Below are 72,089 nucleotides of genomic sequence, written 5' to 3' on the forward strand. Positions count from 1 at the left end.
GTGGCAACACTGTCCCTCGAATGTAGGTATCGCTTTAAAGCTTTTCGTGCTCCTGACCCCTGGCCCTACACATAATATTGCATGTATCACCGCCAAATTAGGGTAATTTCTCCCCCTGCGAAAGGAGAAAGGCCATCTCATGGTGACCAGGTATTTGGGGGAAATTCTGCTCTTCTCACTGTTCCGTCACGTAAGAGTTCGAGTTGGACATCTTGCAGCCACTGAATTTTAGAAAAAAAGAGATGAGAAACTGGATTACGTTGAAATCTCAGACACAAATCTACACGTTCCTTTTCTGTACAGTAGTTGCTACTCTTCTTTGAAAAGAGGGATTCAGATCCAAGGCCAGAAAAAAGTTTTTAATAAACTTTTATTTTTATATTCAAGATAAAGCATATACACAATTGAATGTGGAAATAAATAACTAGAAATGCTTTGGAAACTTCCATTTCCCCCCTCAAACTCAGTTTGTTTTTTTTTTTTTTAAACTCATGAATCTTTTTATTTCATTTTAAGAAATACGGCAACTATAATACTAAGGGGGAAAAAAACACCATTTTGTACACAAACATAAAGTTGCCTCTGACTATTGGGTTTAGTTGGTTTTAATCATAACACAAAAAAAGCACACAAGACACAAAAAGACTCTTCAACAGATTTACTCAAACAGCTTTGCTCGAGAAGAAAAAGGCACAGATTTAAGGGGATGACAATGATTATCAAGAATATAGTAAATTGGGGGCTCAGCCAAAAAGTGACACTTTATGAACTAAGTCAGGAAAAATGAACGAAAATGAACGAAATGAACTCTTTCCAATTATCTGCCTTCATTAAAATGAATTCTTAAATTAAATTGTATAAACATATGATATAAAGTTGGTACTCAGGAACTGTCTTTGTATGTTTTCTTTATGTACAAATCTTTGTATACAACTTCAGTGTTCCTTGTACATTTCCTATATACCAAAATGTGCCAGGGCTTCCAAACTGCATGCCCTGAATCCCTGTGGCACTCGCCGGCAGCTGAGCGACCCCAGCGGCTTTCCGCCAGAATACCTGGAGAGTAGGAGGGACCAGTCAAATGTAGTCATCTTCAACCGGCTCCCCATTGACGTCACAATAGTGGATAAAAATTGCCACCACTCGCTGAAACACACCCTTCTTCATTTGACGCATCTCCGAGATTTCCTCTCCTATTGTTTCCATACAGATGTCTGCAGACAGCTGCCCTTTCCTTCGAGGAGCATAGATGGTGCCTTGGAAATTAGAAAGTAAAGGGGAAACACGTATGATTACCAGAATCATTTGGAAAGGCCCTGATTAAGCCGGTCCATGAGATATGCCTATATCCTGTAATGCGATGGGACGGAAATACCTTCAGCTCTTGAAAGGGGTCCCCTTATTACAGACATGCCATGTCTGGTGCCCAAGACAGCATGCATGATTAAAGGCCCAAGCTGACAACGCACCAGACAGGTAAGTCATGTATACATGTACGTGTAGTTTTTCAAATCTATTTCTTCATCTCATATATATATATATATTTTTTTTTTCAATGTTTATTTGAAACACATTGAAGATGTGAGAGAGAGACACAGAGGGCGAGCAGGGCAGGGGCAGAAAGAGAGGGAGACACAGAATTCAAAGTAGGCTCCAGGCTCTGAGCTGTCAGCACAGAGCCCGATGCAGGGCTCAAACCCACAAGCCATGGGTTCATGACCTGAGCCGAAGTCGGACGCTTAACCGACTGAGCCACCCAGGCGCCCCTCCTCCTAAAATGGTTTTTAAAAACTTCCTACAAATGGGTACTCAAGAGTGCTAACACTCAGAGAAGAACTATACTCAAAAGATCCTTTCATATAATTAGCATAAATGGAACAATTTCAAAATAATATAGTTGACAAACTCTTAATAAAGAGCAAGAAAATTATAAACATTTAGGTAATAAAAATATCTAGCTAGAAAAATCTGTCTCAAGGACTCCTGCCCGCCAACCTTCATATATCCCTAGTAAATCAACTGATGACTGTACAAATTTAGAGCTGCTGTTTGCGGGGGGAGAAGCGAACGCTAACAAAAAGCAAATAAAAATAATTATACGGGAAGCAGTTACAGGCTACACTGCTTTTAACTCAAACGAAGTATGAAGCATCTAACACAGCAGGATATACTCAAACTGGAGAATACAAATCAAGGCAGGTCATAATTACTTTCTTCATCGTCTTCAAAGTCATATCTGGCGAAGCTGTTGGGTTCTGCTGCCCGCAATGATCTCAACCAAGGGAAGTCAGAGATCATGGAATACGGAGCTCCATCCACAACCCCTGAAAGAAGACGACACGTTAACAGCGCTGCGGCCGGGGCAGTAAGGACGGGGCCAAACACGGTAGTGTCCTATAAGCACAATGTAAAGTGTGCTTTCATTCACGATGGGCAAAAAAGGGCTGGACCAGGAAGGGTCCATTCTAATTCTAGCTCTGCTGCTATTCGGTCATGTGACCTTTGGTCACCCTCTGGTTCCAGGAAAAGCCTCCGTTTTTCCCTCTCTTTATATAAAATGAAGAAGTTGAGACAGGTGCCCTAAAGTCACTTCCAACTCTCAGACTATACAGCAAGTTTAATTTTCTTCTACCTTTTGTGTTTCCACACTGCTTCTGATTAGGTGGGGGATGGCAAAGACTCACACAGGGAGAGCAGGATTTATCTGGCCCCTGTTACCTGCAGACAGTCAAAACACCCATCACCTTGACAAACTGTAAGGCTCCCACTCCTCACTTCCTTAAGACCTGTCTCTCCATCTAGTTAGTTAACCAGCTAGTTAATTTAGCTTCCCAGCCATCTGTAAATGCTCACCTTCTAAAGTATAGATTTCTCTCCCCCACGGGTACTTGGGGTATTTCTTTAAATCATCCTCACTTCGCGTAGCTTCAGGGAAGAATTCGTACTTAATGAGCTCTCTGGAGGCAACAACAAAAAAAAAATTTAAAAATTACAAAACCGGAAATAATGTTGGGGTGTGGGGTAGAAAGGACTGTCAAAATTGTATCAGGCCTAGATTCTAGGGAGCATCTCAAACGAAGTATTAAATAGCTAACAGAAGCAGAAGACTAGAAGAGGATAACATATCTAGTCAGTTCAAAGTTACTTTCTTCACTACCTTCAAAATCCTACCGGGGAAAGAGAGAAAGCCACTCTCTAATCAAATGTCGTTTGTGTAAGGTGCTTAATAAAACATTTATATAACAAAGGCATAAAAAGTCTAATTTTCTGATGATACAAAATGTCACAGTTTTAAGATCTTTAATTTTATCTCTTTTCCATGCCCTAAGGCTAAAGGAATGAAGTCAAATGTGTACGTACAGTCTGTTCCTGCAATTTTTCTCTAAGTTCAGAAATAAAGTTACAAATACGCATGCATGCTTTTCACTTTAAGTCCCCATTTCCCTCAGGTTTTTTTACATGTTATATTTCATATGTTTCGGTGCCTGAAAAGCCCAGACAAGTATCATTTACAATAAAGAACAACTAGGTTGTGTTTCTGGGAACCCCTCCCATAGGCAATGACTGAAAAGGCCTCCAGGGACCACAGATTACTTACTGATTGATGTTTGCTATGGTATCCATCCAGCTGCGGATACGCACTTTGTTCCGGACATTGGGAGGGTTACTGAACTCGTGGATAATACAGATGTGATAGGGGTAGGGACCACTAAAGAGCTTCTGTTCCAATGTTAGTGTGTCCACCTGGGGAAGACATCACAGAGAGGGCTTTGGACAAAGGAAGTGAATGCCTTAGAAATCTAGCTCCTTAGAGCATGAACAATCTTTCTTCGGGACCTCAGTTTTAAAATCTTGGGCAGATCTGAAAGTCAAATAGTCACATTCAGTCCTGAGCACAGCTGGCCATGTGGGGAGTGGGGCTCAGCAAAATTTTTCTACCTGGCAATTGCCCTGATTTCCATCTCATGGTCATATTAATATAAATGCCCACTAAAGCAAGGAATCCAGATGCAGGTAAGTGACCCCAGGAATCCACTTCGGAGTATGTCTTTCACAGGTGTAGGTACTGGCTGTGTCAGAGCTGCGAATGTGTAGTGCTCTATACTCTATCCAAACTGGCCCACTGCCAATCCTAATGGCAGAACACATTTCCTTGCCCCCCTTGTAGCCTTTACTCACTTGCTTTTCTTCTCATGGAGTGCCCTCTTCCCCATCTCTCTTCTGCAATCCCATCTTACCATCTTAGTGGCATACGTGTCTACCTCCTACCAGAAAGGCAAACTTCTCGAGAGAAGGATGATGCCCTGTGGATTTTTCAGCCCCCAAAAATTATAAACAAAGGATGTGTTTGTTGAAATGAGTCTTTTGGGGCCAGGCTCAAACAGTGACTACAACAATTATATACTATTTCCTTTAAACTTTATTTTGGCATCACACCAAGCAGAGTCTTACGTATGTTTGCACTTTTTATCTCCCTCAGTGTTACTGAGAAGTAATTGACATACATCACTGTATAATGTAAGACATACAGCAGGTTAGTCTGATTTACCTGTACTGTGAAATGTTAACATAATAGGTTCAACTAACATCCATCTTCTCATAGAGATACAATAAAAAGAAAAAATAAGGAGGATAGGAGCTATCAAAGGATTGCTTACTATATGCAACTGTTCTAACACTACGTATATTAATTTAACTATCACAGTAAGTGTAGGTTTTTAGTCTAATTGTATAGCTGAAAAAACTAAGGCAAAGCAGCTAAGTAATCCGCTCCCTGTCAGTGAATGAGAATGTGTATCAGGCGGTCTGAAACCAGAGTCTGTGTTCTTAACGGGCAACTTTTAATAAGTATAAAAACTTCAACGACTGCCCTCATCCTGTCGCTTGGTAAGAACCCACAAAAATCTAACAGAGAAACGTTAATGAGGAAGACTGGCAAGGTGGTCTAGTATGGCTAAAAGAACTGTGTAGAATCTAAAGAATCATGACCATGGGTTGAGCCAATGACTAAATCCCAAGTCCAAAAAGGTGGGAGACTTAAAAAAAAAAAAAAAAAAAAATCACTGCAACATCCCTCAGAAAAGAGCAGAGCTCGTTACCTGCTGCATCGGGCGGAGGTATATGATGCGGTTTCTCTCAGGAGGCATCCGTAGGATCTGGTCTAGTACTTGATCCATATTCAGTTTCTTGCACTGTGCGTAGTCAAATCGATTTACGATTGGTGCATTTTCTACTTTTAAATGTTTCAGTACCCTGCACCTGGTAGCTACAAAATGGAAACGATAAGCTCCGTGAATAGGTCGTACAAAGTAATATAGCAGTCAGTGTACCGCCCACTTGAGAATGATCTTTGGAGGACCGGGCCGACTTATATTAGCAAAAGATGCCGCAGACATGAACATCTTTAACACAGGTCAAGTACTGTCATAAAGTACAACTAACAGTTATCAAAGTGATTTGAAAACATGATTCTGCCCTGTTCAAAAGAAGGTGGTCACCCCCTCCCACTGAAGGAACTTTTTCCTAAGATTTTACTTTGAGGAGTCCACATTCCAGAGAATGACTTTGCTTAACCATACAAATTGTTTAGAAAAGATTTACTGAAAAGAATGAATGATGGTAACGGTTAAATTTTATGGGTAATGTTCAAATAAACCTAGAATAATTTGCATATATTATTTTACATTCACCCACAGGAAATGAGCCGAGTCGATTTCAATTCCTATCATAAGTATAAACAGAAAACCTTAAAAGACCCAAAACTATTTGGATACTTTGGTCTGAAGCTGTATAGTTCGATGTGGTAGCCACTAGCCACCTGTAGCTTTTTAAATTTCTATTAACTAAAATGCAGTAAGATTAACAATTTAGTTCATCAGGCATTAGCCACAGTTTGAATGTTCAATAGTCACATGTGGCCAGTGGTTACCATATCAAACAGTACAGACACAGAACATTTCCATCACTGCAGAGAGTTCTATTAAAAATGCTGGCCTGAGGGATGTCTGGGTGGCTCAGTCGGTTCAACGTCCGACTTTGGCTCAGGTCACGATCTTACAGTCTGTGAGTTCAAGCCCCACACCAGGCTCTGTGCTGACAGCTGAGAGCCTGGAGCCTGCTTAGGATTCTGTGTCTCCCTCTCTCTGTTCCTCCCCCACTCATGCTGTCTCTCTCCTCTCTCTCAAAAATAAACATTAAAAAAATATATTTAAAAAAATGCTGGCCTGAAAACACGATTAAATATTCTCCCTGTTTAACATATAAAGTGTAGGATTAAAAGAAAAATAACTTATATAATAAATGCATTTAACTGCAACAGTATGCTCAACTTCAGAAAAATATCCCTTTCCTCTATTTTTAACCTTAAAGTTCATTCTAATCCAATTTTTACTATGGATTTCAACTTAGTCCAATTCAAGAGACAATCAGATGCAAGAGATAAAACCATAATCAAACTGATACGCTTGATTTCTTTAATAAGACACCTCATGATGTCCTTGACCCAAATGTCCCCACCTCCCTGTAACCAGCTTGAGGTCAGAGGGCTGAGCCAAGTCTCTGCCTTTCTGGCTTATTTTCTCCTTCTGTGACCAGGCAGGAAGAAGGGCAAGCAGGGCTGGGGACAGGAAAGGAGGAAAAGAGAGCGGACGAGATGGTGATACAGGTTTCAATGTGCACCTTTAGAGAAGATATGGGGTGAATGAACCATCAGAGTCAGGCGCCAGCCAGATTCTCCAAGAGATGAACAGAGAAACGAATGAGAGGTCAAAAAGCAGCAGAGTCCAAAGGCTGAGAGGAAGATTCTCAGACCTCAGAGCGGGGAGCACTGCCGGGGCTGCCCTGCTGTTATGACCCCTGAGCTTCTGATGTGCCCCTACTGTGTTTTACAAGGAAAGTCCAAGAGGAGATGGTCGTTCAGTAGACAGTCTAAAACTTCATTGGCTGGAATGGAGTAAAGTACCACTCTTAAGGGTGAACATAGAGTCTAGAGTTTTCTAGAATCCAGGAGAGAGGTAGTGTTTATTTCTTAGTTTTATCTCTTCTTTCTGGGATTCTCCTCGTTTATGACAAACTGGTAAGGATTACCTAGCTTTGTTTACTACCAGTAACATAAAAATGCAAAAAAAAAAAAAAAAAAAAGGAAGCCCGTAATACTGCAATACTAATAGAATACAAATTAACATCTGGTAAGCTTTTAGAGGTCAGACCCTCTACTATGTGTACGTGTACATATACACATAGACACACACATGTGCACACACATCATTGCACTTAATCCTCACAAATATGTGTTTACAGGGTAAGCATAATTATGCACACTTTACAGACTGAAAAAGATGAACACAGAGAATATAGAACTCGTCCAAGGCAACAAACATGTCATAGCTTCATAATTCTACACGGATAGATATCAAAACTATAATTTTGAGTGAAAATGGAAAAATGGACATACTATATATCTGAAATTATAAAAGCTCACACAAGTTAACACCCTGTTATTCGTTCAGAGGTGAATATGTACATAAGTAAAGATGGACTGGAAACACGCGGACTGAGAAGAAAAGTGGGGCCTGGACTAAAGATATTATGCCAGAAACTGAGGTGATGATCGACCACGTCGATCAAACCTAGAGCCGTTAAGCACCTCAGGCCCAGTCACCAGTGCCCACAGTACGTGAACACAAAAGCTGTCCAACGTCCTACAGCTTGGCAAATGGTAGGGACAGGACTCAAGCTGAGATCTACCGGACCCCGAAGCCCATACATGTTGTTAATCTACTCTGTTAGATCAAGTAACAATTACCATTTGGAGGAAAGCAGAGGAGAGGCTATTTTATAAGAAGCCTCTGCACACGGTCCCTCACAAATACTATGGAGTAACTGAGAATGACAAGGACAGAATGAGAACCCGATGTAATGATTCCTCGGAAAAAATAAAGAAATGTTCTTGTAGTATTTATGAGTCCTTAATTCTTTAAACTCATTCTTGATGCTCTCGTATGACCCAGGCCTTAAGACATACCGTGGATGAACATCATCTTGGGACAGTCTTTTAGCACTAGATCTGTGATTCCACAGTTGGTCATGGTGACTCCAACAAGATTTTTGGATTTTAATACGAGGACCTACAAAGAGAGAAACTTTAAATGATGTATCTTTCTGCAGATGTTTTTTTAAAGCTTAAATGTTTTCACTGGCACAAGCTACGAAGCAGCTGTTACCAATTTCTTCTCTTTTAGGGCAAAAAAAATTATATGTATAAAGATGGAATCTGGAGTCATTATTCAGGACCTTGGCTAGACTGAAAGTTAAGCGAGGGTTTTTTTCTTCACCTGCACATGGTCATCCTCAATCACAGGGTCGCTGGTACTGGTGGACTTATCTGCTGTCCGTTTCCGCTTCATGGCATGCCGTGGCTTTGTTTTGGCAACCTCTAGAAAAGGCAAGAGGAAAATCCAAACTTTAGCTTTTAGCTTTCTTTCCTCTGTCAACGTGAGTCTCAAATCTAGGACTTGGTTCCCAATAGAATATAATTGGATTATATCCCAATAGAACATAACTGCTATTTCCAACTGACTATTCCAAAACAACATCACCCTCCAGGATCTCAGACTTCCTGACATCAAATAGGATATCCCTTTTCATGCCTCGGCAATCTAGTTAACATTCCCATCTTTAGTCACTCAACTCATCCTAAAATACTGTTGGTGAATTAAACTCCTCACTTTCCTGCTAAACACTTTAAGTTACTAATTTAGTAAATTACTAACAGTAAATATGTTTCACGGGCTGACACCTGTTCTTAATTTTATCCCACTCCATGTCCTGGTCATCTGCCATTGCCAATGCATCTGAAGCCAAAAGTCATTCTAGCTCCTTCTGCCCAGAACACCTTTTCCTGACCTCACTTTCTGAAATTTGATCCATTCCTGAAAGGTCTAGCTTAAATACCACCTGCTCTAACAAATCACCTGGGTCCCCAAACCTTATAAATCGTTCTGTAATTCCCTGTAAACTTATTTCTCAACTTAAACCAAAAGCTCCTTGAAGGCAACAAGACCGCTTTACTTCACCTTTGAGTCAATGTCAGCCACTAGCAGTGATCTAAAATGAACATTTACTGAACGAATTGAACTCAACGTTCACTGAAATGCATGACGGATACGTAAATGGAATAACAATAATGGCAAATGTTTACTGAGCACTTACTGTGTGTCAGGCACTTTTCTAAGCGTTTTACTTGTATTAACTAATTTAATCCTTAAAACAGCCCTCTGAAAGAGATTATTCTCCCTGTTTTACACATGAGGAAATAGAGACATGGGACACCAGAAGAGCCTGCCACCGTGGAAGGGTGGAAGCAGGAGGCAATGCCAGGCCATCTAGTGCTCGTCACTATGCTACAAAACTTGTGGTCTCATTTATCTGCCAGATCCTTTTTAGTAAGGCCCTGACTCTTTACTAGTGTTGTTGTAACACATGATAGTTTAATTACGAAAGCAAGTGTTATCTTGATTTTATCTTGATTTTATCTAAATGCAAGGTCTAAATTCATCTCTAAAACTTTAACAAGCACATATACATTCTAAGACAAGACACTAAAAAAAAAAAATCACCGTCCTCATTTTTGATAAGCATTCTGTAGCAGAGCATTTACTGCATGCAATTAGGTTGATCTTCATGAATTAAATCTCACCACACTGCTTTCATCCTACTTGGTACTTCTGTAACCTTAAACGTCAACGGTTAGCAAGAAAGACAGGGAAACAACGTGCAAATACTGCAAATTCCCAGAGGCTTGGGTTAGAGACGACTCTAGAGATCTAATCTAAGTGCTTTTCTTTTTACACACCAGAACCTTTCCTCCACCATCTGAAATCTTTGGGAAATCTTACTATGCAAACCCACTGGAAGCAGCTGCTCTTGGTGAAACCTAAAAGGGAGCCTCAGAGTTCTACCCATCAATCTTCCGCTAAAGACCCTGAACCCAAACAAAACCCTGGGGTTTCAGAAAAAAGATGAGGACTACTGATCTAATCCACCAAAGGCCTTCTTCCACAGTATTCTTGAAGGAACGTCACGTAAAATCTCATCATCTTTATTGACAAGATTTTGTCTATGTGACGTGTCACGCAGCACGTGTCACATAGCAGACAAAATTCATAACCAATAATAGGAACTGGTTTGTCTCCCAGTACCCCAAAAATGAAAACAAAAAACAAAAAAAAAGTCTGTTTCCATTCCTTCAGGACAATTTTGAAAGTAGAATCTTCTCTTAGCATTCTCTTTTCATGATCTGATTTTCAAACTTTTCACCTTCCTGGATTGCTCTCTTTCCTCTCCCCTTTAATTGATCAGAACATGGGGTTCAAGGTTAAATTTCCTGCTCTCCAGAGTGCCCAAATTGGCAGTTCATATTTTCTAAGAAAAGTTATAAAACTGAGTCACACTTTATATGTAGATAAGCATCAAAAACAAAGGCTTCCTTCCAATGGTAAAAGAAAAAAAGAATTTGTCATTTTTTTTTTTTTCTTCTCATGCTTCCCTCTTTGTTTAGGAACGATTCATAGTGATTTCATACATCCACCAGCATCAACATACCTCATATGTTGGTTCCTACCACTTATTAAGTTGACAATTATTCACTGAGCCCCAAACCATGTAACACACAATGCCAGAAATTGGGAATAAAATTGCAAACAAGAAGACACTCTCCCTGCCCTCATGGAGCTCAGTCTATTGGAAAGACAGACAGTAAAACACAGAATTATGACACAGTATAGTTAACATTGGCGTAGAAGATGCTACGGAAATACAGAAAACAAACCAATTCAGTCTTGGAATGTCAGGAAAAGAGGTTAGTATTTATGAGAACCATACCATATTAACCTTAAATGCTATTCTTTGACAATCCAATTAGTTATTTTTGTGATATTTATTTTATAAAGTATACAGTGAGGATACAAAGAGCAACTTACAGTCATTTATTCCGAAAATAAGAATTCATGACATAACTATGTTAGCTTCTAACAGAGTTTTAACACTACATAAGAAAACCAAAGTAAAAGCTCAAACATTTCCTTTGATAAAGTGATATTAAAAAATCCATAACACTCGATCAAGTTTGTTCTTTTATTAGTCTGTATTTTTCTCCTTAAAACTCTGAAGAGCAGAATGGCCAACAGATATCAAAAACATGCTGGATCAAAAACAGCAAGTTGAAAGCCACTCAAATAACTTGTTCTTTCCAAATGAGATCCAGATAATACTAAAATTAGCACTTTGACATTTCTCCAGAAAAGCTGTTACTGAATGTAAATGGACATTTGTACTGTTTAAAAAATATGAGGAAACCATATATCTACTGTACGATCAGCTACACACACATTAGAAGCTTTCTCAAATTGAAAAAAAATCACACAAGAAAACAGATGTAATTTACCTAAAAAAGTAAAAATGAGATTTTTTTTTTTTATTTCTAGAGAATTATTTCAGCTAAGACAAGTTCCAGTCCTGAAACAAGTCCGAAGGAAATGGTAAAGAGGGTAACAGAACATACATGATTTACATTAAAAATAAAAACAAAACAAAACCCCTCAAAACAGCAGCAACTGAAAAGTTTACTGAGGGACAAAAGACAAAATGGGAGACAGAACAGTCCCTAAGTGGGAAGACTCCATGCTGTAAAAATGACAATTATCTTTTCAGTAGATCGATGTAATGGAATTCTAAACAAAAACCAAGATTTGCTTGTGGAGCCTGACAAAATCATTATAAAATACAACCATAAAAATGAATGAGACATGCATGACTAGCCAAAGAAATTTTGAAGAAGAATGAAAGAGGACAGAACACGGGAACAGAACAGAATGGCCAGAGATAAACCTAAGTATATGTAAAGTACATGATAAAAAAGCATCTCAAAAGAATGAGAATGGAGGTCAATGAATAGTACTGAAATAAAAATAACTTAATGACAATTTGGAATAAAAAAATAAAGCTCACTGCCTGCAGGTTAAAATAAAGAGCTAAAATAAACAAATGAAAAACAAATCAGATGTAAACAATGACTGGAGGCATATTCAAGGAAGGTCTTCCACAGCAAAAAAATAAAGAAATCAGAAAGGGGAAACTTGTAGATGTGACTTTACAACCATGAAAAACCATGCAACAAAAGGCATCGTCATGGGGAGTTTCCGTTTAATGGGCACACAGTTTCCACTTGGGAGGATGAAAACGTTCAGATACATGGTGGTGATGGTTGCAAAACAATGTGAATGTATTTAACGCCAAAGAAATGTATACTTCAAAATGGTTAAAATGGTGAATTTTACGTTATGCATTAAAAAAAAAAAAAAAAAACTGATATAATAAAACACTTAAAATTCCAGCTTGGGGAAGTATTTTCGTCGTACGCCAGAACTAGTGTCTGTAAACTGTAGTGAAATGTTGAAGTAGAACTTATATTTAATGATGAGTTTATGCTACTATGATGATTAGCACATAGTGAAGGAAGATCTCATATTTATCTTATGAAAGCTTTTTTTTTTTTTTTTTTTTTTTAGTTTAGTTCCACATGATTTGATAAGCTCAGTTCTATTTGGTAAACAAAAACACCCTAACTACATTCTGGAGCAGATTTTAAGATTTTAAAAGTGAGGGAGACCTGGAAAAAATTAAAATATATTATTATTCATTGATAGCTATTCATGACTTAATAAAAGCAGGAGAGATTACTTAAAAATAAGGTCAGAAATAAAAACTATGGTTGAGAAATGTGCTTACCCCACCCAACCCAATGCCTTGACATATACATCATAAATATTAATGAAATTACACACATACATACATATATATATGTTTTCAGTGTATTTTCACCAAAAAGAATTCTCAGCTACATTACCCACTTACCTGCTCATCTCTCAGCAAACCTACCTGGAAGCAAAACTAGATTTCAGGAAAAACTTACTAAGTACTGCAGAGGCAGACAGAGGGGCAAACCCCTATGTTCCGTTCCCCAGCCTCGGCAACTTGAGGTCCTCACCCTTTGGCTAAGGTTTAAAGCTTCACTGAGGGTTACGACTCCCCTCAGTGTGGGATGGGAGCAGAGTTACACGGGACTTAGACATCAGCATCAGTACTGTACTTAGGGTCAATATACACACAATTATATCTCTCTTAGCGGCTTGACTATTTGAGTTTTCCTGGGGTGGATGTTTTACAAGCTCTTTTACACACCTCCCTCCGCCCCCGCCCCCACCCCCCACCACTGAAAATTAGATCAAACTCTGCATGATTGATCACAGATCCCCCAACACACAATTCAATCCGCCAAAGCGGCTTTAGGCAAGAAAACGTATAGAATGAGCTCATGCCCTTGTCAAGGCCTAACCTGCAGTCGCTAATCCTGGCAGCATTGTCATACCTGACTCAGATACCAGCGGTACATGGGAGAGTCTGCTCCTCGCCCTTGTTAGGGGCCTCCGAGGGTAGTCTTCATTAGACTGCACGTCACAGCTCTCAGGCTGGGAGCTCCCCCTCCTGTCCTCACCTGTAGCCCCAGAGCCACTCCCATTAGTCCTCTCATCATGTGCTGGGCCTGAAGACCCCCCTTGTGGCAGAGTCCTAAAGGAAAAGGCGGATCTCGTACCATCCGGGCCATTCACAACACAGGCTCGGCTGGTTGAAGGACGTTCCTCATCAGAACACCTGCTAGTTCTCCTTTGGGGTTCCTGGGGCCTGTGACAGCAGCATCTGGGGCAGACAGAACTCTCTGCATCTCCCTCCTCCATGGCCTCAGAGTCCTCTGACCCACCGGGGGAGCAGACACACTGCCTGGACACATCCACTTCGGAAGGGCTAGGCTCGGAAGAGCCGCCGCTGTTCACCGTCCTTACAAAGTCGGGGCTTTGAGAAGCAGTGCTGTGTGAGCTGGAGGCTCCCGCTGTGCTGGCGGTGGCGCTGCTGCAGCTGGGATACACATCCTTGTTTTTTTTCTTTTCAGGAATATCCCTAGCTGCTTTCATATCGGCTTTGATCTGCTCACTGGTGACCTGACAGCCTTTCTCACAGCTGCTTTCCTCGAGGGGACACTGCTTCGACTGGCCCATCTGATGGGAGCTGTACCTCTTTCGAAGTGGAGTCTTGCCTTTTCCACTTACTGCTTACAGAAAAAGAAGAACGGCCCGAGGAAAAGAAAAGATTTCAGTACAAATTCTGGACAAAAGGCAAGAGTAAATCTGGAACAGGAAACAACGTACACTAGTTTTGCTAGAGCATAATGGTGACATCACTCAGCTGCTCAAAAAACTCCCTGTGGTCTCTACTGCCTACCTGGTTTATTCTCCTCAGTTCAGCCTCCAAGGCCCATCATGATCTAATGCCAAACTACCCTTCTGGTTTCGTCCCCCCTGTATACACTCTACACGCTATAGCCCAAACCTGTCTCTCAACCTACCCTGCCTTGCTACCTCAGGGCCTTTGTTCTCACCAATTCTTCAGCCTTCACCTCTGTCCAATCTCTTCTGCACCCCCACCCAAAGCCCCTGTAGTATATGCCCTGTGATATTACTGTTTAGATTTCTGACCCAACTCTTCGACCAGACTAGAGGTTCCCTAGAGAGAGAGGGGTCATGACGTCTTCATCTCTGCATCCCTCACTGCACTTAACATAGTACCTGGGGCACAGTAAGGCTCAAGGAGTACATAAAAGAATACTTCAATAAGATTTTGTCTGGCTGACAGAAGATCTAGTTCCTAAATTCAGAAACTGAACTTTCTAGGAAACATTAGTCAGCTGGTCACATTCCTTTTCCTAAATTTGAGTTTCTGTAAAAGCCCCTTTCAACCACAGTGTGAAGATACCCGAATTTCTGTAAAGGAACAAAATGAGAATTGAGTAATCAGTCATTGGTTAGTAAACGATTCCAAGTCTAAAGAACCGAGCTTTCCACACAGAAGTGTGTATATATTCCCGGTTCCGTGTTAAATGTATACTGAGCACTCAAACACATTAAGGTGTAGGGTACCCAAGGGAAATTAGTGGACAATTTGTAAAAACCTCATCCTTTCTCATAGTGGTAAGCATGTGGTTCTGAGAAACAGAAGGGAAGGAGAGACAAGGAAGAAGAGTGAACTGAAGGTTAAGACAATTATAGTTTCTTGGTGAGGAAAAAGGGTAGAAGGCTGTTGACTAAGATACAAAGGGAGGCAGGGATTGTAAGAACACACTTCAGGACTCCCTCAAGCACCAAGCTAGCCACCAACATTCACTAAGCACACCTGGACAGACTGTCAACTGGGGAGTGGTTGTCTCCTCACTGCTCTGGATGCCTCGGGGGTCATCCCCCATGTGAGGCCCAGGCCTCTCACTAATCCCTGGTACCCTGGTGCCACAAAGCCTCTACTGTGGAAGTAATCCTCACGTCTTTTCTTCCCTGAGCCTTGATTCCAGAATATTTTTGTTGTGCTACACCTGCCCTCGAGAGCACCACCCAGATTCCCCTCCCCCTTGGGCTACTGCCCTTCTCGCCTCCTGTCACATTCCATAAGGATACGTTAACTGCACCACAAGTTGTGGTAAGGACACATTATACAAAGGTCAAGTGTATCTGTCAATTCTCATGATGACTCCCACTAACAGGTCCCGGCAAGACAACATCTCTCACCTGACAATTCCCTGGACTGCACGGACTCTCCAGATTTTTCTTCACGCTCAGAGTAACGCCGAGCACCATTCTTAGGAATCCAGACTTCTTGAAGTTCTAGACTGTCTTCCTCATCATCACTCTCTGAATCATGAACAGTAATTGGGGTTGGTTTTACGACACGCTGAAGACCACTGGGTCCTAAAACAAAAAAGCACAGGCCGAACAGTTACTTTTTGCCAAGAAGAAAGGCTGTCACTTTAAGTACTGTTTCCAGGATCTGGACTCATGGAGATGCTATGGCTCTAAGTAGCCTCTCTTACCACTCACATTAACGGAATATACGCTTGGATAAGATACTGGGAAGCACTTTAAAATTTAAAGCATTATGAAAACCTTGAGTATAATTAATACGCCAACCAACAGTATGCAATTCTAAAGGCAGATCAAGACAGAAGATCGTACAGCAGCCCCCTTCAGGACCTTCACTATTTGAAAAAGTCACATAAGTCATCCTAAAAATAATCCTATTGAAAAAATAGGCTATTCTCCCAATTTTGCAAATGTATGAATGAAGACAAAGGAAATGAGGCCGAACCTCAGACACCTACAGGACTGGTGAGAAGTCTCTGCCTTCTTTAACTGAGCATCACACTATCTCACTGGAGACATCAGGTATGTTCTTGAAAGGCTCGATGCATGTTACGGTTGGGTTATTTGAGTATCTGCATTTATGTAAAAAATGTTTTCTTTGTTTGGTAGTATACCTTAAAAACGTTTAGTTCTTATGACCCAATTCTCTCTGAAAAATGACTTAAGTTCACTCCACCGATAAAATGTAAGCTCCAAGGAACCTTGCCTGTCTTGTTCCTGTCACACTGTACAATGCCTGGCCCAGAGTAATACTCAGTTAATATTTGTTGAATAAGTGACTGCATCTGTAAGACACTTAAAACAAGGACAGTTAAAATATTTTCAATTCAAAGACAAGGTGGCATTCCAACAGACCAGGAGTGCGAAAATTTGAGCTGTAATTTCAGTTCTGTCCCCTGATGACCAGGGGAGTGGTCTTAAATTATGCAAATTCATTCCGAAACACTATTGGTTTCTCCACCTGTAAAATGCAGGGTTGTATAAGGTCATCTTCCGGGGCCTTATGACTCTATGGCCTGCCATAAGTCACCCAACGGCAAATGGAGACTAGATCTTGCTCTGTTAACTAAACTGGGTCAACCTCTCCACTCCTGCTCCTCCCCACCAAAAGGAAGGGAGAGAGAGGACAAGCAAAATACTTAATCAGGTCATTTATTTTCTCCATCACAATTTGAGGGCTGTCTTTCTACATAAACACGCATGTGTGAACACCAACATAGAAAGAGGAGTTGTTACCACAGTTACACAAAATAACTAACCAGACCTTAGTAAGACACATAAATGTGCAGCAAGACCACCACTCTAACACAGGCAGGCCTCAATAATAAATAGCATACAACACATCGCTAGCTACAATATTGAAAAGCAAATCACGCTGAGTGCTTTACCTTCATTAGAGTCAGGCCTGCGTTTTCATAACCATGAATGTGGGAGTCACAGGATTACCTGCTTGCTCCTCGTCAACATCCACAGGGATGACCGCCTGACTGCGAGCTGCCGTCTCCCGTCCGCTCGCAGCCACCACCTCTCCGTCTTCTGGCACCATGTCTTCCATCTCATTCAATGCTTTAACAAAAATAAACACAAAGTGAAACGGGAGAGGTCTACAAAAACCACCACAGCAGGCAAGTCTGGGGCACCCCAGAGAAACGAACGGCCCTGTGATTATTAGGCCCACTCGGGAAGGACAGCCTGTAACTGGGCTTCATGAGACCGACGTGAACAAGGAGCACTCAGTTATTCCATGGGACAGGAAATCACGATGGGAAAGGAGCACGTGGGGGAGCAAGTCCATCACTGGAGGACGAGAGCAGGGAGAACGGCACACAGCCGGCAGAAGAAAAGCACCACGTTCATTCCTGAAGAGGTTGACAGGAATGGCTCTATGAGGCAGCTGTGTGCCAGCTACCGGAAGCCTTATGATCATTTTATAAGTGATGATAGTACCTGCCAGCTGAAACCACGACGTATTGGGCAAGCACGCTCAAACTGTACATGTCCTCTCCTACTCTCTGGAGGCTGCGGTATCATTTTTGGCTAACACGTGACAAGGATTACCAACAAATAAACTAAGTGCACTTTGAAATTTTAGTACCACTCAGATGTTTGGCATCAAAGAATTCGTGGCAGTTACTAATGCCTATCAGTGAATGAGAACGTGTGATTTTATTTACATTTTCCCCTAAGATGAGCGCAGTTTCAGACCGATAACCTCAATCAGTTTATCCTCTTAAGATAAAATGGTCACTTTTCCCAAGAGGACCCTAAATAAAAGAATTCCTGGCTTTGCCAGCTTTTTACAAGGTTAAATTCAAATCCCTCAAGTCAGTATTCAAGGCCGTCCATCTAGTGCCCTCTTACAGCCTAAGCCTGTATGCCTGATCTCAGATTGAGTCAGGATAACAGCAGTACCATCCTTCACATTACAGCTTGGCCACGACACAGAGGGCAGCAGAGACTGTGTCCACCCTGTTCGTCACTGTATCCTCAGTACCTAGGGGTGCTCAATGACTATGGCTGGCAAATCAATCAACCAGCCAACCATCTGGGTGAAATGAACAAACCAACAAAGAGAAAACAAGATCCTGTTCCTGAAAGAACTAAACAATCTACTCAGGTAGACAAGACAAACTCATACAGTTAACAAACAAGGCAAAATAGGATTATGACAGAAGACACCATTCAGCTAGATGTCTCTGGAATATACAACAGTGAAATCTGAGATTTTATGGGGACAGTGGGATTTGCTTTGGTCTCTAATATACACTAAAACACATTCCCCCCCTATGTTCGGTCCCCCATCTCCAATTCCTGCCCAGCTCTAGCCCTCAATATTCTACATTTCATTTAGTGCCCAAAGGTGGGCTGACCTTGCATACAAACCTGTCATGATAAAAGGCCAATCAATTTTCTTCATTTAATTCTTATGAGCAATTATGAACAGCAGTTGGTAATCAACGTGTCCATACTCTAACCTTACTTATTTCTTAAAGCAATCTTGTAAGGGCACTATTATTAGTCTCCTGTATGCAGTTAAGGAAAAGGTTAGTAATCTGCTAGGATTTGAACTGAGGTGTTTCCTGAACCTACAATATACGGACAGTGAGTAAATGGAGAATTTATAGTCCCTGCTCTCAAAGAGAATGCACACATTCTAACAGAGATGTCAGAAATGCAGAATAAGGTCAGAAGAGACTTGCTAAGTGCTAAAAAAGTCCAACTGCAAGGGGAATAATGACAAAAAAAGGAACAACTGGTTTTCCTGGTGGGCAGGGCAGGGAAGTTTTCACTGATATGAAGTGATACTTCCTATACACCAGGATGCAGGTTACATTTTCCTGGAGAGTAAGTATCCCAGTGATAAAAAAGAAAAAGTGTTTGTGTTGAGATGAGGGTGTAAGAGCAAACAAGGCTAAACAGGTAGCCTGGACCCCAAATTGTGAAAAGCTTAGAAAGCCTCGCTGAAAAGCTTACAATTATGTCTCCCAGACAGAGGTGAACCATCAGAGCAGAAGTACATTCCTATGTCCATGTGATAAGGTTTTCCAAAGCTGCTGAGCAACAGCTTTTTAGGTGTTTAATATCATATCCAAAAGTTACTTTATACTTAATTTCTTTCATGACCTTCATTCATTCGAGTATTTATTAAGCACCTACCACAACATGCTACTGTTCCCAGGTGTGAAGAAACAGTGATTGTATTCAAGATCTCTATTCTCATGGAGGTTACTCCAATTGGGGAAAGGAAGAACTATTAATAAACAATAATAAAGAGATCTGATAGTAATATTTAATGTAACAAAAGAGAATAAATTGGTGGCTACTTAAGGTGGAAAGTTGGTCAGTAGGTACAAACTCCTGACGGCAAGTCATGAGGATGTGACCGACGTACAGCATGGTGGCTACAGCTAATACTGTACTGCATATGTCAAAGTCACTGACAGAGTAGATCCTAGCATTTCTCGTCACAAGAAAAAAGGCTGTAATGATGTATGGTGGCAGATGTCTACTAGACTTATTGTGGTGATCATTTCACAACATTATTTGTAAGTATCATCATGTGGTACACCTGAAGCTAGCATGCCAAGTATAACTTAATTAATAAAAAGGTGGTAGGGAAAGATATCTCGGAGATTAACATTTAAACTAAGACCTAATACCAAGAAGGAACCAGCCATGCAAAGATGGAGGGAGGGCCATCCTGAGAGGCAGCAGTCAGTGTAACAGGAGGTGCGAGCCTGGCGCACAACAAGTGTGGTGGGTGAGGTAGGGAGCAGCACGAGGTGAGGACAGGCCAGATCACGTAGGGTTTTATGGCCCAAATCAAGAAACTGGATTTTTTTCCTAAGGCAATAGGAAGCTACTAGAAAGTCTGAAGAAAGGGAGCCATGTCGCCTGGTATATGGTTTTTTTTTTTACATTTATTTATTTTTGATAGAGAGAGACAGAGCACAAGTGGGGGAGGGGAAGAGAGAGAAGGACACAGAATCCAAAGCAGGCTCTGGGCTCCGAGCTGTCAGCAGAGCCCGACGCGGGACTCAACTCACAAACCGTGAGATCATGACCTGAGCCCAAGTCAAAGTCGTACGCTTAACCGAATGAGCCACCGAGGCACCCTGTCTGGTGTATGTTCTAACAAGACTGCCCTTGCTGCTCCAAGACTTAATTTTAGCTGATCAAGAGAGAAAGCAGGGAGACCAGTCTGAGAGGTATTAAAGCCTGATGTGGCACAGTGGTGGTACAATGGGCAAGGAGAATGGAGAACAAATGGGAGATGTTTAGAAGACAGTAACAAGTCTTTGTCATAGAGAGCAAGGAGGTGGTGATAAAAGAGAGGACATGATTCTTGGTTTAGATGCTTTTGTGTCATGATATTTTATCATCAGGGCAGTACATTTTTTTCAGAATGATTTTAACTTACAGAAATTATGTAAGCAATCTTTTAATCAAATATCAATGTTTACCAAACGTTTTGTTCAGCTAAAATGTTATTTCGGTTGTAAAAAATCCTGTTACAAAACATAGTCATAAACCTTAATGGATCTGACCTGTTTTTACAGATATATAACTGGTCTCTTTTATATAAAACCTGATTAGAAATTTATAACCTTTATTAAATGTTGTAAAAATAAAGGAGAACTCACTGCCTTTTAACAAAATGATTTTACATGTAACCATTTCTAGTATCAGAAATATTTAATGGTTAATAGTTATCTGCCCAAAATATAAAATAAAATGCATTTACTGTGATTTTTTTTTTTTTTTTTTTAAACATTGTAGCTCATTCTCGGGCTTCAAATATAAGGATTTTCCGAAAATTAATGGTTCTTAAATGGCGGCTCCAGACCAGCAGCATTAGCATCACTCGGGAACTTGTTAGAAATGAAAGTTATCTGGCCCCACCCAGCCCTACTAGCTTGGACCCTCTGAAGGCTAAGCCCAGCAACCTGTGTTCTGACAAGTCTTCCAGGTAATCCTGATGCACTAAGGTTTGAGAACCACTGCCAAAAACAAAGGCTGCAGAACAGTTTCACTTAGATTAATTTAGGTTAATGGAGGGCAGAGGGCAGTGGTGAAGGAAGGGAGCAGGGTACACAATTTTTAAAAGTAGGTAAGTACCTGGGATTTATGTGTTAAATCAAGATAGAAATTTGGTAAAATGATATATAGGCAAAACTATGCTTTGTGGTTATAATTACTTCAAAGGTAATTATATTAAAGCAATTTGGCAACATGTGTTAGCAATTACAGAAGCATGATTTTGACACATGGTAATTTTATGTTAGGCAAATTACTAAAATATGGACACCTACTCCTGTTTTAGAGTGTTGTAAAATGCAGGTAATGAACTTACATTTTCAATTAACATAACTAGCTCATAATAAAGCATTCTAAATCTTAAGAATTTTGGAAGCGCAAATATAAGAATATTCTTATCAAATTATAATGTTCTGATAAATCAATACAGTACTCTACAAGCAATAAAATCATTTTCTGAAGCCCTACATCACCTTAATGATAATGTTCACTGAAAAACAGGGTTATAGGAGTTTATAAACAAAGAGACTTAACTTATGCAAATTAAATGGCTTTTAAAATTCTACAATGCCCTTCTTTTAAACTCTGCTACTCCATGCAAGCTGATGAAGTTTAAATATCACAAGACAATAAAGAGTGGGGGCCTCTGCTTCATTCTGGGGTTGTTCCAAAAACCAAGTAGTGGCCCATGCATGAAGACTTTTCAAATTGTAAATTGAGTTAAATCAACATGTCAATACCACTTTCAAAACTCAAGTAATTTTTAAGCTACTGTTAAGTTCGCATGTAGAGTAGAAGCATCAATGTCAGTCATTTCAACAAATGCTAAGTCCCACTCCCTGTACTGCTATTTAAATTATTTTTTTCTTCACTTCTTTTTTATTTGAAATCTTTCCACTTTTGTTTTTGATCATAAGTCACATCCCAGCTCCTTATTTCTCACTTAAAAGAATCAAACTGGTAAATAATATAGTAACAAATACAAATAAATATTTTGCCAACTCAGAGAGATGTGTGGAACCCATGTATATGACCATCGGCATTTCTCTACAAGTGCTGCCATCATCTTTGGTGTTCCTGGCCTTCCTCTGGTTGAAACTGTTTGATTCTTCAATCTCGGCATTTCTGTATTCATTCCTTTTGCTTCTTAGCCTTTCATGGCATTTGAAGATAGAGTACCTGACAACACTATACCTCAAAATGCGGTCTGTATGCAAGTGTCTCATCTCCTGAAATCTTAGCTTCAGATGTTAGTAAAGTTCCACTGCTCTCTCATGAACCAAATACAGGGTTCTTGCACACGTTTTGATCTCTGCTGCACCAATATGTGATTTCATAATGGAAGGCATTCTCCATTCTGTACTGAGAAGCCTATGGCCATGTAACTTCCTGGAGACTATCATCTGTCCAGTGCATCCACTCCAACCACAATGAGGTCCCTAGGATTTGGGTAGGTCTGCACTGTGGTTGCTGTAACAGTTTCTCATGGATGGTCTGTGTCCTCTGAAGTCCAGGTCCTCATGGTGCTATGTGATGGTACTTAGGGGCAAAAAGGCAAAGAGACAATACCTGACCTCACTCTCCCTCCTTCAGTCCTAGCACCTGCTGACTCTGTGCTTAATGATAAGTTTTTGTATTTTGGGGGGAGGATGTCAGGGGAGAGATTTAGCCCTAAGTTTAAAATTCCTAAAAGTACGCATGTAGAGATAAAAAGGATAAAGTTGTACATAACTGTAAATTACCTCAAGAAGAAGATTGAAGCTAGAAATAAAGGTTAGGAATTCGTTAGCATATAGTTGGTACCGAAGCTGGCGGTGAGTGAGCTCATCTAGAGAAAATGTGTAGAGAGAGACAGACAGACAGATGAAGAGTCAAAGTAGAATAGAGAAGGTGCTGCAGGCAAAGGAAACTGAGCAGACACGTCCAGTGAGACACTAGGAAAACCAGGAAGATGGTTTCAGAGACGCCAAGAGTTATCTCAGGAAGGTAGCAGTGGACAAGAATGACAAATGCTGCTGAGATGTTAAATAAGATGCAAGTGGAGAAATGACCATCATCTTTCTTAACAGAGCCACTGGTGACTTTACCGAGAGCCAAAATGGAGAGTTCTGCAGAAAACATGTGCGGTGAGAAAGTGAAGACAATGCCTACAGATGACTCTTCAGTCGGGACCCATATTCTTGGAGCAAACCCAAAGGGAAGCGTGCTCAACACATAGTGTGCTTTCATGATGAAAGCACTTACAGAACCTCAGGGCACCCTATTTCTCATTAATTACTGTGTCCAAGAAAATGAGCAAAAGGACAACGCTAACAAGATGGCGTGGAGAGATTCTTTTTCCAGTTCTTGAGGGTCAACCGGGAAACTGGAAAACGTGGTAAGAACACAACTTCCCTCCATCCTCACTCACCAACAGAGGGGCAGATGAAGCCTAAGAACACAGGGGCTGGACACAGCAGGTGTTTAGTCAATACTGAAGAGCTGCATGGATAATTACGTAAGTGAATCCAACAGGTCTTTATTAGCTCAGGTACCTAATTAGTTGGGTGGCTGTTGAGACTTAATGATGAAAGGCAAGTGAGAGGTGCCCAACACAATATCTAGCACATGACTGGTATTCATTTTTGTCAGATCTAGGAACATCCAAAAGTAGTCTCCACAATGAAATTCAATTTACCTATCTATTGGTCAGGGAGATAGAATGGGATGCTCTTTTGCCCAAATCCTGAAAGTTAAATTTCAGTTAAGCCAGGCCTCTAAGGCTCACTGTACCCAAATTCCACAGCATTGATGTGTCCTTCCCATTCTGTATGTACCCTTACAGATTCTACGGACGAGAGGCATCATGGCTTTAAAACGAATAAGCAGACAGGCACATTTCATCCACCACCCACCCCATCTGCCTCGTCAACCAGGTCCCCACAATGTGTAAAGTGACAAACTGAAACGGGGGAAGAAGGGAACAGAACAGGGTCAGTCAGAGAAATATAATCCAAAGTAAAAATCATTTCTGTTTGGAGCTCACAAAAGATCTGGGTTACCGTCGGCTGCAAACTGCTGCTCTCCTGGCTGCAGGTCTGGCCGGAAGTCGTTCTCCTCATCGGAGTCATCTGGATGATGGTGATTGTTATCGTGGATGTTGGCATTATTCTGGGCATTATTGTCATTGTCATTGTTGGAGTTCTGGTTGCTAACAAGGGCTGAGGAAACCCCGATTCCTGTGCCTGCACTTAGACCAACTCGAGCACAGCCCTAAGGCAAGACGAAACCACATGCGTGTTCATTGAAGTTAGTACAGAACACTTCATTTTTAACATTCCTTCATCTTTATGTAAGAATATCTACATAGCACGACTTTCACATATGCATAAAGGACCTTATTAAAGGCAAGCAAGACAAAGTGTTATCAGTCTGGATTTATAGGTGATGAAATGCACAGTGGAAAGAGGTCTGTGCTATAGCTGCGACCTGAAACCCCACATTCTAACCTCAAATCCTGAGCCTCCCCCCACTATATTGTACTGCTTCCAACAGTGGGAATGTGACCATTAAGAACTGAGGAGAGGGGCTCCTGGGTGGCTCAGTTGGTTAAGCGTCAGACTTCAGCTTAGGTCATGATCTCACAGTTTGTGGGTTCGAGCCCCGTGTCAGGCTCTGTGCTGACAGCTCAGAGCCTGGAGCCTGCTTCGGATTCTGGGTCTCCCTCTCTCTCTGCTCCTCCCCAGTTTGCACTCTGTCTCTCTCAAATAAATAAACATTAAAAAAAAAAATTTAAGAACTGAGAAGAGGAAAAAAAAACTGAGGAGAGAGAAGATAATTAGTTGAAACATCAAGTTTTTATTACAGGGTGAATGAAAAGTGTTATTTGTGAAGTAGTTTAAAAATAACATTCTGAACAATTAGACAATCTCAGATTTTTCAGGATATGCACAGGAAAGAGAACAGCAAAGTAAAACATTTCCAAAATAAATCCCTAATCCTTATTTATATCTGAGGTTCCTTTTTTTTTTTTTTAATGTTTATTTATTTTGAGAGAGGGCATGAGTACAAGCAGGGGAGAGGCAAAGAGAGAAAAAGAGAGAGAATCTCAAGCAGGTTCCACACTATCAGCACAGAGCCTGACACAACTGGGGGTCAGGGGGAGGCTCGATCTCACAAACCACGAGATCTTGACCTGGGGCCAAAATCAAGAGTCAGGCACCTAACCTACTTGAGCCACCCAGGCACCCCATATATTTGAGGTTCCTAAGCAGAGATTTATTCTCCCAACTAACTGAGTAGTAAATTTGGCTTGGCTCAAATTTCCACCGTTGCTTTTACCTTACCTTGTTTGTAGAACTGACGGAGACAGCTTTCCACTTACATTTTCCTTCCCCTTCTCTGGAGACCCCTTACCAGAACAAGGGACCATGTAACATTATAACCTTTATGCCTTCACTGAAGCTAGCAGTAAAAAGTCTAATTATAATGTAAAGGCATATTAGAAAGGAAATCACTTAGGTTTTGTGTTTTTCCTTGAGTATTAAAACAAATAAAAAATCCCACAAATGTGACTTACTTTGGGTGGCTCACGAAACATCTGGTCTAGCGAAATAAACTCCAGGCTGGGCAACAATTCAATAAACTGGCCAAAGGAGTCCAGCTTCAAAGCATGGCACCGCACTAAGTTGATATCAACCAATCGAGTCCATCTTGAGTGGTCTGTTGGAGAAATGGCATGGCCAGAGAATTTAACATTTTCTCCATTTTCTCCACTACAGATGAATTTTGCTATAGGTCACAAATACTTTCCAATCCTTTTTCTTTAAAGAACTTTGCTCTTCTCTCATGATCTCAAAAACTTGTTGACTAACCTATGATGTTTCCTTACCTAATTTCACTGTGAGAACTACATGGCTTGGGAACCATTAACTGGAAACCAAGTCAGCCTTGATTTAAAATGTGATCCATTCAACAACCTACAGGCCTCTTCAACAATAGGACACTAGTTAAAGAGATGTTGGTGCATTCATTTAATACAACATTATGCAGCTCTTTTAAAAGAATGAAGGAGAATTGAGTATTGCTATGGAAAGCTCTCCCAGATATTCCGAGTGTGAAAAACAAGCTACAGGAGAGGATACACATAGTAAGGTCCTTTTGTATATATAAATCATTTTGAAATGCAATACATGTATAGGCTGCAATATGCACAAAATAATCTGTCCAGAAGAATATATAAGAAACCATTGATGGTGGTTACCTTTGAGAAGAGGAGACTTTTCATTTTGTACCTTTCTGTACTGTTTGGTATTGTTTATCAAGTGCATGTATTACTTTTAGTTTTTAAGTGTTAACAGGAGTTCTGAGTGATGGGATTATAGGCCATTTTTTGTTTTCTTCTTTATACTCTTCTGTATTTAAGAAAACAAACAAACCAAAAATCCAATAAATGTTATTTTTTAAAAGTGATCTATGCTTGCTACAACCTAGTTTGTATTTCCCAATAACTTTTTGGTGCAGCTGGGCCAGGGACAGGATTTCACTTCCAGCAGGGGAGACATGGCCATTCTAATGAGTCATCTCAGCAGATGCCCCAGAGCCCGAAGAAGATAGGCTGGAGACGGCCCTGCAAGGGGCTGCAGTACCCCTGTGAGGCAGCGCAGACAGTAGAGGAGCTGTTCTGCGGGTGGCAGTGAGGGGGCCTGGTTTGGTGAAAGATGATGTCACAACGAAAGTTCTCTAGCTCTGAATTCACTTAAAGGTTTGCGAATTTAGGTATTCAAGAAGGGCCTTAAAGAAACTCAGGGAGGAAAATGAACCCCCCCAAATAAGGAAACATATCAATCACAAAAGTCACACTTGTACACATAAGGGATCAGGTGGGGAGAGGAAAGCTGAAATAGCCAAGGATTTTAAGGCAACTGAACAGTTCAATACAAGTTAATGTTAAACATGTCACCTAATTAAAGTTTTGTTGTTGTTTTTTTTTTAAATACATACCCACTTTGTCCTTTCAGATGATGTGCCATTTGAAGGTAATTCAGAGAAAACAAATATCCCAGGCAAAACTGCTAACATTAATTTTATGTCCCTGACTGAATGAAATATATATAAAATTCAGGGAAGTTGAATCCATAACCTAGACAGTGCCAATTTCTAGGCAGAGAATTTCAGAGTTCGAAGAAGCACTGACAGAATTCCAAGTTCATTATCAAAGGTTCCCAGAACTTGTATGAACGATCCATACAAAATATCTACATTTTTACAATAGGAATGCAATTCGTAACCACACAGAGAAAAAAAGAAAAACATATTACTTTCGATACCAGTCAGACATAGCCTTAGTTAAGCCTACAGTACCTGAGATCCAATTGTATGGGTTATGTAGATGGGGGCAATTATAAATTGCCAGGTATTTGATACAGGAAAAAACTTCATTGACTGCCTTCATCCCTATATCGGTGATGATACCAGGATTTTCTACCACATCGGCCAAACCATACTTTACCAGATCTGCATTCGCCATTCTACCTAGAAAGAGAAATTAAAAAAAAAAAAAAAAAAAAAAAAAAAAGAGAGAGACAGAGAGAGAAATTCTTAAATGTCATGGAACGTTGCCAATTCTTTATTTTAACATCTAGTATATCACTCTCCATGACCGTTCTGGGTCATCTATCCATCATGTGTTCAGGTTTGAGTACAATTTTAGGTTAGGTAGTCTGTGCAAATACCATTTATATTGCAAAATAAAAATTTATATTAAAAGCCAAGGGATAGCTAGTAGAAACATATTATTTTCAATTGTTTAGGAAAGGAAAAAAAAGCAAAAATTCTTAAAAGTAAAACAACATATTGTATTAGTTCACACTTACAGGGAAGTTTTAGTTTTACCTTTTGAAAAGAAAAATAAGATCTTTAATACGTAATTCTCTTTCACAGTTAACAGGATCGTGTTTTTGGAGTCGGGTATGGCCACGAAGAAAAAAGTAAACTGGGAAATCAGACTCATTCTTAGCCCCTGTGGTATTGCTTAGTAAAGAGGTGCCCATCCCCAGAAAGTGGACTTCTAACTCAAATACACCCACTCCCTCTCCCACTGGGCTTTAGTGCCTCCTGTCATAGGCACAGACTGAGGGTTGGGGAGGTAGGGATTAGTAAAAGAGGATCCTCCTACTAGACTAGACGGCACTGGAAAGCCTACCTCATTATTCGCCTTTTGTCCTCATTTCCCCTAGCTGCCTGCCCCTACTCTCTAAGATGGTCCACTTGACTATAAGCAATTTGAAGGAAAAAGGGAGTGTGACTAGTTTACAGCTATAATTTCTGTGTCCAGCGTAGTGCTGGGATGCAGGCACTCTCATCAATGTCTCTCACAGTCCTTACTGCCATCTGACACAAAACACAAATGAAACTGTTGCTCTGATGAAGCTGCCCCGCATATGGCAGGGACCGACACCTTTAGCCCAGAACACATTTACAACTATTTACTCCAAGCTCTACCAACTTTGCTCTCCACACAGGTCACGGTCGCTCTCCTATAGTCCCTGTTTTTGGTATTTTCTGGCATTTCTTGCAGAGTTTACCTTAAGCCATCCTTTACAGTTTGAGTGAGCAATTTTCTTCAGCCTGCTTATAAAAACAGCAGGCTGTTTTCTTGTCCTTTGGACTTGAAACTTGTCTTCTCTCTAATGACTGGGTAAATCTTGAACTGGCTCTGTTCCCTGTCTGCATAAATGCTGCAACCTAACATGATAAACCCACCTGATGTTCACTCCTTGGAGGCCACCTCCTTCTTCTGGCTCTTAGGGTCTCCGGATTATCATACTCCCTCAAACACCCTGATGATATCACCTAGAACTCATTTTTGTTTCCTTTTTCTTTAGCCCACAGGTCAGCTAAAAGTAAAAGCTACCATTCACTAAATGCTTTCTAAATGTCAGAGACTGTAACGATAAAACTGGTTTTATTACTGACTCCTCCAAACCACCTGAGGGAAAAGTGGGAAGTGGTCTTACCTCCGCTGTAACAAATGGGAAAACATGAACTTAAGAAGTCACCTGCCCAAGGTCCCATCAATTATGAGGCAGGTCTCTCCCCCGCTCTCCAAAGCCCCAGCACCAAAGACTATACTGCTCTGGTTTTTAAAGAGTTTTAGGTGACTTTTCTTATATTCTTAACACATAGCATCTGCTTTTCAGCATATCCATATCCCCAACCTGGCACTATCATTTCTGCCATACATGTATGGGGCACAAAGGTGCTGTTTCCATTTAAGTTTTGCCAAGTCTTTGCAACAAAACAATGATACAAGTTTTACTAGAGGTGATGCCACCTCCACCTTCTGGAAAGATGCTTCAAAATCTAAATCACTGGAAGAGTGAGTTTAAGGGATGAAGTATACATTCCTTCCCAGACAGTCTGTTAGAGGCACCTGTCATCACCGTGAGACAAAGAATCCTAGGCTGTCTCTGGAGGAACGGAGGCAAGTATGTATATGGAGAAATGGGTGAACTGCAGCAAATATGAAGACAAGAATTGCTTACGAAAGGTCAAGACGAGACTTCTATCAAAGGGACTATGAAACAAGTTATACTGCAAAGCACAGTAGTAGTCAAAAGGTAAAGTGTTTTTCTACTGAAGGTGTGTTAAGGGGAAAGAGATACCTACAGGGAAATAGCTGGTTATAAAGACAACTCTTGGGCGCACCTGGGTGGCTCAGTTGGTTAAACTCACAGTTTGTGAGTTTGAGCCCTGCATCAGGCTCTGCTCTGACAGCGCGGAGTCGGCTTGGGATTCTCTCTCCCTTTCCCTCTGCCCCTCCCCTGCTTGCTCTCTTTCCCTCAAAATAAATAAAAATAAACTTAAAAAAAAATAATAAAGACAGCTCTTCAAGACTATCTTTCAGTGGACCTAAATTTGGCCATCTTGAAGATAGAAAATTTGTCAAGTTTTGAGCTTTGGAAAAGAGGAATAAATACAATTATAGAAAGAACACCAATTACCAAGTTAAAAATTGTGTTGGGTCACACATAAGATATTGTAGAAACAACACACAGAATGGAACCAACCTCAATCAAAACTAGAAAAGTCTGAGATCAAATACATTCACTTTATATGAATTTAGCATTTTAAAGCTGTGTTGGTGAAAAGCCAATCTTTTTCAAAGTTATACACATTAAAAAGGATTCCCACGTTAAATTGGCAAGAAGATAAGGATTTGCTTTCTCAATCCTTCATATGTAATAATGAGCACCGCCACAAGGAAAAAGTGAACAAAACATTACTGTGACATCTGTTTGACCTAGATTGTCCTGACTAGAGGAACTGAGCCTTCTTATGTTCTTCTACAACGCAAATTAGAGCCTGAGAAAAAATGCCATCTAGTATGATAGTGAGTAAAAAGACTTGTTATAAATTACATGGGGAAGAAACTAATTCTTGCAAAAATCAAAACATGCTGGTGGTAGAAATGATCTTGCATGTCTGATTAATGTCATGGGGAGAAAAGCTTGAATAATGAATTGACATGCATTCAAACCCAACTGAATGAGTTCCCAGTTGTAAATACATTCCAGAAAATGCTGTGAACAAGCCTTCCAACAGCGAGCATCATCAAATGAATACTGACCATTACGTGCTCACACTATCTGGGAAATCCAGAACCCCCAGCGGGCTTATTATGGAAATGAAGAGCATGGACAGGGAATGGAACCTCATCTGAGAGGACCATCAAAAGCTTCAAGAAGTGTGGCAGATCAAATTCAACAAATGGAACCAAGGATGATGTTCTGTGAAAAAAATGAAGCAGAATGGGAAAGAAACTTGGGCAGTAAAATGGAGACAATATCAAATGTAGGTAAGGACTTTTTTTTTTTGTATACTGTTAATCATATATTTTCCATAATATGCTAAATCAGAAGCAATATGGGAAAAAAAAAATCACTGACACTTCAAGTTGAAATTACAAGTTTCTTTTTCAAGAAGAGAGAGCACCTAAGATTTTAAGCTAATATTCAAGAAAATACGGCATATCTCAATTCAGGTTTCAGTTTGTCAGGTAAGTTCTCTACAGCAATTCCAGAGAATAAAAACAGTTGATTAAATCTTACTCTGCAGCAAAAACTCATCTACATATCCCAGATGAAGTGTTTCAAACTGGGGGAACTCCAACTCTGCCATCTTTAGGGCAGAAAAGACGCCATCTTTGGTTAGGGAAGGCTGGATCCGAACTTCATGTAACCTATGAACAAAGAGATAAATATCAGAGTAAAACAAAAACCATCAGAATCAAAGGGTCTTCCTAACATAAGCCTCTGAAAGAAATTCATCTTATTGGAGTGCCAAAGGCAAACAACTTCCCCCTCCTCTACTAAAAAACATTAGGGATGTTTTGTTTTTTAAGTTTTTAAAATTTATTTTGAGAGAGAGAGAGAGAGAGAGAGAGAGAGAGACAATCCCAAGAAGGCTCCACACTGTTAGTGGGGCTTGATGTCATGAACCACGAGATCGTGACCTGAGCCGAAATCAAAAGTGAGATGCATAACCGACTAAGCCACCCAGGCACGCTGAGATGTTTCCTTCAAAGGAGCATTTTGCAAAGTGTGGGCACATCTTAGGCGGTACACCGAAGTTACATTAGTTAACAATGAATTATACAGTAAGAATCTTATATCCTTTCAAGGTGCTTTCTTTTTCTTTAAAAAAAAAATTCTCTTTAATGTTTATTTTTCAGACAGAGCACCAGTGGGGGAGGGGCAGAGAGAGCGGGACACACAGAATCCGAAGCAGGCTCCAGGCTCTGAACTGTCAGCACAGAGCTCGACGTGGGGCTCAAACCCATGAACAATAAATCAGACACTTAACAATAAGTCAGACACTTAACTGACTGAGCCACCCAGATGCTCCTCAAGGTGCTTTCTTAACCCTGGTTAAGTTAAAAGTCAGAATCTGCATCTGGTGTTATTTCTTTCACATCTTTTTTATGCTAGCTGTTAAAGTACCATTTTAACAAAGATTATAGTTCTATATTGGGTAACAAAACCTACTTACTTAAAGTTAGAAACCATTTTTATTTATATTCTTAATATACTATTGATAGAGAGCAAGAGTTTTGTTTTTGAATAAATTTAAAAAGTGGTTACCTCAATTTAAATAAAACAAAAGTAGAGGTAGACTTTTGATCTGTAGGAAACAGTTAAATGTGGCATAAACTGATGCAAAGAAAGATATGTTAAAAATATAAAAGTGTTACAAGTTCGGGACTCTTAAAAAGCTGATTTAAAATACTGATTTCTAAATAGCAAATACTGTCACCAACTAACTGAAATCATTCCAAAATCATATAGGTTGAAATACATGGTTCCCAAGAGAGCTGCAGAAACCAGTGCATCAATGCTGACTTCTGTTGGACTCTCAGGCACTTCCAGAATGTTGACTGCTCTTCTGAGGTGAGACCACACCCTTTCAGAGTTTGCTGGATCTGGAGTGCAGCTCGACTGGTCAGCAGTTATATATAACACAAGATTACCAATAAGTGACACCCTGATGCTAATGTAAACAACTCCTTTGTATTTTAAATCGGGACAAGGCATAATCAAACTTCATACATACACTCCCCCAATTTTTGGAAAACCGGAAAAAACGTAATTCTAAGACAAAAGGCAATGTGAAGAGGAAACATACCTACGAGCAGCAGTGATGATGAGGTAACCAAGATCTACTTCAAGAGCATTTTTGCAAGCTCCCAAAACAATAGTGTGCAAATTTCTAAAACCACCTAGTTAAGGGAGAAAATGAACAAAAACAGTATTTTGTTTGACCACAGCACTTTTAGTAAAGTATTTATACACACTTTTACACACTTCAGATGATAACTCTTTGGTTAAAAGTAAATCTAAGCTTGTCTTTCCATTCATATTAATATCTCAATATGAATTATGGCTACTAGTCATTTCCCAGAAAGAGATGAAAATGGATAGATACTGTCCTTCTGAAAAGACACTCTGACAGCATCAAAAAATTACTCCAAATTACTGAGGCGTTTGAGAAAGGATTTTCAGAAAACCAGAAGTTCATAAGGAAACCATTAAAGAAGGGATCCTGACATTTTCTAGCCAAGGTTTGAACCTCCAATAGAACATACAGAACAAGACCAGCAAGCACTTCCTTAATGTCAACTGGGTTTTTTTTTCCATGTTTTTGAAACTTGCAAATATAGAGCAAAAAAAAGCACACAAATTATTAATGTATACAGCTCAATGAATTTTCTCAAGATTGACTTTCAACTTTTATGAATTAAAACCATACACTATGTACTTCTGTATTTGGTTTCTTTTATTGAACATTTTGCTTATGAGATTCATCTAGATTGTTGCATATAGCGGTAGTTTATTCATTCACATTGCTGTGTAATATTCTTTTGCACGAAGATGTCACATTTTAATCATCCATGCTGTTGCTGATAGGCATCTGGGTGGTTCTCGTTTGGAGGCTATTATGAACAGTGCTACTGTGAACAATTTTGGGTATGTCTCCTGATAAAGGTATGTATGCACTTCTGTTGTATTTGACACCAGGAATGCGACTGTTGATATGCATATAATCAACTTTAGTAGATATTATCGAACGGTATTTCCAGTGATTATATCAGTTTATACTCACCAGCAGTGTATGGAACACTATTGTCTTTTTCATGTCAGTCATGCTTAGGCATAGTCATTTTAGTGTTTGTGTATCACACTGTAATTTTATTTTTTGCATTTCCCTAATAGATTAATGACGTTTATTATTTTTTCATGTTTATTGCCCATTTGGTTATCCCCTTTTGTGAAGTTTTTTCTATTCAAGTTGTATCCCCATTTTCTGCCTTTTTCTCATTAACCTTAAGAGTACTTCATATATTCTAGATACAAGTCCTCTATCTGGTATCTGTATCGCCAATGGATTCTCCCACTCGGTAGCCTGGTTTTTCACTCTCTTAATCATGCCTTTGATGAATGGAAAAAATCTTAATTTTAATATAGTAGTTTATCAATTTTTTCTTCATGGTTAAGTGCTTTTTGGTAACCTGTTTAATAATAAATCTTTGTCTACCTAAGGTCAAAAAGATATTCTCCTACGTTTTCTTTTACAAACTTTTTGTTTTTCACATTTGGATCTATGAGTCATCTGGAATTAACTTTTGTGTGAGGTATGCTGACTCCTTAAGTAAAATATAAGGTAGAATCATTCTTAAACCCCCATTAGCAGAGAAAAGTCTGTTTCTCTCTCAGGATGTGGATACAAACTCTTAACTTTTGGCATCTCCCTCTAGGTCTTCTGATAAATGGTTTCACTGTGGTCTCCTTACCCCTGACTTTTTCCTGCTAGCTACAGCCATGCAGTAAAAATAATGCTGTTAATCTCGAGGGGGCCTGCTCCATCCCCTTTACACGATGTAATGAAGTCTACTTACGTCAGACTAGACTGACAAAATGCCTAAAAATGTAGTGCTTACTCATATTTTAACAGTATTAAGAATGTCAATTTGTTACCAATGGTACTTAATAATTTTCCACTTGTATTTCAAATATACAAAGTTAGATTTTTAGTTCTCAACTATTGATTACCTAACTAGCTGAATTTCTTACTATTTTTAGTGCAGTGAGATGTTTAATGTGGAGCACATTCCGTCACATATCATTATTTCAAAAACCATGAAAGGACCTAGAGAATAAAATATATTTTTCTTTTCAAAGCCATCATCTGATGAACGGATCTAATATCCAAGTGATACACATGAAACCCTTTTATTTATTTTTTTAAAGTTTATTTATTTATTTTGAGACAGAGAGGGAGGGAGGGACAGAGAGAGGGAGAATGAGAATCCCAAGCAGGCTCTGCACTGCCAGCACGGAGCCCAACATGGGGCTCAATCCCACAAACCATGAGATCATGACCTGAGCTGAAATCAAGAGTCGGACGCCCAACTGACTGAACCACCCAGAAGCCCCAACATGAATGAAAGCATTTTATATACCATCAAGTAATAGACAAATGTCAGACACTATTATTACTAATGACTGAGTCCTTTTGTAGACCTAAGGTATACAAGTCAAAAATCGTCTCTTATCACCAATGGACACTTGAAATCCCTGTATCTCTCAGAAAAATTCCAAATACAACAGATGTATGATTAACTAATAAGTATTAACAAGCCAGAAAACATGCCTTACCACTGTACTATTTATTTTGAGACGGTTGAACACAGCATAAAAAAAAAAAAAAAAAGACTGCTATCCCATGCTCATGGTTATTCTCCATTACACACCAGACAGAAAGGGCAATTACTAACAAGCATTTTCTTTTAAAATGACTCACAAGAGAAGCTATAAAAGCATAATAATTTTTTAAATGGATTTAAAAAGTATTCAGTAACTAAAGTAAAATGAGTACCTGATCTCCAACTGTCTTCAACTACGTGTTGGATAAGACCTCCAAGGAAAGGAACTCGAACCATTTCCAAATGTTCCAAGTTTCGGGCAGAGGCTAAGCCTGTTACTAAGGGGACATACTTCAAGGAGTTTGTGGGTCCTGGTGGGGGGAAAAAAACTTCAGTGGAATGATGTAAATTGCCTTAAAAATAAATTTTCAAACCAGCAGCTGAAATGAATTAACTTATGAATTCTATGTGTGAAACTGACAGCCAAGTAGTTGACCCTCTGTAACTTACACTTATTAAAAATGAAAGTACGTATTAGCCTGTTAACCATATATTTATTCAGCATAAGGATTTCTCAGTAACGCTGGAGAGACACTTAGTATTTTTTGTAAATCCCCTGAAGTCTCAATAGTTTTGAACTCAAAATAACTAAGGACAGAAAGCCAAGTTGAAAATTTGATCCTTCACTCAAGTAAATAGCTGATCATAAATACCTCTCTAGGTGACCAGTATTGTATTAGACGTTATGGAAGATCACAAGATACAGTCCAATCTATCAAAGAGCTTGTAAATGACATGGAGATGAAACCAACATGACTAATTATAAGGATAAAAAGGTGTAACATATCAACTACAAAAACAGGATCTGTTATACTATATGAAAAAGAAAAAATAAGAAGAAAAGGCAGGTGTATGAGAAAAGGCAGAACTCGAAGGACGTACGCAGGTGGAAGGAAGTGTCTCCCTCAGGACAAGGAAACATAACACAGTGTAAAGGAAGACACTGAGGTGAAGGCTGGTATGGTTGCATAGGGGACAGGGAACAGGCAGGTCTGAAAATAAAAGAAGGTACATCTTGGAAAAGAGTCAAAAATAAAGATAACAAGAGAGGCCCTGGTTAGCACTTTAAAGCAAATACTTCCCACTTGATAATCTAGGGCAACAGAATCACTGAAGGTTTCTGAACAGAAAAGCAGTGCTTTTTGCTTTACAGGAGATTAAGTCACAGTACTATTTACAAGCAGGATAGTTAGGAGACAAGAAACAAAGAAATCAGACGGAGATCTATTAAAACAATCTTACCGAAAGTAAAAAGAGCCTATAAAAATATGTAGAGACACTGTGCTGTTTTTTTTTTTTTTGCTAAGGTAAAACACAAATCACGTCTACGGACTTTAAAACAAAAAGTACATTTATTTTCACGAGGTAAGTAAATTATAAAACATAAACAGTAATAGCATAGTATAATTCCATTTACAAATGTGGCTATGGGTTTCCTTTAGGGTATTTCCGGAATAGCATATGCACAATTAATTCCACCACAACCATGTACCATTACCTGCACAGTTCCTCATGACGAAAGTTCGTAAACTGATGCAAAGAAAGTCTTTGAACGGCTGTGGTTTGGTGAGTCTTACCCATTTCATATAAAGGTGCCTTAGCATCGGGATACAAGGAATTTCAGGAACATTCACCCCTAAAAACATATACCAAAAAAAAAAAAAAAAAATCACTAAAAAACTGTATTCTGTTTGTATTCTGCCTGTGTAAAAATGTAAGGTTCTGCTTTTCAAGTTGACAATTTATCCTTCATGGATATTTTTAACAAAACAAACTACCTAATTAAATTCTATCAAGTTTGGCTTATTTAAAACAGGCTCGTAAAGAACAATTTAAGCAAACCGTAAGTGTACTACTTTGTTCTACTTTGTTATTTCTTTAGAAAAGGCAAATGGGAAGATGAGATTTTAAAAGTATTTTCACATTTTATACACATGAATCTTTCTCATAAGTCTGTAACTCTTCTGGGACTCACATACCCAAGAAAAATAAAATGCAAATAAGTTACTGAAAACAAAATTATGTGGAAGGAATACACAACAGTATTCTTTGATGTCAATGCCCACCATCCCGCCAGTGAGAAAACTAAATGTCTCAGGACACAGGCAGGCTAGCTGGTTTCAAATATTGTGGTTTCTGGATGATATCCAGAGACAGACATTAAAGTTGTTTCTACCAATGAATGAACCTTAAGGACTTGGAACTGTGTGGCAGGAGCCAGTCAGTATGACTCTGGGAAAGTGAGAAACCCATCAGTCATTTACTTTACTATTTCAAACTGATAAAGGTACTTTATCCTTCTGATCTGTAAGTGGCTTAACACTAGGAATCATACCTGCAAAGGACCCTGGCTGAAAGAAAGGGAGGTAAAGGGGCAGGAAAAGCCAAGACACATGAAAGAAGAAAGACAGGTAACTTGTAAGTTCTAAATGGAAGGAAGTGGATCAAGGAAACTGCCCAACAACTAAACCCTGCAGGCTCGTGAAAAGCTAAGTAAGTGACACAAGTCTTTGAGAGAAATCCGAGGACACGGTGAGAGACCATTTAACAAGCAGTAGCTGGCAAAACCAGTTTAATACGACTTTGCACTCAAGTTGCTAGAAGCCCTGCTAGAGAAGGCAGAATCAAGAGTACGTGAACGGTAGTTTCTGTGAAGGCTAAATTCCACAGGATGCTCCAGTATCAGGATTAGTCCTGCCATCCAGCCCTCCCCAAAAAGCAGTTACCTTTAGCCTGGAACTACGCATATACACTGTATGGCAGCAGACAGGAAGTAAAATAGGGGATGAGACCAAAGGAAGAAAGGCAGAGGAAACGAAGTACAGACCGAGACTCAAGATGCAGAATTTACAAAGGTATGTTTAGCACCTACCAAGATGGTGGCATTTCTAATTAGGAATCTCAAAGTAGCAAGGTGAGACAGATCTAGGCAACACTGCGATATCCTGTGCCCAATCCACGTTTTGCCCCAGATCCATTCTATAAACAAAGGACAGTTACGGGTCCTCCCCTGAATGTGCATTAATTTACTGTACACATTTGTATCACCATCACAGTGTTAAACTGCTGAATTAATCAAATGAATTCATGCATTTCAACAAAATTTACCAACCACTTATATCTGCAATGAACAATGACAGGAATTATGGAAAATATAAAGATATAAAAACAGTTTCTGACTTTACAGAGCCTATGTTATAAACTGCAGATATCACAGAATCTTTGTATCTAAAAATCCAATCCCAAACTAGATATCCAAGTGCCTAATCAGAAGCACTCCTTGATCTTGTAAATAAAAGGCTGCTAGAGAGCTTTCTTTTTATGCCATAATCGTGCACCTAAGTCCTATTTAAGACCTACTTCTGTTAAAAAAAATAATAATCATAGTAATTTTTTAAAAAACGGGGGAGGGGTGTGGGGATGCCTGGGTGGCTCAGTTGGTTAAGCCTCTGACTTTGGGTCAGGTCATGATCACACAGTTCATGAGTTCGAGCCCCCACACTGGGCTCCGGGCTGACAGCTCAGAGCCTGGAGCCTGCTTCAGGTTCTGTGTCTCCCTCTCTCTGCCTCTCCCCTGCTTGTGCACGCACACACACACTCTCTCTCTAAAATAAGTAAACGTTAAAAAAAAAAAAAGACCTACTTCTTACCATCCCTGCTGCACTCCCTGCACCACCTCACCCAGTTTCAGCAATTTCTAGTTCTTAAACCATGACCAATACTCAGAATAATGCTTAGAGCAGAACAGATACTCAATAGGTGTATTTTTAAAAAAACATTTAATAATAAACATTAAAAGTCTAAGGTAACAGGAGTCCTCCCAAAATCCTTTCCATAATGTAAGCCAAAGGTAACAAATTTGGGGAAACATTTGCCCTTATTATTACGTTGAAATTATTGTGATATAATTTCATCAACTATGTGGATGGAGGATGCACACTATAATCACTGCAAATAAGGTGCCTTTGGAAAAAAAGCACCCTATTTCCCATTTCTCAGGGAAAAAGAGAAGTGGCAGAATTTTCCATTGGCTCTGGGTTGAACATAGGAGAATTTGTTCTAGAGCTGAGGTGTATAAAAAAGGAGCCTGTAGCTGCATGAAGCTATTTGACAAATGAACGTAAGATAAAAATTCAATTTTTCTGTTTCACTAGCCATAGTGGGCACATGGGATAGTACAAACATAAGACATTTCCATCATCACAGGAAGCTGTATTGGAGAAATCTCTGAAGGGTTGAACTAGGACGGAAAGGGCAGGGAACAAGGGCAGGATTCTGGCTCATTGAATAAAACAAGACAAAAAACAAAACCTACCAACTTTCAAAACTGCTCAAACCATCTTCAAAAAGGGAACAGACTAGTTGTGAGGCAGTATTTCTCTCACTCCCCAGACCCACCTAGGGCTCTTTAATGGGAAATATAAATTTGTGTACAAGCATTTCTCTGGCCATCATCGATCAACAGAGTCATTTCTACAATTCTCATTAGTCCCTTTCAGTGACTATTCAATTATAGGACATTTCAAGGAGTCACAGGTGACCCAAGAGACATGTACTCACCAACTAAATGTAAAGTTTGAATTTTGGCTCCTATAGGAATTTTCAGTTTATTTTCAGGAGGAATTGGAAACGCTCCATTACGATTACGAAACTTCCCCAAAATATGAACATGCGGCATATATGTCCATATAGATTCTACCAACTCCAAATGAGAAGTTTCCACACCCTAGAAAATAATGCCAAGCAAGCATAAGAAAGGCTATTAATTTAGCATGAAAAGCGCCTATTTCTGTATCATAATATACTAAGTATGCAATGGGACTTGAATTTTGTTATGGATGAAATCTGGATGTGAGGGAACATGTTCTTTCATTTTCTGATATATTATTTCATCAATCAGTTGATGTCACCAGGTACACTCACCACTAAGTTTGGGCATGCCTGCAAAGCTTCCAGAACTCCTGGAATGCTAAAAGCCTCATGCCCCCGTACCCTTCGCCTCTCAAGGTATCTAGGGTGAAGGCCATATAGCTGTTCGACGTCTGGCATCTTCTTCAATAGTGTGAGAAAACTGGAATCTGTGAAGCCTGAGAAATTCAGAAGTATTTAGAGGCAAGTTCACCTTTCTGTTCATGAACATTTACTAGTCACTTCTAATTTTTATCAAAAGTTAACAAAAGGTGTCATTTTAAAAATTTTGTAAGACTGACACTACAGCTGAACAAATGGTTAAACAGAAAACATATTCCTTAAGCAACAGAAGACATGTGTCAGAAACCCCACTTATCCTGAGTTAATATCTTACAGAGCTAAGGCTTTTTATCACTGCCTTGGTGGTGTTTAAGGCACAGAAATCTTCGACTAGGAACAACACACTTTTAACCTGGATAACTTGCACCTATTACTGGACTGGTGGCTGAGGAAGGACCACCTACCTGATCAGCACCGCCCCCCCCCCCCCCCCCCCCCCCCCCCCCCCCACCAACCCAAAGGTACTCTCTGGTCCAGAGAACCTCTAGGGCTCTGCAGACCACACAACTAAAAAATGAGTAAGATGTGAGGAAGCTCCCAGTTCTAACCTAAATCCCAACAAACCAGGTTCTCTTGGTCTATCCATTTCCTAATAATTACTCTATCCTGTGTTTATCACTCCCTGGACATTTTGGAAAAATGACATTCTGAAAACTGAAAATGAATTGAAATTGAAATGACATTCTGAAAAATGAAAATTTCGTTTCTGAAAAAGACAAATGCAAGTTAGCTAAGAGTATCTAAGTGAACCGAACTGAAAGGATGCTGAGCTCACAGAAAGCTATTTATCTGGGAGGCTGTGTTCCATCCACCAGATGGGAACAGTAAGGCAGATTACTTCCACCACTGCAGGGGATTTGGTATGGTAAGTAGGGAGACAGTTGATACTTCATTATCTGGGATGTTTTGTCTATAATGGAGGTTGTCAGAGAGTCACTTGTCTGCTCACTAATGACAGCTAAAATTATTAATTCTCAAGAACATAAATGAAGCCCCAAATCACTAAGTCTTACATGAGTTGTTCTATTTGCACAGGGCTGGTGCAGATGATTGTGTTAACTTTCGAATCACAAAACTGAAGAGTTAAGAAGAGACCTCAAGGATCACTTGGTCTGATTACAATAACAGCTCTTGCGAAGCAACCTTCACTAACTGAACCAATCAATGTGCTAACCATTCTATATTCTCTCATCTACTCTCACAACCCCCCAAAAAGGTGAATGCCCCACTTATGAATGTAAAAAATGAACTTGAAAGAATTGAAAAGCTACCAAGTGGGAGAGCCAGAATTCAAAACCAGGTGTGACCACTGCCAATGCCCATCCTCTTTTGTCACATACTTACTACACATTGTCTCTCGTTAAAACATCGGTAACGTTCTACCTTTACAGAGATCATGTGACAATCCAAAGAACTCGCATATGTAAACCATAAAAACCATGGTTATCGTTACTACATAGAAAATTGGGGCTTAAATTCTAGGTTTAAACTAATGCCAGGGTGGCATTAGTAAGCAAAGTTAAAGAGATCTTATTCTAGGCTACAGACTGTCTGCTTCAATCCTCTTTTACAGTCACTGCAGGAATGGGAAGCTTTGGGCTCACAGTTATTTATCACAGTCTGAAAGAAACCAGCAAAGATTCTCTTCTAATTTGATAAGGGACAGAGATGTTAATGCGAAGACTGCATCACATGGGACTCTGTTATCTCGCCTGATACAGTACATTAATCCCATCGCCAGAATTCCTGCTGACCTAACCTCTGTTAAAGCAAATCTAACATAAGGAATGACAGTCATTTTCACACTGCCCTCATTTTTTGTCTTTCCTGCTATAACTGATCACTCTTTGGAAAACAGTGAGCTCTTTTCCCTCAGAATGGTTTCTTTGAAGTATTTGAGGACAACTGTGGTTTGCCTCCCTCCTACTGAGCTAAGTTCTAGCCTTGGGTCTTTGCAATGTTCTTCACAAAAAGGTATATGCTGATCACTAGCTCTGGCCAAAGGATAAGAGCTACCAGTTGACTGATGATCTTTTTGAAAGGATACAGCCCCCCAAAGTGTATAATATCCCCGTATTGCAGAGATAGTCTGCCCTATTCTACTTCACTTCTGTCAAGGCTCCCCCACCCCACCCTCATCACATCTTCAAAATATCAAAATTGGGATAATGCTAATAAAATGTGGTTCAACAAGACATTTAAAATTGCTACGTAGCAGTAACAAAAAGGCACTAATAAATGGATTGGTGTTAACTGAAAAGAAGCCTTGACTGGCCCTTAATTTTAATTCTTCCCTTTCAGATGTGCTCTACTTAACTAAAGTCATCAACTTTCTTATCTGGTCTCTACCTGAGGTCTGTTTTGTGGTCAGGCCACTAACTCTGAAATCTTCACCTGTAAGGCGAATTACGCCTTGAGAATCTCTAAGACCTAGCATAGTCTCAAGGGCTAAAGAAATGAAAGCTCCAGAAGTGCAAATTTCTGTGGCCTGCTGGAGCAGCTTTACAAAAACTGATTAATATTTGTTTCACCAGAGGATACCATTAAGGAGTATAGAAAAACTATGAAAACCTGCATCGTAGAACAACAGACATTTTGTCTAATATAATAGACATGTATTGAATTAACAGCTAAATAAGTATTCTCCAATCATATACTTGTGGAACAGGTTGATATAGCTCCCTAAAGAACTAAAGCCTCAAGCAAAACACATTTTATCAACCCAAACCAACCTCAGTAATTTAGATAAGATTCTGCCTCCCTACCTACGAGGTGAGTTAGATTACCTATCTTAAGACAAGTAATGTTTGATGTGAATATTATTAGTTTCTAGTAGGACTCCAAGGTACCTTACAGGCTAAATCCACTTACCACTTGGCATGTATTCCCACCACCGCCCTGCACAGAGATCCACAACCCTCACCACTCTCAGATATAGGGTCACTGCTTCTTTTAGCTTCCTGGAAAGACATTCCATACACATGATATCCTGCAGAGGGAGGTACCTTTGTGAGAGAAAGAAACTCATATTTATCAAGTGGATAAGTACTTCCTCTCACCAACAGGTTACTTTTTTTCCTTCTCCAACCCCTCAAATAAGACTTTAGGAATATTTACAGGGTTTTAAGATTAACATGCACTTAAAGCTTTTCACTAAAAACAGAGGACTCCGCAAATAGTCAAGCATCCAAATAAAGTACTGAGATCCCTCCAAAGGGTGTTTGCTAAAACTTGCCTTTCTCCTTTTAAGTCTTCACAAACCAAGAAAATCTCAAGGAAAAAAAAAAAAAAAAAGAAGAAGAAAAAAGATTTCAGTGCATCTCCAGGCCTCACGATAAGGGAACATGAACAAGATCAGAGAGAACTAATCAATATGAACATGGCCAATGTAAGTTTATAGCTTTTACAGAATCCATTTCCTGTAGTGGCTAAAAAAAATTCCTCTATGCTCCCTCAACACCACCCAGAAACTCTACGATTTTCTCCATCAACAATATGTATACTAAGTTTACAGTATACCATTTTTTTCCTATATCTTTTTACCTTTTAGATCACACTCTGATAAAAGTATTGCATAAGCATTAAATGAGAACACCTCATCTCAACTACAATTTCCTCTTTTCCAACTTCCCCTGCTATCTCTTCCTTCCTGAAACTTTTCAACTAACCTCTACTTTTGTTGTTTTCAGTAATAGCAATATGCATTTTGAAAGATCAAAAAATTTCATCTCTCTCTCTTCCTAAACACCTCTCCATGCACACCTAGACGATGATGATGATTTTTTTTTCTTTTTTTTTTTTTAAGTAAAGTGGCGCCTGGGTGGCTCAGCTGGTTAAGTGTCCAATTCTTGATTTTAGTGCAGGTCATGATCTCGTGGTTCATGGGTTTGAGCCCCATATCGGGCTCTGTGCTGGCCGTGGGGGAACCTGCTTAGGATTCTCTCTCTCTCTCTCTCTCTCTCTCTCTGCCCCTACCCTGCTTGCTCTCTCTCTAAATTAATTAATTAATTAAAAAAATAAAAAAGGTAAAAACAGAGGCTCAATCAGTTTAGCTCCTCTTGGTTTCGGCTCAGGTCATGTAATGGGTTCATGTAATGGAGCCCCAAGCAGGTTCTGCTTGGGATTCTCTCTCTGCCCCTTCCCCCCTTCTCTCTCAAAATCAATAAGTAAAAATTATTGAAAATTTTTAAAAAGGTAAAAACTACCCTTTATTGAGCTCACATTATGTCACAGACACTGTACCGTAGTCACTGTTTCACTTTACAAAGTAGCTTGTTCTTCATTTGCCCTCCCCCAACCTTTTTCTTTCTTTCTCTGCTAGGCTGGGTTCCCTATCACTCTGGCTAGCAGTTGATTTTGGCCAAAGTACATGATAGGCAAAGGCTTTCTGCTATCGCTAGTCGCCTAGTTGAACTCTTCACCCCTTATGAACCTCTCTCAATCGTCCCTTCATTAAATGAGCTTCAAATTCTGAGGCTGAGTATATGTACCGTTTCCTGCTAGAACTCCCACTGGTACAGGAGGTGCTATTTTACAAGTGGGAAAACAAACTCACAAAAGTTAACCTGCAAAAAGTCAACAGCTAGGAAAGAGGAAGGAAGAGCAGGGATGTCAACACAGTTGGGTTTGACTCTAATTCCTAAATATTAAGCTAATTCTAAAAAAAAAAGTCTAAGTGTGTCTGCTGAGTATTTCTCTGCTCCATTTTTTTTTCCACCTCTGGACTCTCCCGCTTCCATTTTAAACTCTTTAAAGAGAATAAAATCAAACCTTATTTTACACACTTACACACACGCGCGCGCACGCACACACACACAAGCATTACAGCTAACTTACAGCCTCCAAAACTCAGATATAAGTAGGATAATTTTCAGAAACAATAGGACTCTACGTTTTATAAACAATGAAAAATACTCAATTTGTTTTCTGAATCAAGTTACACACTAAAGAATTTTTGCCTCAAATCACTGATTGTTATCCAAAGTATATGCCTAGGTAAATATTACAATCCCTTTAAATACAAACAGATCAGTGATCACATGAAGATTACATCATATTTGCCCTCAGGAAAAAAAATGTATTAGAAGAGATGTGACACTTGATTCCATTTCTTCCATTTGAATAGTCTTTTCCAACTGCGAAATGTTATCTGATTCATTCTCAACTTAAAATATGGTCCAATTCTTTTATATGTCCTGCCATTATTCAACAAATATCTAACACATATTCCTAGAAACAATCTTACCTATGCTTTCTTCCAGGATTTTAACAATGTTATTATTTAACACACTGATGCCTTTAGAATTTGTTGTCAGATAAGGGAGAGAAGAACATACTTTCATTACTTTCTTTTGGGTTATGACATCATCACTGAAGAATCGACTCAGCTCTTCCTCACTGATATGAATACCAAGTTTATCATAAACTAGATCTGAATATATATTTGAATCCATATATATACCTATATATATAATGTATATACATATATATATCACCCAACTATCTGTGATTTATTTCTCTAGTACCAAATCTTCAATTATTGTATATTTTAGATTATATATGTACATATGGCAGGGTTAGGCTCTTTTTCTGAAAAAACTTCAGACATCTTTCTGCCAAATGAACTTTAGCATCCTTTTGTTACATTATAAAAATTCTGTTATTCTGGGTTACCTATTCCCAGACAGAAGTGAACTGACAAAACTACAGTGTCACACAACAACAATCTGTGGAAGATAAAGAATAATACAAATTCATGTCAGAAAAGAAAAATAAGGTACCTGTGGTTCCCTACAGTAGTTCTGCTATCATTATTTTAAAACTTCTCGGGGTGCCTGGGTGGCTCAGTCGGTTGAGCAGCCGACTTCAGCTCAAGTCATGATATCAGTTCGTGGGTTTGAGCCCTGCGTCGGGCTCTGTGCTGACAGCTCAGAGCCTGGAGCCTGCTTCCATTCTGTGTCTCCCTCTCTCTCTGCTCCTCCCCTCCCCTGCTTCCACTCTGTCTCTCTCAAAAATAAACATTAAAAAATTAAAAAAAAAACAAAAAACCAAACTTCTTAATTGGCAAATATTCAGTAATTTTTAAAAATTCAAAACATTTCTAAGAACTCCATGTATGGAAACTTCCTGAAGGTAAATAAAACAATGGAAAAGCCAAATGCTTGGAAAACTCCATTGCAGTTTTTAAGGAAAAAAACTGGAAGCAATCCAGATGTCAGACCACAAGGGAGAAGTTAATTATCATGTCATAGTCAATGACTAAGATGCTAATTAGGAAGACCCCGTCGCAATATGAAAAAAGGCAGAACACAACATAATCGCTAATGCTCACTAAGCGCTTATGCTATGCAGTGTGCTGAGTGCTTTAAAAGCATCAGCTCACTGAATGCTTACAGTAACATCTTTATTGATCACTGGTCCGAGGCAAGTAAATCAAAGACTCATGATTCACACTCAGGTCTCCAACTCCAGAGACAAGGTGTCTTAGGGTTGTTTATCTGAATGAACAGTGACTGACAGAAGCAAGCAGGGGAAACTGGAATGACAGGTTTTTGTTTTCACTTCTTTGTTGTTAAAATGCAGTCTGGAAAATAACATACTCAAAAAATCTGTTTTTGAAAAAAACTTTACCACAAAACAACTTTAATGTGTGCACTGCATATAGTAACGATGGGTATTATTTCATGAAACTTTTATTTCAATCACTTACATATATGTGCATAATGAAGAAAATGTTTCTCACTGTGGTTTGTAGTCAAAAAAGTCAGAAACACTGCCTTATGTTGTACACACATGGTACTGTAATAACAAAAGTCAACAAATCAGTCAATAAGAATTCCAAGAAGTCTGGAATGTTAACACAGTCTAGAGAATGGATGTCCAACAGAACTTATCGCAACAAAAGTTATCTCTATCGTTAATGTCTATGCTGTCCTACACAGTAGCTACGAGACACATAGGGCCAATGTAACTGAGGAATTGGAGTTTTAATTTGATTTCATTTAAATTTAAATGCCATATGTAGCTAGTGACTACATAGAGAGTGCAGCTCCAGAATTTGCTCCTACTTATACATTCTAGGTGGGTAAAAATCAACCAAACAAAATCTTACCTAAAAATATGACAAAGCACTTCATGTGAAAGTTGATTCATATAATCCTTTGTTTCATCGGGTATGGTTTCCTCAGGGATTTCATTATTCATGAGACATGTTTTAACACTTTTCTTTCGTGGACCCATTGCTATGTTACCTCCAGTATCAAAGAGCAAATCTTCCCTCTTGGTTACTTGACTGCAAAGCACCTGAAAGCAAGCAGAGAATAGACTAAATAAAGCACACCAAACCCAAACTCAGAAATTATCCCTATAAAACAGACTTTTGTAAAACCACGCTTACTTGAAAAGAGAAAGAAGGGTACCCACAGACCACATTCAAATTAATAAAAACATTACACAAAACCCACAGAACATCTTTTTCTGAAGAGCAGCAGAGAATATAAAAATGCATTATTTAGAACGAGCAAAAATAATTCAAGGAATCAGGATTCTACATTCTATTCTGTACTCTGTTCCTTCCTAGCTAATTCACTCAGTCTCCCCAAGCATCAATTTCTTCCACTTTAAGCTAAGATCATTAAACTAGGTTAACAAAACTCCTTCCAATTACAGAGCTCCCAACCCTAGGACCATCCCTCACACAGAAGGTACAAGAGGACTGTTGGGCTCTAGTCCTGGATCTGCCAAACTACTTCTATGAACTTGAGTCACCTTTTAAATTCTTCATTTTCCCCCCTATAAAGTCAGGGGATTAAACTCCACAAGTAGGTCCCAGAACCCTTCATAAATCTGATAAAAATTACAGACCTTCTGCTCAAAATCTAAACACTGTTTATGTGCAATTTCAGAGAGAGAACAAAACCACCCTTTTCCTCTCCTGTAAACATTAAGGAGCAAGGGTTAATTCACTTTTGTGTCAAATGTATGTTTCACTTGTTTTTAAAATAAGCTTTGGGGTGTGCCTGGGTGGATCAGTCGGTTAAGCGTCAGACTTCGGCTCAGGTCATGATCTCAGTTCGTGGGTTCAAGCCCCACGTTGGGCTCTGCACTGATGGTGTGGAGCCTGCTTTCGATCTTCTGTCTTCCTCTCTCTCTCTGCCCCTGCCCCACGTGAGCTTACACACGTGCTCTCTCTCCCTCTCTTTCAAAATAAATAAAAATTCATAAAACAAAAATAAAATAAACTTTAGTAAAGGAAGAGAGGGGAGGAGGGAGGAAAAGGAGAGGATGGGGTGGGGGGCGGGAGGACAAATTAAAGTCAGATGAGCAAGCACCCAGAGGTTTGTTTTATTTTGCTGACCAGGATAAGAGGGAACCATGTGAAAATAGTGTCCTTTAAATAGCATTATCAATTATCATTGATAAAGTTCTCAAAAATGTCCTGGACTCGAACTCAGAGAACTCTAGATCACAGCCTAACCTTCGTCATGCCACAGTGATGCAAAGAAGTGCAGTTCCAAATCAGTGGATCTCTAGTAACCGCTCCGTTTTGTGCACCACCTTCTCCTTTTCCCTAATTGTAATCCTTTACTATTAAAACTTGCTAAAGTGGACTGCATGCTTCTATTTTCCTACAAGGTAGACTCATTAAAAGCTTAACCTTTTCCTGATGACCTGAGCTTATCAATAGGATTCCGTGATGCCTCTCCTCAGGGACTATGCAAGTCTGTGGGGTTCTTGGGGACCCTTTGCTCTACCAGTAAATGGGAGCAAACTACAAGGCTAAGCGAATCCTCAAGATTTCTTGTGCCTGTGTGTGTTCTGGTCTCTTCCCTCACAGAAAGGTCACCTGGAATTTCTGGCAGTTAGCAGCGTGCTTGCTCCCCTTGCATTATACACACACACACACACACACACACACACACACACACACACCCCTACCTCTAATCCCTAATTTGTTGCCTCTTCAGCCATGGCCTAGGAAACCAGAACAACATGTCTTTACAATTGTGTGGATGAGTATCAACAGGCAACTGGCAGTACAGACCTAAGGGATTCCGCAAAGAGTAGGAGCATGAGCTACCATGCTCTCAATTCATGACATCTCCTTTGCTTTCTCAAAAGCTTATTTGTATGTTGACCGTCCCATTTTGGCTAACAGACCTCTGGAGACAGAAAAGTTTGTACTGAGAACTGCCCACAAAAAAAAAGTTATAAATACACTCGTCTGTTTCTATCACTGCCCAACTTTTCCTATTCACTGCCCCCTCTCCGGCAAAATGAACCTTTCCATCTCACGACAGCGCTGAAACTGCTCTAAGGTTATTTTGATCTCCTCGTCATGAAATCCCACAGGCTCTCTTCCGTGCTCCCCTCACCTGACCCATCTGTAGTACGGGCCAGTGCTGACCACTGTGTCTACGAAAACTTCTCATCATGTGACTACTTCTCCCCAAAGTAATACTCTCTTGATCATCTTTATTCCTGCATGACCACTCCTCAGTCTCCTTTGCCAATTCACCCTAGAATCCTCTTCTCCCAGGGGCAACTGTATCCATTCTTGGGGCTTCCTCTACTACAAATACACTTAAAACAAACAAACAAACAAAAGTATTCTAGTTGCTATCCCTCCTGAGCTCTAACCTTTACTTCCTCTGCTTATGAGAAACCTTCATCTCAGGATCTTGAACATCCTTCAAAAACATTATGCCCAACCTTAACTCTCTCCACAACTACAACCACCCCCCAACCCAAAACATGTTCAGTCACTCACTCTCACACACACACACACACACACACACACACACACACACACACACCTGCTTTCCCTACTCTAGTTTACCAGATGCTCAAATGAGAAACCTTGAAATCAGTCTCAAATACTGCTCTTGCAACCCCGCCTGCGGGCTTTCAGGGCTCTATCAATCCTCACCTGGCCAACTGCAATGGCTTCCTCAATGATCTCCTTGGAGCCTGGAGCAAAGCCTACCACACAGCACGCCCACAGTAAGTAATTTGCTGAATAAATGCTTAACGTATCATACTCCACGTTGAAAGCAGAATGAGCTTTTTAAAACATTCTTCTGATTGCATATTAAGTGGAAAAAGCAAGATGTAGGTTATGCAGAAAGTATGACCTTATTTGCATAAAAGAAAACGGACAAATATGCTTGTGTTTGCACGGGACATTTCTGGAAGGTCCCACAACAAAATAATAACAGTGGTTACCCTTGGGGAGAACAGAGGGTTACAAAAGGAGGAAGAGATTTTTACTTTCCATATTCTTCTCCATTATTTGAAAATTTAATTTGTTTTGTATATTATACCTCTTAAACAACAAAAACAAAAACCCCCAAATCAGCCTGCAAGGAATTCTAGTTTGCATAGGATAAAATATTTCCCATCTAGTCTCACAGCACCTTCCCAGTCTTATCTTTCAATCCTTAGCCCTTGTTCCTCAGGACACTCACTCCAGCCACACCAATGTCCTCAGGGCCCCCAAACATTCATCTTTCATTCCCAATTAGCTATTAACTCTGACTAGCGGTCCTTCCCTCCCCATTTTTTGCCTAAGACACCACTAACCTGCTTTCAAAATCTAGCTTAAAGGTTAAGTCCTTTGTGAAAACTACTCACCTCCTCTTTTGAGCTCCCTGTGACACTCAGCATATGCTTCTCCTATAAAAACTTGTGTGGTATTTTCTTGGCCACGGTTCTGCCAGGAAAAGAACCTCAAATCTCCTACTTCTAGGTGAAGACAAGTCTTTGCTCATAATAAATCCTCAAATATCTGATGTATGAACATCCATCATTCTTTCCATTATTCCAGAGGCATCCAGTAGCTTCAAGGCTGCTAAGAACCATTTCATGGTCCTATGAGCACTCTGTTTGCTATGGCAGCACTCAATGATCTTAGCAACGGGCTTCTAACCCTGACAAAAATGCAGTCCAATTTTAATCCATAGGATTAAACACAAAAGAAACAGCTATCTGCACCTACAAATGCCTCAAGGAGACTATTAACCAGTTTCAACCAACCCAACCATGGATGAATTTCCCAGCTATTATATTTTAGCACATGCTTCACTTTTAAGGATCTGGACAACTCTAACCTTTCATGAATACCTGTTCTTGATTTTCATCCTTTAAGTACAAATCTCTCGTAGCCTTCCTCCCCCTTTTTTTTTCTCTACCAAATCCACACCACTAACAATTTATACCCTCTTCTTATGATTCCACCTTTTGCTGCTCCCTATCATTTTGCAAGCTGTGATTTTGTGGGAATCAGGTTTAGTAGCCCCAGTGCACAACCTGCACTTGAAGTTTTAAACGAAACAGACTGCACCTTAACTTTGAGTTTATAGAAGTTCACTTGTTTAGAACTCAGAAAAAAATACTTACTCACAGGTATGATTTCATACATTATGCAGAGATCAGGTGCCCAGCAAGCCCACAAAAACCTATTTAACTTACAGTATGCGTTAACACTAGCTACTGAAGGGCCTAAATTAGCAGCACTAACAACATTTTAGGTGAAATTATGTACATCATTTTCCATATCGTGCCTAGAGTTGAAGACTTAGTCATGCAGCTACCTACTTGACAGCAGGTGGAGTAGTGACTCCCCTGCCTTAAGCCTCTGGTGGGGGACCCGTGAAGATGAACACTAGGGTAAAAGATAAGATCTCCATCCTACATCCAGGGGCTTAACAGTCAGGACCCACAGCCAGAGGAAAGCCATCAGTCCTCTCCTCCTCCAAGTAGGTGCCCCTAGAAATATCCAGGAGATAAAAAGATTCCTCATTAAAGGACTCATTTATTTTGAGTACTATCACCACTCCAACTCTACAGAGGACAACAAAATTATTTAAACGAAGGTTGGCTTCATCTTCCATTTCAGTGAAATCCCTAGCCAGGCTATGCTGAGAGAAACAGAGGCCTGGTATCCCTGTATGAGAAGAAAACACCATGCAAGACCAGCAAAATCCAAGTGATGATGCTGTCTCTCTTGTAGGTGCACTCTCTCTTCTTAATTGCTTTTCTTTTAGTGGGATGAGGGATAAAAGCAAGTGAGAATAGAAAACTAGACTTCCACGTCTTGGGTTTCCTCCTACCCCTATATCCAACATATCGTCATTTGCCATTTGAGAAACTCAACGAGGTAGGAAAGGTGCAAAGCAGAAGCAGGTTAAACGGAAAAGAGGAAAGGAGGGAAAATCCTATTATCAACAGTAGGTAAAGATGAAGCAATGATGCGGGCCTAGCAGAAGAGTCACAGAGGGTAAGGGAGAGGGAAGTATAAGTAACAGGTGAGTAACCATATGTGAAGAATATATTTTGCAGCACCAGGTGTTATTTCTAGGGTTAGCAAGTTCTGGAGGCTCAGACTTTAAAATGTCATTCTGACAGAAGTACAAAATCCCAGAATGTCAAAGCTGAAGGGGCCCTCAGAGACCACCTGGTCATGCAGCTCTTAACTTTTTGTGGGTCACAAACCCTTCTGGGACTATGGTGAAAGCTGCACATCTTCTCCCCAGGAGGAAAATAAAACATACCCAGACTGGTGCATGATGAATTTCATATGCAATCTCGGGGACTTCACAGACACATCAAAGCTCACCCAGAGGTCCCTACCTAAGACCAGCTCCCTCAATTTTCAGATGGACAAACAGAACCAGGCAAGAGAAGTCAGTGGCCCCAGAATATGTATGAAGTGTCAGGATTCAGGCTGGGATTCGGACTTCCCAGCCGACACTACACCTACATCAAGTCAGGCTCCGTACCTCGGCTGTTTCTCCGCACTCCAGAGCCTGGCCACTGCTCTGAGATGGGCTTCTGGACGCTCTGACAGAAATGCTGCTGACCGAACCCTCCTCCACAAATCAGGGTTTGTGGTCCTTCTAACGTAGGCTCCCACTCAACAGCCCTCTCAGCAGTCCTGGGGATGCTATATTCTGTGGCTGGCTGTTCAGCAGACCTTAGCTACCAGAAGCATCTTTTTCATCCTGGCGGTGCAAGTACATTCCAAGTAGTAAACCCGAGTTGTCTGTGTGTATTCTTTAAGCCAGGGGTCTTGCTGTAATACAATTTCTCTTAGGTCTGCTCTTCTTCCAGCCGGTAGGTTCAAAACTCCTTTCTTCCCAAACAGAACTACACTACCCTCTACTAATTCAGTTCATTCTCTTTGCTCCCAAATTTACCCCTCTCTTTTAATCCTTGACCCTCAAGGCTATCTCCACCTCTTATGGGGAAGCACCAACATTTGCTTGCTTGCAAAATCAAGTTCTTTTCCTTTTAATCCTCTCTTAAGGATTAGAACCTCTGGAGAGATTTTAACACTATTCACAATTCTGACAGTTGCTGGTATCTATAAAAGTCCTGTATCAATCCACTCCTTCACTCCCTAAATGTCACAACTAAAAATCTTCCTATACCTGTACCATCTCGCCAACATCCTCCTCCATCCCTGACTTTACTAATTACTCCTTTCCTCAGATCACACGAGGCCCTCCCGGGTATGTGTTTTATCTCTTATTAACACACTGGACAGGGCAAAGATAAACCAACTTGCCTTACAACTAAACAGAAAACTTAAGAGATCTCTTCTTCTATAAAATTTTCCTAATACTGAACCAATTCTTCATTCTGTATCTAAATAAGAATTCTATGGAGAAACTCCTTTTTAAAAAAAAAAAAAGTTTTTTTAGTTAATTGATTTACTTTGAGAGACAGAGAGCGCGCAAGCAGGGGAGGGGCAGAGAGAGAGAGGGAGAATCCCAAGCAGGTGCTGCACTGTTAGTGCAGAGCCAGATGCAGAGCTCGAACTCAGAAAACTCTGAGATCATAACTTGAGCTGAAACCAAGAATCAGACGCTTAACCAACTGAGCCACCCAGGCGCCCTGAAACTCCTTCTATTCTTGATTGCTGCTATCCATTCATCCATCTATCTCCTCATTCACTTACTACCTACTAAGTGCTAGATGATGACAGAGTTGTTCTTCCCGTGAAACGTAGCCTTAGAATGCAGTCTTAGTCTTCACTGCCCTCACTAAAAATACCTTTCTCCCGTTTAAAACTTCCCAATGTCCTCAACCATCCCATCTGGTCAGGAGCTTTCCTGCCCTTCAGGTTCTAATGCCTTTCTTTATTGGCTTCAGCTTGCTCGTATCAAAACAATCTTGCGCATCACTTAATAGGACCCCATTCCTAACATCATAAACATTCTGTGTCTACTACCTAGGATAGTCTCTCTTGCCTAAAGAAATGCCACACCACACCCACCAAGCTGATCCGAAAACAAACACAAATGGAATTATAGTGTCAAAAGGGTCTAGGAATCATCCAGTCCAACCCTTCATCTTCCAGATAAAGAAAAGTGAGGCCCAGAGATGTAAGCTGGCTTGTCCAAAGACACAAAGTCAGAAAATACCAGTGCTTAAGCAAGGATACAGGTCTTGAACTCCAGCGCAAGACCAATTTTGTTTTTACTATGTCACTTCACCTTACTGAAACCGAATTTTTTTTTCTTTTTTTCCTATGCTATGGCTTAGTATCTTTTCCACTAAAGTGTGTACCTCCAGGCACACATTCATTTAAACAAACACACACGAAAAAGTTATTCTTTGCCCTAAGAGAACATAAGAATCACAGCACTACAAATTTTAAAAGCAGGGAAGGAGCCTTAGGGATCACCTAAACCAGAAATTGTCAGAAGTTAAAGTTAAAAATTAGAAGCGCAGACGTTTCAATCTATAGGACTACACAATGTGTAGCTTTGCATACCCCATTTCTTTCCTCTCCCAGAAAGTCATGGCCTTACAAGAGCCATTATTTTACTCTTCAGTTATGCTCAGAGTATGGGAAAGAGGATTACGAACCAGTAACCTAACCCTACGCTCTCATTTGCCAGATGAGAACTCTCAAGTCAGAAGGAGGAGAGTCAGAAGGAATTTGTCCAAAGTGCCAGCAAGTTAATAGCAGCTTTAAGAGAATAAACGAGGTCTCCCGTTTTTCGCACAGGGGTGTTTTCACACTGCGGGTATAGATGCATAGACCCAAGCCATCAGGACAGAGCTTCCCACTGCACAAGAGCCTTCCTAAGCACCCAGGTGCCCTCGGCCAGTCTGGTGTCTGGAAAGAAACACGGTAGACGTCTCTTATCAGTCAACTCCAGGCTATACAGGAGACAGGGAAGACAAGCTTTTCAGGTCTGTCTCTAAGGAAAGACTCCTTTAAAGGGAGTTGAGAATCTGATTTTCAGAGCTAAGAGAAGCATCAGAGGCAACCAACACCTTCACTTGACAGATAAGCAAACGGTGCTACGGAGAGAGTAATGGGCCTGGGCAAGGTCACACAGTTGAGTCGGTGGACGGGGTAAGACCAGAATTTGAGGCTCCTGATCCTAGGGCTGGCTGCCTCTCAAAGACGTATTCACTGCGTCTTGCTCAGGGACACCCCCTCAGTACGCTGACTACAGGGCTTCCTTAATTTACCGGTTGAAACACTGACAACGTAAAAATCGTAGAATTCATGACACCCGGGGTGGGATGGGGGTCCCATAAGTTGTCCTCCAGGCCAACCCCCCAGTCCGCCCCTATCCTGAGGAAATCGAGACCCAGAGAGAATTTTGTAGGCTAGAATCTTGGGCCAGGTGTGGACAAGGTAAGCAAGCCCCGCAAACAGGGCCTACAAGGCCAAGCACCACAAATCCAATCCCTGCTCTCCGGGACGCTCTAGGCCTGAAAGGGGCCCGAGACCGAGAGACCGGGCGGTCGGGAGCCCGGGAGCCCCTATCCGGCCGCCTCCGTCCCGCCGCCCACACCCCCGGCTCTGCGGTCCGCCGCCGGTCCCCGGGCCCTCTCGACAGCCGCCTCACCTACGCCGGCCCTCCGTCTGTTATTGTGGTTGAGAGGGAGGGAGAAACGCTACAGACACTTCCCGCGGCCCCCACCGCCGCGGCGCTTCCGCTTCCGCCGCCGCTCAGGCATTTCCGGGGGGTTGCCTTCCGGGGCTGGGCCCGCTCCCCTTTTCCATGTTGGGTGTGGGACGCAGGCGTCTAGTCTCGGCAGCCATGTTACGCGTGGCCGTTTGTGAGGGCGCTGGCGTCAGTCCATCTTTACCGGGACGGCGTCGCCGCGCCGGAAGCGCCTAGAGTCTGACGCCGGGGGGCGCGGGGGAGGCCGTCAGGACCCTGTGGTTTGCACGTCGCTCTGCCCGTGCCTGGCGGTCTCTGATAAGCCTTTGGACCTCGTGTTGCCATTTGCAAAACGAGTGCATTCCAATAGAGAATTTTCCAGAATTCGTCTAGCTAAAATTTTTTTTTTTTTTTTTGCCGGCGGGGTAGGGTGGGAGGAGTTGTGGGGGAAAGTTAACGATGTTACTTTTAAATTAGCTTTTCTCTACCTTGGGGACATTGTTTATGCACATAATGAACAGTATTTTACAGTTTCTGAAAGGGTCGCGTATGAGTGTCTCATTAAGAACTGCCTAGCGCTCTCACATCGGGCAGGTATCAGTGTCTTTGTCTAATGGCTGAAAATTACCCTCAGAGAGGTTAATATCACACAAGTGGACTGAAACCCAACTTTTTACCTTCCGGATCCCACGTTCTTGCCTCTGCATGCATGTGACTAAAATGAACTAAAATACCTACATTACAATAGATACAAATAACCTTTCAGGAAAGCTAGTGTGCGTTGAAACCGTAGGAGATGCAGTTTGACCAGACACGGGGCAGACTAGACGATTCTGCTGCAGAAAGCACTGAAGATGGACAAGGTAAACAAACTTGGCACGGGTGGGGGTGGGGGGGGCTTCCTGCTCCTTGCTAGTCTTTTCTTAACACCAAACCTGGTGTCTTCTCTTTCCCTACTACGGTTTGGCATCACAGGTTTCAGCTTGTCTTGGCAGACACAGTTCTTGCTGGGTGCCATTCCATGTGTTAAAACCGTGTGTCCTGATTTAGGGCTCTGGGAAGAAAAAAACAAAACCTCGTTCTATTTGTACACTGTTCATCTTAATCCCGGCTTTCGTATTGCATTCTTCCTGTAAGTGAAAGTAGTTGCTTCCGTCAGTTTCTTTCGTATTTGAACTGAAACACTAACACAAACCGTGGCCTTTTTGGTGTTCTGGATGGTCTAGAAAAACATAGGAATCCTATATGGAAGTGCCTAGCACTGAGCCCGGCATAGATACAAGGGATCCAATAAGGTTTACTTCAGTGCAGATGGGATGACTATTTGAATATATTCCTTCGTTTGGTTAGCATTCTTCCTGTGGCAAAAAGTACCATGGTGGGACTAGAAATACAAATAAGATTATGTCTCCTACTTCAAATTTAGAAAGGAGACAAAAGCATAACTACATAAATGCTGAATAGAGATGTTTTCTGAGTGCTATGAGTGCCTGCTGTGTATAATTAGACATCAAAACTAGTTTAGTGGGGCGCCTGGGTGGCTCAGTCGGTTGTGACCGACTTCCGCTCAGGTCATGATCTCGCAGTTCGTGAGTTCGAGCCCGGCGTCAGGCTGTGTGCTGACCGCTCAGAGCCCGGAGCCTGTTTCTGATTCTGTGTCTCCCTCTCTCTCTGCCCCTTCCCCGCTCATGCTCTGTCTCTCTCTGTCTTCCAAAAATGAATAAACATTAAAAAAAAATTTTTTTTTAAACTAGTTTAAGTTTTAACATGTGAAGGTAGAACATATGCATCCCTTCAGCTCCAAGATTTTTCTGTTCCTTAGTGATACGGGTTTTTATTAGAGTCCTGAGCTAGTGTGCCCTGCTCTCCTACAGTGGCATTTTCAGAGGTGCTCTGACCTCTACAGGGAAATCTGCCCTACACTCAATGGCCCTAAACCACTGAAAGGTTTTTCTTTTTTAATTAAATTTCCAAATGCCTCTACTTCTCATAGTCTCGTAGGTTCTAGCACCAACCTCTCTTCTCCCTTGAAACTTCTTAGGCCCTTAAACAAGGGCCTAGCATTTGTTAGAAGGTTTAACACTTAAGAGGACAAGCCCTGGTTGGGGAGAGGGAACAGGGTTTGTTCAGGGCCACTTCTCATGGCTATGGAGCCTGTGTAACACAACAGCAGGAGGGTACCGTGCACATCGGAGTCATCCACATTACCCTTGGAGTTGAGTAATGTGGTAGAGCTCAGCTACGAATTTAAACAGGATTTTTTGAGAAGCATATCATTTTTTACAACTGTTTCAACTGAGAAGCTGTGTATTCAGTGCTGGTCAGAATGCAGGCTTTACAATTTTAGAAGTTTAGAAAGATCTCGTTCAAGTGTGAGTTCCTCTGCTTACTGGCACAGAGACTCTGAGCCAGTGTTTCAGCTCCCAGCTTCAGGTTTCTCCAGTAGAAATGGACATCGTTATAGTACCTACATAACAAACCACTGCAGAATTTAGTGGTTTAACACAACTTGTTATGATCTGTCATGATTCTGTGGATTGACTGGGCTTGGTTGGACAGTTCTAGCTTGGGGCGTCTTACACTCTTGCAGTCAGACGTTAACTGAAATTGCAGTTAGCTTCAGGCTCAAATGAATGTCACGTTATTGGCAATTCAGGCCAGAAGCCATGTAGGGACTTGCCTAGAGCTCTGCATCAGAGGGCCTGCACATGGTCTCTTTTTCTAGTTTGGGTTTCTCACAACAAAGCCATTGAGCCCTGATAGGGAGCTCTCAGAGACAGAAAATGCAGAGAGTGAGCTGTTCTAAGCAGCTAGATCCCAGATCTAGCCTTGGATCCCAGACTTCTGTCACAGTCTATTGGTCAAGAAGACACTAAGCCAGCCTAAATTCAAGGGAAGAAAAATAAGACCTACCTCTTCTTTTTTTTTTATTTTTATTTTTTTAACGTTTATTTATTTTTGAGACAGAGAGAGACAGAGCATGAACGGGGGAGGCACAGAGAGAGAGGGAGACACAGAATAGGTAACAGGCTCCAGGCTCTGAGCCATCAGCCCAGAGCCCGACGCGGGGCTCGAACTCAGGGACTGCGAGATCGTGACCTAAGCTGAAGTCGGACACTTAACCGACAGCCACCCAGGCGCCCCGAGACTCTACCTCTTAATTGAAGGAGTGGAAAAGAATTTGTGGCCATCTTTAATTTACCACACCACCTCATTTGTTTATTTTTAATTTGGGGAGGGGAACATATGTAGATTTTATTAGCACAAGTATCAGAAAGGAAGGCTGGTAGACCCAGCAGTACAGGTTTTTGAGTCTACACATGAATGATTCTTTACATGTTTTTTTTAATGTTTATTTATTTAGTTTGAGAGAAAGAAAGAGAGAATGCACACATGCATGAGCAGGGGAGGGGCAGAGAGAGAGGAAGAGAGAGAGAATCCCAAGCAGGCTCCACACTGAGCATGGAACTGATGTGGGGCTTGATCTCACGACCACAAGATCAAGACCTGAGCTGATATCAAGAGTCAGATGCTTAACTGACTGGGCCACCCAGCTGCCCCTACATGTTTTTGTTTTTTTAATTGTGTAAAAATACATGCAACATAAAATTTACCATTTTAACCACTTTTAAGTGTAGAGTCCAGTGGCATTAAGAATATTTACGTTTTTGGAGTGCCTGTTGGCTCAGTTGGTTAAGTGTCCGACTTTTGGCTTCGGCTCAGGTCATGATCTCACAGTTTCATGAGTTCAAGCCCTACCTTGGGCTCTGGGCTGATGGCTCAGAGCCTGGAGCCTGCTTCCAATTCTGTGTCTCCCTCTCTCTCTGCCCCTCCCCCATTGTGCTCTGTCTCTCTCAGTCTCAAAAATAAACATTAAAATAAATAAACTTAAGAAAAAAAGAATATATTCACATTTTTGTGCAACTCTTGCTATCATCCACCTCCAGAACTTCTCTCATCTTCCCAAATTGAAGCTCTATACCCACTAAACAACTTCCTGCGCCGCCCCCCCCCACCAGCCCACCATTCCACGTCTTGTCTCTAGATACCTAATATAAGTGGAATCATGTAATATTTGTCCTTTGTGTCTGGTTACTTTCACTTAGCATAATGTCTTCAAGGTTCATCCATGATGTGGTATGTATCAGAATTTCTTTTTTAAGGTTGAATAACATTCCATAGTATGTATATACCGCATTTTGTTTGTCCATTCATCCATTGATGGGCATTTGGGTTGTTTCTCCCTCCCGGCTATTGTGAATAATGCTTCAGTAAACGTAAGTAAGCAAGTATCTCTTCTAGATCATATGGCAGTTTTATTTTTAGTTTTTCCAGAGTGGCCGCACCATTTTACATTCTCACCAGCAGTGCACGAGGGTTCCGTTTCTCCATATCTTTGCCCTCGTTTGTGTTTTTGTGAGGTAACATTTGTAATCCACTTAGAACAGTACCTGGCATGCAGCAGAAACTCCACAAAACTTACCTGGTATTATTTGATTGTCCAGAGGCCTCTTTTCCTTCTCAGGTATAGTTGAAGTTGCAAGTGCTGAACCTTAGCATGTAATATTTCTGAAGTTCACTTTCAAAGCGTTCTACGCTTTCCCAAGTTAATAAGGAAAGCCTATGAAAGGATGTTTCACATAGGTATGTGCATAGAGAATTGCAATTTCAAAACCAAACACAAGGTGGTAGATTAGGCAAAACCAAACCAAATCAGAACAAAACAAAACAAACCACGAAAGAAAGAATGAGAAGGAAGGAAGGAAGGAAAAGAGGGAGAAGGAAAAACCTGCATGGGAAGCTTTTGTAAGCATGAGCTCTGAGTTAAGCATTAAGCAATAAAGCCTTTGCTTTTTATTTTTAATTTGGGCCAAACTGCACCAGATCAGAGTTATGTCACAGGAAAGTGTAAAGATTAAGGTCAAAACTTGGGAAACTCAACAAGCCTTCTTCTTACAATGACTCGTATTGTGTTTTCCCTGTCACTACATCTAGTGCAGATCTTTTAGCCTGATCTCTAGATATGAGAGTAAAGAAATTCCTCTTCAGAAAAGTGAAACGTCAAAAACTATTTACGATCAGCCAACATTTACTAAAGACTGCATGGGACCTGGGAATAAGACATCAGGGCTGCAGAGAGGACCAGGAAACAGTCTCTGCTCCTAGGCAGGCTGGGAGACATCACGTACAAAGAACAGTTCAGGAGAATGCCACGATGCCCAGCAGCACAGCAGGCACTGAGTGAGTCTAAGCATTTTGCAGCTACACTGAAAATGACTGCAAACACCTCATTTGCACCCCCTATGGGCTTCTGTGTCACTACTTCTTAATTGTGTCTCTGATCATCCTGGCTCTAGCCTCTCCCCTGCAAAGTCTTACTTTTATTGTGTTTGTTTTGGTTTAGGTTTTGGATTCTTTTAATCATAATGTCACTCTACCAATCATTTAAGTACCTCATCACATTTAATCCAATGAACTCTGGGGCCTACGTATCACTTACTCCATTTTATAAGTAACACAACTCCGGTTCAGAGAAGTTAAGTATTTTGCTAAAGGTCACACAGCTAGTAAATTGCAAAGAATCATTGTGAAATTTGAGCTGACTTCAAAACCCATATCCCTAATTACTAAATTGTACAGTCATAATTTTTTCTCCAAGTGGCAATCTGATTGATCTTCCTAAAGTATCCTGTGGATTATGTCAATGGCTTCTTTGTGATTGAATTTGAGTATGCATATGTGACTTGTTAATCAGACATCCAAGGCCCAGTACACGTTGGTTGTAGTCTACCATTTCATTCTCGTTTCCCTTCACAGATAGTATGTCCCAGCTGCACACAGGACTCACTGTTTCCCCTTGCCTGTCCTGTGATTCTCCCCCTCATCTTAGCTGAATGAACAAGTTACCTCCCTATAGGCAGCAGGTGAATGTCACTCAGGATTACAAGGAAAGAAATGGAAAATGCCAGCGAGCTGGGCCCATCTAGGTGAACCCAATACTGGGACAGAAGTCAATGGTCCTTCGATTCAAAAGGTAACAGGGAGAGAACAGTTGTAGTTTTGAAAAGCTGATTGCATTTTGGTCCTGACATAGTTCATTCATTCATTCAGTATGTATTTCCTGAGTGCTTGCTCTGGGGCCAGGCATTGGACGAGGAGCAAGGAAACAATTGTGATGACAAGTGGGTGTGTTTCACCCTTCCGTATGGTAAGGGAAGACAGACAAATAAGCATAGAGGTGAATCCGTTTCTCAAAAATAAACACATCAGGGGGTGCCTGGGTGGCTCAGTCGGTTAAGCAGCTGGCTCTTGATTTCAGCTCAACTGACCACGTGGAGCCTGCTTAGGATTCTCTCTTTCCCTTCCTTTCTCTTTCTTTTTTTTCCTTTCTCTCTCAAAAATAAATCAATAAACGTAAAAAATTAAAAATAAAAAATAAACACATGGAGGGTGGGCACACGGTAAGTTTTGTTGAATGAAGGAATTCATGAATGCATGGATAAATCTAATATACTCAATTCTTCCTTTTAAGTGCTTCAATTGCTTGGCAAACAAAACCTTTCCAAATAAATGTTATAATTCTATCCAATTAAACATATAAATATGGCAAATAACAACTTACAAAAACGTAAATATATATAGTTATATATTTATATATAGTATATGTTAATATATAAATTAATAAACAAATTTATATAAACATCGTAAATATGACAAATGACAACTTCTCAGAATGCTAATAATATTTGCAGTCTTAATAAATTCTTATTCTTTCAACTTAAAATTCTAAGTTCAAATCAATACTCAATTAAAAACTTCAAATTGGAATAAGGTTCATCCATCACATTCTTTAATATGCTAGATTTTCTTAAAATATGACAAATAGTTTAAATGCCAATTATTTATAGACTTTTAACACAAAATAGTAATATAGATATAATTTTATCTTCATTTTTATGTTCACATTTCATCTTTTGGGGATTATCAGACACTTAATCACATAAAAAAAATTGATTTCTCATATCTGGGGATTGTAATTGCATATTGATAGGACTGGGTCCCAGCATTCCTTGCTTCCCACCCCCAACCCTTTTCCTTTTGACTGTAAGGACACATGACAGGGGAGGTAGCAGCCACTATCTCCTCACGTAGATAGAGTCTGTGGGAGATGATGAAACCAGCGTGTAATTAAAGGCTAGCAGAGGGCATGGATGGATTCTTGGTATTGTTTAAGTCTGTGGCTATCCATGAATTAAGACTACCCTGGGGAGGGGTGGGGGCGCCTGGGTGGCTCAGTCATTTAAGCATCAGATCTTGATTTTAGTTCAGGTCATGACCTCATAGTTTGTGGGATTCAGCCCCATGTCGGGCTCTGCGCTGGGCATGGAGCTTGCTTAAGGTTCTCTCTCTCTCTGTCTCTGTCTCTCTCTATCTCTCTGTCTCTCTGTCTCGGGGTTCCTGGGTGTCTCAGTCTGTTAAGTGACTGACTTCAGCTCAGGTCATGATCTCATGGCTCATGGGTTCAAGCCCCGTGTCGGGCTCTGTAATGAGAGCTTAGAGCCTGGAGCCTGCTTTAGATTCTGTGTCTCCCTCTCTCTGCTTCTCTCTCTCTCAAAAATAAAAAATAAAATAAAATAAAATAATAAAAAAGATTCTCTCCCTCTCTCCCTTTGCCCCTCCCCTGCTCACTCTGTCTCTCAAAATAAAGAAAATATTTTTAAAAAGACCCACCCTGAATCCTCCTAATTGCATGAGCCCACACATTTCTTATTTAGCCTAAGCTAAGTTGCAGCTGGAGTTTTATCACTCTTAACCAAAAGAATCCTGATAAATTTTCTGATTGCTAGCCATTGTCCTCCTTTACTATCTTAAACCTTCACAAAACATTTGTTACCCCAAATCGCCTTGAAAGTGCTTGTGGAATGAAGGAAGGTGGGGAGGGTCTAACTTGCACCAAAGTGGTAGGGGGTGAGACGTCAGTATCAGAAGGCAAAATGGGGGACTGATGGAGAACTCTGCAAAATTAGGGATACAGAGCAAGTAGGAAGAACATAAAGGTCCTAGGGTCCTCTTACCAGACCTCCCATGGTTTGTGGAATGGGAAGTCAAATCATTTTGTATGAGTATGAAAGCATGTTTTCCAGAAGGCTTAGATCTCTAGGTGACATTTCCTTGCTTTCTACCAAGATGGTAAAGTGTTACTGTGATACAAAAATGCTAAATAGTTAATTGTAGTAAAGGCAAAAAAAAAAAAAAGTGCACTGAGTTTTGGACAGGACTGAGGACAACCTCAGACTCGGGAGAGAAAGATGGCATCCAGAAAGGATAGTGTCAACGCATCTGTTGTTTTTGCTTGACTCTCATTCATTTATCCTGGCGATAGTACCTCAATATTCCCAACTTTGGGGCACAATTCTTTATCACCTTCTCGTCCATATAGTGGGGCTGCGTCACCCCTGGCTCCTTCCATGCCTTATAATTCGGTCCATTCCAATAAGAATTAAGCTTGCTTGTAGCCACAGCTTGTAGACTGAGTCACGAATCTTATTTCAACGAGTCAAACAAGACTTAAGTCTTTTATTAGAAGTTTTAGGGAAGGGAAACTCTGCTACTGAAACTGTAACTCTAGAACTGCCTTGAGTTGAGGTTGGGGTGGTGGTCAGTGTTTATCTGAGAATGAAGACAACATCAAGGAAAGCACAGATGGGTCAAAAAAAAAATGGAGAGAAAAATTTCTGGCAACTTTTTTTTTAATGTTTCTGGCAACTTTTTCTGAGACTCTGATCTAGCAATGCCTGATCCAGAGATTCCTCTGGACTTTTCAGGTGCGGGAGCCATAGAAATTCCCTTCAACACACACCTTTTTTTTTTCTTTTTCTTTTCTTTTTTTTTTTTACATCAGTCATTTGAGTTGGATTTTCTTTTGGGTGTTATTCTTCCAAAGGTGGATATATTACATGTGGTTTCCCCACTAGAGGGTGTAGCTCACTCACTGCACTAGGAGCAAGCCTTTTTTTTTTTTTTTTTTTTTAAGAGAGGTAATGCTAGCAGGCTGGCCATCTAATCAGAGGGACGTGGGATGGCGCAAGGTCCCAACCACAGAGCTTACCTCTCTGACAGAATCCTTGTCTTAGAAGGACTGGGAGAGCAGTCAGATGACCAAGGCGTGGCTACAGGCATAGGGAATGGGATAGGACTAAGGTACCAGGTAAAGATTTCATGTCAAGAGCCATGAAGTTCCCTTAGTCTTAACAAGGAACATAGGCTTTGGCTTCCATGCCAAATTTGATTGGCAAGGCATGCCCGGATTGTTATGTTGAGAAAGATTTTGAGGCCACATCAAGCTCAGCGGAGTGTACGGTCATTGATTACCGATTACTGGTGTGGGCGTGGAGAGAGGCAAGGCCGGATATGATGCTTTCCATCTATGGGTGAGATGTTTCTCAATAGGAGCACTAGTGGCATTTCGGATGGGTCAGTTCTTCACCATGCGGGACTCTCTAGTGCATTACAAAGTCTTAGCCCAGTAAATGCTAGTAGTACCACTCCAGTCTTTGTGACAAACAAAAGTTGCCCACACATATATTTTAAATGCCTGTTTTGAGAATAGTACTGTTCTACTTAAAAATCATTAGGTTTCACCAAGAGAGACTTGACTTGGATTTACCTGACAAATGAACTAGAGTTTCTTAAATTCCTTAAGACCAAGGGGGGGGGGGAGGGAAATGAGGTGTTTTGTTTTGTTTTGTTTTGTTTTTAGATCCTGAGATCAGACTGAGCTTGCCATCAGTAAGGGATAGTGATTGACAATGGGGGTGGAAATGAAGAGTCTCCAGAAAAGGTAAGAAGATGCTTATGGTGGTAGGGAGTCAAGTAGAGCCTGGCAGCTGGTGATTCACATGTCATTCTGGGTTGAGGAAAAGGTAGGGAGAGCCTGAGCTGTGGGGTCAGGAGTATTCTGTTAAACAGCAGTGTCATTTGGGGTACCGTCATCTCACCTTAGAGTACTCCATTGTGTTTTGGTGTCTCTTTGGTCAGTGTTGTCTTCATATGACTATTCTCAGAAAGATGTCTTCCACTCTCTACCTCTGAATCCACTGAACAATTATCAGCCACCTTAAATTATTTTTGGAACAAGGTATCATATGGGTCAAGGAGTGAACAAAAATAAATGAATAAAATATTCCCTATCCTTAAGAGTTCAAATATCACCTATTTTCATATTCTTCATGCTCCTCCCCATGCCTTGAAGGAGAAGTGAGAAGAGAATGTTTTGAGCAATAAGGAGTAATATTTTGCTACTTTCAAGTTTTGCATTTATCAATGCCCTCAGGCCAAAGACCACCAGGAACACTTGAGTTGAACAAGTTGGGTTTAAGATTTGTTTCCCACATGAAAAGATGCTCAACGTCACTCCTCATCAGGGAAATACAAATCAAAACCACACTGAGATATCACCTTGTGCCAGTCAGAGTGGCTAAAATGAACAAATCAGGAGACTATAGATGCTGGCGAGGATGTGGAGAAACAGGAACCCTCTTGCATTCTTGGTGGGAATGCAAACTGGTGCAGCCACTCTGGAAAACAGTGTGGAGGTTCCTCAAAAAATTAATACACCTACCCTATGACCCAGCAATCACACAGCTAGGAATTTACCCAAGGGATACAGGAGTGCTGATGCATAGGGGCACTTGTACCCCAATGTTTATAGCATCACTTTCAACAATAGCCAAATTATGGAAAGAGCCTAAATGTCCATCAACTGACAAATGGATACAGAAGATGTGGTTTACATATACAATGGAATACTACTTGGCAATGAGAAAAAATGAAATCTGGCCATTTGTAGCAATGTGGATGGAACTGGAGGGTATTATGCTAAGTGAAATAAGTCAGGCAGAGAAAGATAGATACCATATGTTTTCACTCATATGTGGATCCTGAGAAACTTAACAGAAGACCATGGGGGAGGGGAAGGGGGAAAAAAGTTACAGAGGGGGAAGGAGGCAAACCATAAGAGACTCTTAAAAACTGAGAACAAACTGAGGGTTGATGGGGGATGGGAGGGAGGGGAAAGTGGGTGATGGGCATTGAGGAGGGCACCTGTTGGGATGAGCACTGGGTGTTGTATGGAAACCAATTTTCCAATAAATTTCATATTAAAACAATTCTCAATAAAAAAAATAATAAGATTTGTTGTCAAGAATGAAAATCCACATGGGAAGCCACAGAGAAGCTCGATAAAAGGATATTAGAAAGGATTTATTATAGGATTTAGGATTTTAAATTAATTTGGGGAAATTTTAAGGAAAACTGGCTTTCCTCTAAATTGGATGCCCTCAGGAGTGGAGTCATTCTGCACTTTGGTGTCTTTAAAAGTCTTATTTTGAAAGAGGGAAGAATAGACAAAGGCTAAAGTTGTACTTGGTAGAGAGGCAGCAGTCACTTATACTAGTCCAGGTAGAGGACGTCTGGTATTCTGTAGTTTGCATAATGTTCACGTTTTGCCTGTGTTCAGATGTGATCATGGAGTGGTACTGCCTTTGTCTTGATTCATCATGGTTACAGAGTGGCTGTGCCAGGTGTTAACATTCTGTGAAATTGTTGATGTTAAATAACATCGAGGCCCAGTGGTGAGTAGGAGTCTAAATAACCTGCAGGAATGCCCAGGTTGGCTCCTAGAAGTCACGGGCTTGTACTTTTCCTCACATTGTCATATTTTTTTTTCTTTTTTTAATTTTATTTTTTATTTTTTATTTTTCAAAATTTACATCCAAATTAGTTAGCATATAGTGCAACAATGATTTCAGGAGTAGATTCCTTAGTACCCCTTATTCATTTAGCCCATCCCCCCCCACACCCCTCTAGTAATGCTGTTTGTTCTCCATATTTATGAGTCTCTTATGTTTTATCCCCTTCCCTGTTTTTATATTATTTTTGTTTCCCTTCCCTTTATGTTCATCTGTTTTGTCTCTTAAAGTCCTCACATGAGTGAAGTCATATGATTTTGGTCTTTCTCTGACTAATTTCACTTAGCATCATACCCTCCAGTTCCATCCACATAGTTGCAAATGGCAAGATTTCATTCTTTTTGATTGCCAAGTAATACTCCATTGTATACATATACCACATCTTCTTTATCCATTCATCCATCGATGGACATTTGGGCTCTTTCTATACTTTGGTTATTGTGGATAGTGCTGCTATAAACATGGGGGTGCATGTGTCCCTTCAAAAGAGCACACCTGTATCCCATGGATAGATGCCTAGTAGTGCAATTGCTGGGTCGTAGGGTAGTTCTATTTTTAGTTTTTTGAGAAACCTCCATACTGTTTTCCAGAGTGGCTGCACCAGCTTGCATTGGCACCAACAATGCAAAAGAGATCCTCTTTCTCCGCATCCTCGCCAACATCTGTTGTTGCCTGAGTTGTTAATGTTAGCCATTCTGACAGGTGTAAGGTGGTATCTCATTGTGGTTATGATTTGTATTTCCCTGATGATGAGTGAAGTTGAGCATTTTTTCATGTGTCGATTGGCCATCTGGATGTCTTCTTCAGAGAAGTGTCTATTCATGTCTTTTGCCCATTTCTTCACTGGATTGTTTGTTTTTTGGGTGTTGAGTTTGATAAGTTCTTCATAGATTTTTGGATACTAACCCTTTATCTGATATGTCATTTGCAAATATCTTCTCCCATTCTGTCAGCTGCCTTTTAGTTTTGCTGATTGTTTCCTTTGCTGTGCAGAAGCTTTTTATTTTGATGAGGTCCCAGTAGTTCATTTTTGCTGTTGTTTCCCTTGCTTCCAGAGACGTGTTGATTAAGAAGTTGCTGCAGCCAAGATCAAAGAGGTTTTTGCCTGCTTTCTCCTCGAGGATTTTGATGGCTTCCTGTCTTACATTGAGGTCTTCCATCCATTTTGAGTTTATCTTTGTGTATCATATAAGAAAGTGGTCCAGGTTCATTCTTCTGCATGTCACTGTCCAGTTTTCCCAGCACCACTTGCTGAAGAGACTGTCTTTATTCCTTTGGATGTTCTTTCCTGCTTTGTCAAAGATTAGTTGGCCATACATTTGTGGGTCCATTTCTGGGTTCTCTATTGTGTTCCATTGATCTGAGTGTCTGTTCTTGTGCCAGCACCATACTGTCTTGATGATTACAGCTTTGTAGTATAGCTTGAAGTCCAGGATCATGATGCCTCCAGCTTTGGTTTTCTTTTTCAAGATCACTTTGGCTACTCAGGGTCTTTTCTGGTTCCATACAAATTTTAGGATTATTTGTTCTAGCTCTGTGAAGAATGCTGGTGTTATTTTGATAGGGGTTGCGTTGAATATGTAGATTGCTTTGGGTAGTGTCGACATTTTAACAATATTTGTTCTTCCTATCCAGGAGCATGGAATCTTTTTCCATCTTTTTGTGTCTTCTTCAATTTCTTTCATAAGCTTTCTATAGTTTTCAGTGTATAGATTTTTCACCTCTTTGGTTAGATTTATTCCTAGGTATTTTATGGGTTTTGGTGCAACTGTAAATGGGATTGATTCCATGATTTCTCTTTCTGTCGCTTCATTGTTGGTGTATAGGAATGCAACTGATTTCTGTGTGTTGATTTTATATCCTGCAACTTTGCTGAATTCATGAATCAATTCTAGCAGTTTTTTGGTGGAATCTTCTGGGTTTTCCATATAGAGTATTATGTCATCTGCGAAGAGTGAAAGTTTCACCTCCGATTTGGATGGCCGATTTGGATGCATTTTATTTTTTGTGTTGTCTGATGGCTGAGGCTAAGACTTCCAATACTATGTTGAATAACAGTGGTGAGAGTGGACATCCTGTGTTGTTCCTGACCTTAGGGGGAAAGCTCTCAGTTTTTCCCCGTTGAGGATGATATTAGCGTTGGGTGATTCATATATGGCTTGTATGATCTCAAGATATGCTCCTTCTATCCCTACTTTCTTGAGGGTTTTTATCAAGAAAGGATGCTGTATTTTGTCAAATGCTTTCTCTGCACCTATTGAGGGGATCTTATGGTTCTTGTCCTTTCTTTTATTGATGTGATAAATCACGTTAATTGTTTTGTGGATAATGAACCAGCCCTGCATCCCAGGTATAAATCCCACTTGGTCGTGGTGAATAATTTTTTTAATGTATTGTTGGAGCTGGTTGGCTAATATCTTGTTGAGGATTTTTGCATCCATGTTTATCAGGGAAATTGGTCTGGAGTTCTCCTTTTTAGTGGGGTTTCTGTCTGGTTTTGGAATCAAGGTAATGCTGGCTTCATAGAAAGAGTCTGGAAGTTTTCCTTTCATTTCTATTTTTTGGAACAGCTTCAAGAGAATAGGTGTTAACTCTTCCTTAAATGTTTGGTAGAATTCTCCTGGAAAGCCATCTGGCTTTGGACTCTTGTTTTTTGGCAGATTTTTGATTACCTATTCAATTTCCTTACTGGTTATGGGTCGGTTCAAATTTTCTATTTCTTCCTGTTTCAGTTTTGGTAGTGTATATGTTTCTAGGAATTTGTCCATTTCTTCCAGATTGCCCATTTTATTGGCATATAATTGCTCATAATATTCTCTTATTATTGTTTTTATTTCTGCTGTGTTGGTTGTGATCTCTCCTCTTTCATTCTTGATTTTATTTATTTGGGTTGTTTCCTTTTTCTTTTTGATCCAAGTGGCTAGTGGTTTATCAATTTTGTTAATTCTTTCAAAGAACCAGCTTCTGGTTTCATTGATCTGTTCTGTTTTGGGTTTTGTTTTGTTTTGTTTTTTTGTTTTTTGTTTTGATAGCATTAATTTATGCTCTAATCTTTATTAGTTTCTGTCTTTTCTGTTGGTTTTGGGTTTTATTTGCTGTTTTTTTTTCCAGCTCCGTAAGGCGTAAGGTTAGGTTGTGTATCTGAGTCCTTTCTTTCTTCTTTAGGAAGGCCTGGATTGCTATATACTTTCCTCTTATGACTGCCTTGCTGCGTCCCAGAGGTTTTGGGTTGTGGTGTTATCATTTTCATTGGCTTCCATATACTTTTTAATTTCCTCTTTAACTTCTTGGTTAGCCCATTCGTTCTTTAGTAGGATGTTCTTCAGTCTCCAAGTATTTGTTACCTTTCCAAATTTTTTCTTGTGGTTGATTTTGAGTTTCATAGCGTTGTGGTCTGAAAATATGCACAGTATGATCTCGATTTTTTTGTACTTACTTAGGGCTGATTTGTGTCCCAGTATATGGTCTATTCTGGAGAATGTTCCATGTGCACTGGAGAAGAATGTATATTCTGCTGCTTTAGGATGAAATTTTCTGAATATATCTGTTAAGTCCATCTGGTTCAGTGTGTCATTCAAAGCCATTGTTTCCTTGTTGATTTTTTGATTAGATGATCTGTCCATTGCTGTGAGTGGGGTGTTGAAGTCTCCTACTATTATGGTATTACTATCAATGAGTTTCTTTATGTTTGTGATTAATTGATATATATATTTGGGTGCTTTCACATTTGGCGCATAAATGTTTACAATTGTTAGGTCTTCTTGTGGATAGATCCCTTGATTATGATATAATGCCCTCTGCATCTCTTGATACAGTC

At 40.4% G+C, this 72,089-nt stretch overlaps 1 protein-coding gene and 1 long non-coding RNA gene across 10 annotated transcripts; one reads left to right on the top strand and one right to left on the bottom strand.

Moving 5' to 3' along the window:
- Positions 1–643: 643 nt before the first annotated feature.
- On the bottom strand, positions 644–56,690 carry FBXO38 (F-box protein 38). Of its 9 annotated transcripts, none has more exons than XM_042994752.1 (22): positions 56,484–56,690; positions 47,723–47,913; positions 43,483–43,616; positions 40,504–40,667; positions 40,141–40,306; positions 37,079–37,216; positions 35,754–35,891; positions 33,003–33,096; positions 31,430–31,560; positions 27,681–27,851; positions 25,897–26,039; positions 24,380–24,590; positions 17,247–17,366; positions 15,669–15,848; positions 13,427–14,161; positions 8,334–8,434; positions 8,024–8,126; positions 5,100–5,266; positions 3,599–3,744; positions 2,854–2,957; positions 2,211–2,324; positions 644–1,256 (listed from the first exon to the last, which is right to left on the bottom strand). In XM_042994752.1, exons 2-22 carry the CDS (start codon positions 47,848–47,850, stop codon positions 1,078–1,080), a joined length of 3,567 nt encoding a protein of 1,188 aa, XP_042850686.1. In that variant the 5' UTR covers positions 47,851–47,913; positions 56,484–56,690; the 3' UTR covers positions 644–1,077. The 9 variants fall into 9 exon arrangements, with proteins under 9 accessions (XP_042850686.1, XP_042850695.1, XP_007093770.2 ...); XM_042994761.1 differs by lacking the exon at positions 56,484–56,690 and adding an exon at positions 52,207–53,382; XM_007093708.3 differs by lacking the exon at positions 56,484–56,690 and adding an exon at positions 51,244–52,175 and having other exon boundaries at positions 13,652–14,161.
- On the top strand, positions 22,578–24,386 carry LOC122240966. Its single transcript, XR_006220825.1, has 3 exons — positions 22,578–22,788; positions 23,408–23,715; positions 24,163–24,386. It is a non-coding gene; the product is annotated as an uncharacterized LOC122240966 (long non-coding RNA).
- Positions 56,691–72,089: the final 15,399 nt, after the last annotated feature.

Source organism: Panthera tigris, chromosome A1 (assembly GCF_018350195.1).
Source record: "Panthera tigris isolate Pti1 chromosome A1, P.tigris_Pti1_mat1.1, whole genome shotgun sequence".
Taxonomy (NCBI): Eukaryota; Metazoa; Chordata; class Mammalia; order Carnivora; family Felidae; genus Panthera; species Panthera tigris.

Bases quoted from the DNA above. Each gene is read 5' to 3' on its own strand.
- FBXO38 (XM_042994743.1), bottom strand. From the start codon at position 51,276: ATGCTGAGTGTCACAGGGAGCTCAAAAGAGGAG. The intron at 40,668-43,482 runs GTAAGTGGATTT...TGAATTTCTCAG, and splicing joins GTGGGAATACATGCCAAGTG to GCTTCACAGATTCCAGTTTT. The intron at 37,217-40,140 runs GTGAGTACATGT...ATATGTTTTTAG, and splicing joins TCAAACTTTACATTTAGTTG to GGGTGAATGTTCCTGAAATT.